The 72089-nt window shown below is 44.1% G+C and overlaps 1 protein-coding gene across 1 annotated transcript; it reads right to left on the reverse strand.

Annotated features, from left to right (window-relative positions):
• Nucleotides 1-22029: 22029 nt before the first annotated feature.
• Nucleotides 22030-23172, reverse strand: LOC146839586 (actin-3-like). Its single transcript, XM_085650823.1, has one exon. The coding sequence runs from the start codon at nucleotides 23170-23172 to the stop codon at nucleotides 22030-22032; it is 1143 nt and encodes a 380-aa protein (XP_085506949.1).
• Nucleotides 23173-72089: the final 48917 nt, after the last annotated feature.

Genomic DNA, 72089 nt, shown 5'->3' on the forward strand with positions numbered 1-72089 from the left:
TGCAGTTTTTAGGTCTTTACCTGTCCGTTGTCGAAGGAATGCTGGACACAACACAAGGAGTGGCAGACAGCAGCACACCATTTTCTTCAAGTTTCGAGAATTTGGTTCACCAAGAATCATGCGTCTACAGTCGCCTCTGTTGTGCAGTCCTCTTTAAACCGGTTGTATGGCGGAACCACCCATGTCTAAACCCCTTATGCCTTAACAACGCAGTCTGAAAAACGACTGCGTCATTACCATGCGTTCCTTAACCACACAAGTCGTTACAATGACTATCTTTAAGGAAGTGCTGGACTTTGGAATCAAATAAATTAGTTTCCAACTCAAATCTGTGCGACAGTAGGGAAGGTGTTGGACTTAAAATCCAACACCACGTTCCCTGAAGTAAGTTGTTGTAACAACTGGCTTGCTGAAGGAATGCGTTGTAACATTGCAGTTATTGTAGTGCCCGCATTGTAAATACACTGCATGGTTTTGACTGCGTAGTAAAGGTTGTTTTCGCTTCAAAGCTCCTCTAAGATCCGGCCACACATGGTCGCGCTTCGGTGCTTGTCGTTAGATGTCCATGGCATTATTTAGGAATCATCTTGTTTGAATCAAAGAGTACCTCCTAGCAAACGGTTCATAGCTATTTACTCATTGGTGTGATTTATTGAGCGCTTAAGCCTTATCATTCTACACAGCAATGACCCGGGATAAGACGCAGAGATCAAAGTGGGCATGGTCTATTGAGAACGACCTTCCTAACTTTTTTTAATTTTAGCAAAACAGTTCCCATATCTTTTGTAAAAAATTATTTAATGTTGACTGTGTTCCGAGATACTGTGAATGGGAAAGTCTGGGTATCAGCAATACACTTCTACTGTCTGGGAAAATACCTCACCTCCATCTTTTGTAGTGGAACAGCCAGTGGCTTTCAAAAGGGACCAGCAGGCCTACTCCACTCTGGTTCACTCATACCATCAGACAGTGAGTAGCTTGCTCATCACACACCACAGTCATAGACCTGTGCTCCCGGGATATCAGCGCTAGGATCCAAGTTCATCTCTAGGAGCAGAAACTTACATGAGTGGGCCAGCAGGCTTACACTGTCGTGATGCAGATAAAAAGGTCTGATCACGCTATGATCACGGGTTGCTGCCACCACCACACTACACACATGAACCCGTCACTTGTGGCATCCCTCCAGGTCGAGAAGACGTCCAGGACCGGACTCCTGTCAAAAGTAATGTTAGACCTTCGCCCATTGTGAGAAGTTGGCCTGATATATGCTGTCCGCTAGTTATAGTGGGCACCTTGTATTAGCCCAAACAACCCCTTATGGTGATAGGTAAAAGACAACCTTTATTGAAAGCTATCCTAGTGGTAGCTATGGAGAGCAGCCTTCAGGCTAAGTCTTGAAGGAATGTAAAGCAGGTTGTTTTACCAGTCTATAATCTCTTGAATGACCAAATGAAAGAACAACCACACCAGGTATATATTTAAAATATATGTATTTAAGATAAAACACACCCCCTAGTCTCTTTATTAGGCTGGAGTTCGAAATACTTAAGTTACAAGTCAGTATTCAACAGTAAAAGCACAAATACACGTTTGGGCCCTAGGGGCGTAACAAACCATATACCAATAAAGTGGTATAAGAACCACGACTGTGCTAGACACAAGGCCTAGAGCCTGTAGAAGTGCTCGGACCACAAGGAACCACCCAAGGTAGTGACACAGGGGACCCACGGGGGACGCGGGCAGTGTGAGAACACAGCCGCAAATCGCCGTTAACTTCTATGGGGAAAGTCGCGGTTGGAAATTAAGAGTTTAAGGACACTTAGAGGACGACTACAAGCAAACCCCTTTGGACTTAGAGGTGTCAAGGGCCAACACCCACGGGAGCACCGGAGTACTCGAGTTACCTCACCCAGGGAAGCTGGGTGCATAGGTGTCAAATGGTGTCGGGTCGCGGCAAAGTTTTCAATGGAAGCTGCTCAAGAAGTGCTGCTGCCGTGAAGAGCAGAAGTGTCCGAAGTGATCCAAGCCTGGATCGAGGATGGAAGGAACCTGAAAGCAGAGGGGACAGAGTCTGGGTCACTAGCCAGTGACCAGGGGCACGATAGTCCAATGCCCACAGATGTTGGGTGCTTCAGGTGAGTTGATGGGTGTCTTGACTCTTCAGCCACGAGGTCCAGGACGTGTCCACGACAACCAGGAGCTGGATTCAAGCTGTCCCATAAACTTTGTCGAGTGCTGTGGTGTTGGGGACCAGATTGGACCCAACAAGCCTTGGCAACGGCAAATCAAGTGGAAATAGAAGAAGGACGTCGGTGCAGACCAGCAAGGTCTGGGGGACTCACCCAGCGAGGGTAAGTCAGGGCACATCTGGAGCAATCAGGAAAGCCCAAACAGAAAAGGAGTTGCCTTCTTGGGGACCCACTAGCCAACGGGCTAGCGATCACAAAGGAGCCTCGAGCAGTCGCACTGGAAACTGGCCCACGGGTCACTCGTGGAGTGGAGGCCAGAGATCTTTGGTGCAGGAGGTGTTCAAGGCTGGAGATACTCGGAGCCCAAAGCACAACTTCGAGGAAGACCAGGAAGACGATGGATCAGCATAAGATCATGGTGTCCAGGGGTCATGGTTCCACGTCACCCGTGATCGCCACGTGCCTCAGCTTTGCTGTGGACTCCGGGTAGCCTCGGGGAAGTCTCGAAATCTATCTCTGGTGATGGAAAGACTTCGGCGTCCGGCTGGAGCTTCAGAGTTGCAGACCGGACAGTTGCTTCTTTGGTGCATGCCAAGCAGGGGAGTCACTCCTTGACCCCAAGGGAGATTTCTTCAGTCTTCTAGTCGAAATAGAAAGTCGAAGCTCCAGGATATATGTTGCAGAGTTTCGTCCAGGGTAATCTAAAGTCGCAAGGACTGGGTTCCCATACGTATACTAAGTTTGGGGGTTGGACATACTCTAGGGACTCACCTATGGAAGGGTGTGGAAAGAGGGGTGATTACACCCATTTCCTTTGTCCAGTTTCGCTCCAGAGCAGGGGCAGGTAGCACCTGCAACCGGTTTGAACTGGACTATGCACAGGGACATCAAGTGTGCCCCCAGTGAAGGACTTCAAAGCACAAGAGAGTGCTCCCGCCCAGCCCCAATACACATCTGCCTATCTGGGGAGGTGGCTACACCTCCCTGGGACAGGAAACCTATTGTCCAGGCCTCCCCTGCCGGAGTTTCGGTCAGCAGCAGGAGGCCAGACCCGTGTCTGTGGCAGTGGCATCCATTTTGTGATGCCAGGGCTGTAGAAAGTCTTTACCGGGTAGACCAGTGTGAACATGTCTCTCCCTCTAGAAGGGTGGAATGCTACCCCCGCCGCCAGAACTGGCGGGGGGTAGTATTCCAAAGTGCTTGCCACCAAACACGACATGTTTCCGTGCAGCCAGACCAAAGTTAGCATTTACCGCGAGGTTATAATGCACTTAAGAGTATATGGTCAGGCTGCACCACAAACAGCATCAGAGGAGGTACTCCGAACGCTGCAGAGGGGCTCTACACATGCAGGGGCACCCTCTCACATAAAAACCAAGCACTCTGCCTTCAGGATTGTTAAGGCCTGCTATAGGAGTGACTTATAGGTTTAATATGTGTGTGTGCAATGGTAGTGATATAGGTAGCCTATACCACAATAAGGGGTGCAAGCACATCCTTTGCCCAGGCTGCAGTAGCAGACCTGTGGTGTCATTTTGGAGTGCTTCCCAGGGGTGGCATAATACATGCTTCAGCCCCTGGTAGGCCTCTGTGGTACCTATGCCCTAGGTACATAGTATACCATATACTAGGGACTTATAAGGCACTCCAGAATCCAATTAGGAATGTACCTAATGTACATAAAAAACATTTTAGAGAGGAAGCAGCTGGGCTGGGGTCCTGATTAGCAGGGCCACGGCCAGACTAAGGTCGAAAAACAGTGAAACACCAGCAAAAAGTGGGGGTACCCATGTGAAGCAGATCCTACTCTCCTACACCCATACCCTATATTAGCATGAAGCAATTTTTTTACATTTGAAATGGCTGATCGCTGCATTCAACAGACGAAGGTAACCAATTACCTTTGGTAAAATATCTGGTACGTCACTGCACCACAATGTAGGGCCACACCTAGTGGAGGCTTTAAGATCCACAAGTAAACTATGACCTTGTCAGAGACTAGGAAAACTACCAGGTGTTCCTCACCCCACCCCTTGTGCTATACTCCTATGAAATGGGGTGGCATGCGGGTTTTAAGTGTCCAACCTACCAGAGAATCGCTTTCATCTGCAGGTGATATTGAGTAAACCCCGCACGAACCCCCAAACCAATACAGACACAAATGTTGGCAATTTATATTTAAGCTCTATTCGTCCGAGTATCCTATGACTAAGGGCCTGATTATGAGCTTGACAGTCTTGGAGCAAGCCGTGACCTAGGGCCCCGCTTCAAGACCGGCAAACCCGTAGTCTGGCCGCCCGCTGTATTCCAGTTGGAATAGAGGTCAGGCAGTCCTGCGGTGGCGGTCCCACAGGGGTGCCTTTCAAAGGCTCGTATTTGAGCCATAGAAATAAGGTGCTGTAGGTCCTACAGGGGGTGCATACCGATAGGGGAGCACATCATGTGCCGCCCTGCACAGGGGGTGCATACAGACAGGGGAGAGGGTGCATACAGACAGTGTAACACACCATGTGCCCCCTGCATGCACCCCCTGGCCCTGAGGTAATAGGGGACCCTTTGGGCCCCTTTAGTTTCCTTCCCACAACACTTTTCATGACAGGCTCATCGCCATGAAAATTGTTGAGGTGACAAAACTTATAATTTGCTTGGTGGTGCCTCAGCACCCCCTCCTCCCCCCCACCCCCCGAATATTGTAGGCTCAGACCTCTGCTGGACTGCCAGGGATGGCAGATTCCTGGTGGTAGCAGGCGGCTCTATGCCGGTCCGACCGCCAAACTCATAATACAGCAGGCGGACTCCCAGTGCAACAGTAGCCTCACTGCCACCACAGGTTTGGCAGTCTTGGAATTAGGCCCTAAGAATTATCATCATCATAATGTTCACCTCAGTGAGGAAGAGAGTGCAAATAAATACACCTAAACATGGTTCATTTTAGTCTAAAATCCCTGACTGCTTTAAGCTAAGCTACCTAAAGTATCGAAGGAAGTAAGAAACCTCGGAATGACCATGGACTCCAAGCTATCAATAAATGCCCAAGTGGACAAACTTGCAAGATCAAGCTTTGTTACTATAAAAAATATGCAACAAATCTTCCCCTATTTGGGATTTCCACACAAGGTGCAAGCTACCATTTCCCTCGTTCTGTCCAAACTCAATTACACCAATAGCCTCTACCATGGATCATCTTTAACGACTATGAAAAGACTACAATGGATTCTGAACTGGGCTGCCAGACTACTCTTACATATCAAACCGTGAGACCACATCTCACCTGCCTTGAAAGCCCTGCATTGGTTACCGGTTGCCAGAAGATCCACGTTAAAGCTGCTTTGTATCACCCACAGAGTGATACATGGAATGGGACCGCTCTTCATCAGGAATAAAATCACCAAACACATTCATCATAGGAACCTCCGCTCTAGAGTGGCACCTCGCCTCAAAATCCCAAGATACGAGAAAAAACCGTGGGTGGCACATCCTTCTCTGTTCAAGCAGCCAAAATATGGAATTCTTTACCACCCAAAATAAAATCCACGAACAACCACCTTATCTTCAGAAAACTACTCAAGAATTGACTCTTCCCCACATAGGCACCATAAGCAAACAGAAATATACAGCATATCCCTCTGTATATAAGCATTTATTTGTGCTATAGATCTGTACCTATACATGTGTATTGCTTTGTATAAACATGTCGAATAATTATGTTTAAAACAAAAAGGAATAAATAAATACTTGTTAAAGTACAACACTTGAAAACCAGAGTTTATTGAATGCATCTTTAATCTACTTATACTTACTTCCTTTATGCATCTATACACCTTCCATGTACTTGGATCTATGTATTTATTACTTTCCTCAAAATATATATATATTTTTTAAATGCACTACCCTATTTCTCACCCTATACCTCTATCAATATCTTTACTCTATATATACTTACTTCCTTTATGCATATGTAAACTTTCCATGTACTTATGGATCTATATATTTATTACTTTCTTCTAATTCAGCATATCCAATGCACTACACTATTTCTCACCCTATACCTCTCTCAATATATCTTCTACCCCAACTCTCTGACTCATCTCAAACGTCTTTCTACTACTCTTTCCAATGCACTACCCTATTCCTCACCCTATACCTCTATCAATATATCCTCTACCTCCACTCTCTCATTCATCTCAAGCCCCATACCATTTATGACCCCCAAAATAGCCCGTTCTAGACTCTCCCCTACTCTGCCCCTCCTTGCACCATCTGACTCCTTTTTTTACTATAGTGATCCCCCCAAAACAAGCCTTTCTAAACTCTCCCCTCTGACTTTTCCCCTCCACATCCCTTTTTATTCATCCCAATCCTCCCACTACTGCTGTGACGTCCCCAAAAAGAAAAGAAAATCTCTAAATCCTTCCCTCTTCTATCCCTTCACTATCCTTTTCAATCAAAATAACAGACTAACATGTCCACTTATCAAATTTCATATTTCACTATACTAATACTTTATGGGTTCCGAGTAGCGCGCTACTCACTGAAAAAAAGGCCTTCAACAACTCATTAGGGGTAGCAAGCACCATATAAATGCAACCCTTTTTCCCGCTTCTATCCCTCCGCTATCCTTCTCATTCCAAATAACTGACTAATATCCACTACTCAAATTACTTTCATATTTCACGATACTAATTCACCACTAATCCTTTATGGGTTCCGAAGTAGAGTGCTACTCGCCGGAAAAGCGCTCCAACATCCCATCAGCGGTAACAAGCGATATATATATATATATATATATATATATATATATATATATATATATATATATATATATATAGATATATATATATATATATATATATAGATATATATGTATATATATATATGTATATATATATATATATATCCACAACTATTGATCGCGAAGAAACCCAAGCCTCTTGCAGCGGTGGGCTGTGGCGGGGACGCGAACCCCTAATCTCCACCACAATCGTTATTTCACCATACCAGAAAAGACGATGCCACAGCCACGTATTCCTTTTCAATGCGTGTTTATTCAATTTCGTTTGGCCAGTCCACTCGACGCGTTTTGGAGTACAACTCCTTTTTCACTCGTTTTGTGTACTTTTATGGTTCGTTTGAGATGAAATAAAGATGATTGACTGAATTCTGAATATCGACACAAGAATATTGAGGAACAAACTATCGAAAGATACATTTCTAAACAATTTCTATAGCTATACGTGCCTAAAGTGATAATATATATATATATAATCAAGGTACATAGACATTGAGTTAAGAATAGCAAATCCTTACCTCCCTCTGTGCACTTACCTATTGATATTGTTCTTGCGATATTCTGTCCCGTCAATATTCGGGATTCGATATTCCCAGCCACAATAAAATGCTGCAGCTGAGAGATGTAAACTTCCTTCCATGGTAAATGCAATGTGAACAGCAGAATATACACAACAATTTAGCAGATACAAACTCTCTTAGTTTTCCCAAAAATGAAATTAGGATTTTTGATGTTCATATAGGACTAAAATCCAGATTTAGAGCCCCTTCCTAGACCAGTCAAGAACTCACAATAATCCGGTGCTGTGCTAAGAAGCATCAAGGCCTGTGACACGACACAGAAGTGAAACATAAACGTTTTGCTCAACACACCAACATCTGTTCACTGTTAACCAGATGATGAATTACGTGGCTGGTGGTGTAAATTCATTTTTACGCAGAAAATCCTGTGGCCGTGCAAACAGGGTTTTCCACTCGCCTGCTAACTGTGCTGTAGGCCATTCTAAAGAACAACTTTAACTAATAAAAAACAAACCAAACTTCATATTTGTATTATGAAGCTTTCAGCTGTCATCTACGAGAATTGACTCTCTGGAAAAGCACTGTTGGTGCAATTCTGCCCTCTTGAAGGACATTCATTTGGTTTCCTCAATGCAAAAGTTATTCCTTGCTCTTGATGGGACAACCTTGTGCTGCAGCCTCATTCTAAAGAGATATTAAAGCAAAGTGTAAAGAGTGATGGGTTATTCCCCATTCTGTGGCACCCCAGTGGGACGCCCTTTGACTTAGTCACCAAGAGGGGCGAAGGGAACAAAAAACAATTTTGCTAAATCAATGTCCTCCTCTGTGCTAACAATCTTATGCCCTTTGGTCGAACCCCAATCGACAAGCAGACTCAGTTCTATGACTTGGGGCTTATTTACAAGCCCCTTGCGCCGCCAGTACGTCACTTCTTCCCAAATTAAAAGTGATGCAGCTGCGGCGCAAGGGGCTTGTAAATAAGCCCCATAACATCTATATTGGTCGAGTCATAACTTTCTAGTTAATTTCCCAAACCCGCTCTTACAACCCTACGGGGAAAGCGGGCTCCTATTCTTTGGAGGCTGATGGAGCCCTTGACTGATGGTGACCGCTACAAACATCTGGCAATTCGTCTCAGGACGATTCGAGCGATACTTGCAACCCTCTACAGAAATGAATAGCGAGAGACACAAAAAAGAAAAAGCAAGAAGAGGAGACAAGAAAATGGAAGGGAATGAAAAAGAGAAGACAAGAAAGGAACATGTAAAGAAGGAAATGATAAGAAAAAAAGAAAGAATGACAGGGAACAAAAAATGAGATGCGAAAAGAAAAACTGAAAAAGATGGTCACTTATGCAAAGTCGCATCCAGTTCAGCCCAGTTCAGGGGTGGTGCTCACCTGAGGGTGGACACGCCTGTCTTGCCTAGCTAATTTTCCCACCTGTCCAAGTGCCAAGGGCTCTGAACAAAGGGGGTAGGTTTCCTCTTCTGTGAGAGAAGCCAGATTCACATACCAGAGGCTGTGAGCCTCTTTGAAGCTCCCTGGCCTGAGAATGGTCATCACAGTGCTTAGGGGCATATCAACAACAACCGGCGATAATTATCTCTAAGCGCACTTAGCACTAGGATAATTATCGCCGGCTAGCGTGAATTTTTATCGCTGAGATAGCGTGCTATTAGCAACGCTTATCTCAATAGCGATAAAAATCCTCACGCTAACAGGCTAACGTGAGATTATCGCTGGAAACCCAGCGATAATCTCACGTTACCTTGTTGATAGGGACAGGCAAACTTAGCCATGATATCCTCCTTCTATAGGATATCATGGCTAAGTCAGAAAAATACCAGACTTAAAAAAGCAGCGTTAACCGCGGTTAGCGCTGCTTTGTTTGTCTCTAACAGGGTTAGCGACATTCTTGATAATAGGAGAAATGTCGCTTAGCGACATTTCTCCTATTATTGTACTCTGGAACACCCCCTTTGCATCTCATTAGAGATGCAAGGGGAAGCATAGAATAAAAGGGTGCTAACATGCAAATTTGCATGTTAGCACCCTGTTGTTGATAGGGTGCTAGTTTTATCTCTGCTTTTTTGGCTTTTAAAGCCAAAAAAGCAGAGATAAAGCCCTTGTTGATATGCCCCTAAGTTTGTAAAAGTACGAGTGCCGGTGCCCGAAGCCATACCGTGTATACTGGACACGACTTCAGTACTGACCCCTCAGATTGACTAGTCTAGTCAAATAATCACTTTGGCCGCCTCTCACATACCACACCTCCAGCTTCTTCTCTTCTTCCATCATCTGGTTGTTTAACCCCTCGACCCTTACCGGATGTGACCTCAAAGGGCCTTCCAGCTCACATCCACTATGTATCACTATGTCCACTATGGAAATGGCATGACTGACTGGAACTGGAGATAGCTTGAGAACAACATTCTGGCAGAGCATTTGAGCTCTTGCAGCCAATTGTCTGACCTTCTGTTACAAGTCAATTTCTTCGAATGACAAATGCCATCTTCCTAGTGGACACCCGGCTTAGCCACATCGTACGGGTGAGGAACGCGCAAAAACTGCACTCACATAAAAGTCCCTGAAAAAGGGCATTGACTTGATACAGCGCCATTATTAGCAAGAAAAGTTGGAGAAATGTAGAAGTACAGAAACACAGAGAGGTATGACAATTGACATGTGCACTACATTTCTGCCCATGGATGTCATCAAATATTGTTTGTTTAGCCATGCATCAGTCTCTATGGGGCATCAGTGATGACAAAGCAAGGGGTGTGCTCCATGAAAGCTGCATCTCCATGGAATGCCCAGGCTCGACAATGACTGGGGGGGAGAGTCCGCTGGTGACCCCGGGATCAACTACTGCAGTCATCAGACATGGAAAGGATCTGTAAAATATATCCTTAACAATTTTGGCCTGCTCCTCGTCTGTAGGATATGTCCTTCCACACATATAGAGTGCTGTTTTTATAGGGAAAAGTGTGGGAATGCAGGATACTAGGCCAGTTGGACCCGGTAGCAAATTGTTGTGCTTTCGATTATTTCATTATGAGGATATAGTGCTTTCTTCCACATTTGCAGAGCCTCTTGTATGGATATAAGGGGTGTCTTTCATCCAAGTCTCCCCAGCAGGGCTTCCCATTAGTTTCCTTATTTAAAACATGTCTAGGTTGGTAGCATGTTCATCTTGTATGGATATAAGGGGTGTCTTTCATCCAAGTCTCCCCAGCAGGGGTTCACATTAGTTTCCTTATTTAAAACATGTCTGGGCTGGTAGCATGTTCATCTTGTATGGATATAAGGGGTGTCTTTCATCCAAGTCTCCTCAGCAGGGCTTCACATTAGCTTCCTTATTTAAAACATGTCTGGGTTGGTAGCATGTTCTGGGTGCTGCACAACAATAAATGACATGGTCCTGGTGATGGCTGTTCTGACACCATGCACTACTCTGATCAAAACATCAAGGGGCATATCAGCAACAACCGGCGATAATTATCGCTAGGCGCACTTAGCGCTAGGATAATTATCACCAGCTAGAGTGGATTTTTATCGCTGAGATAGCGTGCTATTAGCAGCGCTTATCTCCTCAGCGATAAAAATTCTCACGCTAACTGCCTAACGTGAGATTATTGCTGGAAACCCAGCGATAATTTCACGGAATGTGGCGTTAGCTTGCTGATAGGACCTCACAAACTTAGCCATGATATCCACCTTCCATAGGATATCATGGCTAAGTCAGCCCTGAAGCAGGCATAAGGAAAGTAGCGATAACAGGGGTTATCGCTACTTTTCCTGACGCTATGCTTCATAGCGTGGGGCTTGATGATTGGCGACATGTCGCTTAGCGACATTTCTCCTGTCATGTCAGGTCAGGAACGCTCACTTTGCAGCTCATTAGAGATGCAAAGCTGGGCGTTAAGAATTTGTGCGCTAATGCAGGGTTTCACGCATTAGCGTGACCCTGCGAATTAGGCGATAATTTTCTATTGCCACCTTGTAGATATGCCCCCAAGAGTGCCTTTTATCATATCGTGTATCAAAACAAGACGTTAAAACATTTGCTGCCTTCACATGATTTTGCGAACATTTTGGGATGCAAGTCAGCTAAAGCCATATGTTTTATGCATTATGGATATTCCAAGTTTCTCGGAGGTTTGCATGTAGCCTAACCAAAACTCTTGGATGCAATTATTAAGTACATATTTTCCCTGATATTTCATTTCAATTAACTTAATTTTTAAACTTCTGGTGTCGGATTGCTTATTTAGAATGTAAAATTACTGTAAATTGAGTCTAAGGGGCTGATTAGGATGGCGGGCGGACGTATACGTCCCCCCGCCACCCTTTTTTTTTTTTATAACAAACTTTCTTACATTTTTTTCATTAGAAGGAGCAATGGATTACATATTGCATTAATCACATTAAGTACATATATGGCAGTGGAGACATCGCAAGCATCTTGCACCAACCTGTAAGTAGTGTGGCACATTTGTCCGTACATTCTTAAAATGTATCAGGTCGGCCTGAAAGGCAACCAATCACGCACATTGCTATGCACTAAGTAACCATCCTTCAAGACACATTAGTCCCCCCGCCACCCTATCATGGATGGGGACCGCCCGACATGCTGTCAGCGGTCCCACAGGGCAAATTAGGCTGCGACCTCCACTGTGGCGTTGCATTGCTCATGTTTTACTTTGCTGTGCGTGCTGCTAGCTGCGGCACCCTCCACAATGTAAACAAGCATTGGCATAGCCAATAGGTCTCGCCTTTGGGACCTTATAAGTGTTTAGCCATGCAACAGTTGGTGTTGTTGCACCAAGGATATTCTGCTGCATAACTAAATACTTGTAAGGTCCCAAAAGCGAGACCTATTGGCTATGCCAAGGCTTGTTATTAAATATAAGGGGGAAGATATGTGGAGTCTACTCAAAGGTAGAATGTAAGGCTTGTTGCTAGGGTGGAATGTTGATCTTTGAAGTGGGGTAGTTGAAAAGGCTGGCGGGGCGGGACATCGTTATCCCTATGTGGGTGCCTAATAGGCGCGCCATCATTCTGGGGATACGGAGCAATCCGACAGGCAATCGGAATGATTGTTACTGTCAGACCCATGGCAGTCGGGCTTTCCGCCTGCAGCACACCGCCCACCATCACAATATGGTGGGTGGGAAGGCTGCTTAGAATGGCAGGGAGACCGCCACCGACAGCATAATGGTGGTGGTCTCCCCGCCGTTCTAATCAGCCCCTTAGTTAGTGGCTTTGGCTATTGCAAGTTTTCTGACAAACAAGGAAAGAAAAGTATTTCTGTCAGTTGCGCGGTCTAAATAATGTCACAATACATTCCTTCAAATGCAAAAAGCTATTGACACAAACTATTTTGCTATTGTCTTCTTTTTCCTATTTCTTTATCCATTATTCAGCAAAATTAATGAGAATTGTGTGTGGAACCACAATCAACACAAATTCCTCCATACGTAATTCAGAATTTTTCCTCTTTTTTTAAACATATTTTATGCGGTCATCTACCACTTTCTCATTCATATTTTCAAATAATTATACATATGTTAAAACTTAAATAAAAACCAAATATTGACCATTAAATACAATTATTAAAATAATTCTGAAATAAAAAGACCATGAATAATCTGTTTTAGAAAGTTCAAATGATGACTCATCAACATTTTGTAACACCATTTTTACACTTTCTTGTACAACACTTTTTTGCAATTTCTTTCTAACAAAACTATACTCTTAGTAAGATTTAATTAGTTTCTAAGACTGTTTAAAAGTAATTCTCAACATCTTTCATAGAGATTTTACCCATGTCATAGAATGGAGGCAGAATTGCGAAGAACTTCGGAGTCTCTGATATTCCTCTGAATACTCTCATGTGATTCTGAGGAAGTATGTCAGATTGCTGGGACTATGAAGGTTGGTGTTGTAATCTCTTATGTTATATTCCCCATGATGGTACGTTCCGTGTCTCCCTCCCTGCCTGCCCGGTTGGTACGGCTGGGCAGAGAGCTCACCTTAGAATGTTGGCAATGATGTGTTGTGTCACTTAGGAGAGCGGATGATCGGAATAAAGAGAGTCACTTCTCACCTCGTGTCACGTGCCTCTTACTTCAATACAACACTGGCGACGAGGATGGGATATATATATGGATGCACGCACAATGTGTGCGTATCACAGTGTAGAAAATCGAACACTCTGGGAATATATATGGAATGCACGCACCATGTGTGCGTATCACAGTGAGAGGATCAAGAAAGAGAGTCACTTCTCACCTCGTGTCACGTGCCTCTTACTTCAATACAACACTGGCGACGATCTGCGAAGGGGGCAGCTGGTTATCTCCCCTTTGTTTTATCTCTCCTGTTACCAGCTCATGTGCGAGTCATTTATCGCCCTGGTCCCCTGCCTTGGTTGACCGTTTGTCTTCGGCAGTTCTTGGACTCCAACCCGGCGGTGCTGTCAGGGACTTTGGTTCAAGTGGTGCCTCGATCCGCTTTCAAGGAGCAGATCCTGCGGGAGGTGTGTGACCCTGGAACACCCCGTCAGTTTTTTTCTAGTCGTTCCTGTGTGGGCCGCACATCTCCTCGGAGCGTGCCCTCAGTCCGTACTGCCCGCAGCCCAGCTGTCATTTGTGGACAACGCTAGTGCGGTACCTTGGCTGTGCGGGTGCAGAGGTGCTTTGGCGTAACTACGTCGGAGTGCAGGCGCCTACCTGGAGTCGTCGTGCTTGCTGCATTGGCCACATTCCTGTCAGCGTACTGCGGTGCGAACTTTCCAGTCAGCGGCTGTGTTCGTGGAGACGCTGTCTTCCTGTGAGGGTGCCCAGCCCCGCCTCAGGTCTTCCGTATTGCCGGCGCACCAGTCTTCAGTGGGCCGGTCAGCCGTCATCAGGTTCTGCATCAATCTCCGGCCTCACAAGTAAGATCCATCCTGTTTCTGTGTGCATCGAGGGCGTGATCCTCTCACTGTGATACGCACACATGGTGCGTGCATTCCATATATATTCCCAGAGTGTTCAATTTTCTACACTGTGATACGCACACATTGTGCGTGCATCCATATATATATCCCAAGAGTTGGAGCGTGATCTTCTACACTGTGGTATGCACACATATGCGGGCAGTCCATACATGCCTTGAGTGGTTCAATTTTCTACACTGTGATACGCACACACTGTGCGTGCATTCCTCACATATTCCCAGTGTCCAACGTCACTGTGACACGCTCACATGGTGCGTGCAGTTTATGACTCTTTCACAAGGTGGTACTCTTGAAGTTCTATGCGGCGACAGTACCTCCTGGTCTGGTATCGCCACACACTCTTTCTCAGTTCCCATTTGGGTCGTGAAGGGTCTGCTCCTTTGTCTCCAAGGTCTGGGGAGTGTAGTCAGTTGCCCGCTAACCCTTTTTAGTGCATTCTAATTTCAAGATGGGTACTCCTGTCATGAGTCAACCACCGTCATTTTTGAATGAATGTGGCGATCCAGAAATCCATTGAAAAGATTGGACAAAACTGTTCCAATCTTATTTAATTGCTATGGGGGGAGAAAAGTTCTCTCCGTTGCGAAAATAACATATCCTGTTACACAATTTGGGCGTTCATGGACGTAAAGTCTACGAAACTTTACTGGAACCGGAATTGGAGGAGGAGGACGACGCTGATGTGTATGACATCACTCTGATGAAATTAGAGTTACGTTTTGGGGACAAGGTCAATGTCGTGCTTGAACGCCACAAATTCTTTAGTCGGGTGCAAGGGAAGGGTGAATCGATTAATAATTACATAGCTGCCCTTAGAGGCCTCACACAATTGTGTGAATTTGGTGACCTCAATGATTCCCTGATAAGAGATCAACTCGTTAGGTGTACGAACAGTGGGAAGGTACAGGAAAAATTGCTGGCAAAAAACCCATCCTTAAGGGATGCCATTTCTATTGCGCAATCCATTGAGCATACCGCTAAATGTGTTAGTGAGATGAAAATTAAAGAGGAGGTAGTGGCGTCCATTCAGTGTGAAGGGTCTGAAGGCGAGGTATTCAAAGTGAACAATAGAGAAGGCATTAAAAGTATACCCACCAATAATCTTAATAAGGAAGGACATAGTTTGAAATGCTTTAGGTGTGGTAGAAATAACCACTTGGCCAACAGTCCCTTTTGCTCGGCACGTAGTGTTGTGTGTAAAAAATGCAATAGAAGAGGACATTTGACCAGAGTATGCAGGGATGGGTCAAATAGCTCTACTAAGGCAGTCAATGTAAGTAAGGAACCACAGGCAAGATTCATTTTTCAGTTAAAAGATAGCCAAGAAGCATCCAGTCCCAACTATCCCAAATGTGTCATTCTCATTGACAACAAACCCCTAGAGATGTATGCAGACTCTTGTTCACCTTTTACGTTGGTAAACCTTGCAGACTTTGAGAAATCCCTGGGGTGCTATAGGGAAATGCTGCTCCCTCCTGATATATCGCCTGAAGGGTACACCAGAGACCCCATTCCCTTGGTGGGGATGGTGAGTAGTCACTTAGACTTTAAAGGTAGATCCATTGTAGGCAGAGTGTATGTGGTAGAGAGGGGTGCAAACCTTTTGGGATGGTATCACCAGAAGGAACTGGGGATCAGCCTAGACCCAAATGACAAGAATCAAGTCATTTTAGTAGCCATTCCCTCTAGCAACAAACCCCTACAAGATGACTTTCCTGACCTTTAAAAGACTTTCAACACAACATCAAAGTGAGGAAAGGTGCTAAACCTGTTGTTCACAGAGCACGTCCTGTACCTTTTCGCCTGAGAGAAATCCTCAAAAGTGAACTGGATAAATTGTGCGACATGGGCGTCATCCAACCTATAGAAGCATCCGAATGGTTGGCCCCCCTTGTTCTAGCTTCTAAAGCCAATGGTAAGGGTATCCGCGTCTGCGTGGACCTGCGCAGTCTCAATGAGAATATCTGGGTGGAGAGGTTTCCCCTGCCTAATATAAACAAGATGTTGAGCACTATGGGTAAAGGGTGTTTTTTCTCGGTCATTGACTTGTCGATGGCCTACCATCAGGTCGAGTTACACCCAGAATCTAGACCTCTGACGGCATTTTCATCGCCGTTCGGGGCCTACATGTTTATCAGGATGCCGTTCGGCCTTGCCTCAGCGGCTTCTATTTTTCAAAAAGTGATGCAACAGGTTCTGGAAGGCATCAAAAACACCCTCTGTTTCCAGGATGATACACTGATGTATGGGTCGACGGAGGAAGAACATGATGTCATCCTCAACACAGTGTGCCAAAGGTTGTCCAGGGCAGGATTAACTGTGAAACTCGACAAATGCAAGATCAAAGTGACCTCGGTTGATTATTTGGGTCACACCATATCAAAAGAAGGTTTCAGGCCGAAATACAGCCTGATTCAAGCTGTCAAGGATGCCCAGTACCCCTCAAACAAAGATGAGCTGAAATCATTTCTAGGGCTTGTGGAGTACATGTCCAAGTATGTAAAAGATTTTGCAGATCATTGTGACGGTTTGCGTGAGCTATTAAAAAAGGACAAAGAGTTTGTGTGGGAGGAGAAACACAGTAGGATGGTAGAGTCAATAAAAGAACGTATCCTAGAAGCACCCGCGTTAGGATCGTTTGACCCACTGAAGAAAACCATCCTTACTACGGATGCGTCCAACAAAGGGTTGGGTGCGATGCTTTCTCAAAAAGGTGAGGGTCAAGATACTATTATAGCATTTGCTTCACGGTCCCTCAACTCGGCAGAAAATAACTATTCAGTTATCAAGAGAGAGGCGTTGGCGTGCTTCTGGGCAGTTAATCATTTTAAATTTTTCTTGTGGGGGATACAATTCGTCATACACACTGACCACAAGCCTTTGACTTTCATGTTCTCGTCCAAAAGTGTGCATAACAATTCTCCACGCATATCTAAATGGGTTCGGGCCTAGAAAACTACTGCCTCAAGGTGGAATACCTCCCAGGTCCTGAGAATGTAATTGCGGATTACCTGTCCAGGTCTCCACTCTTGGATTATTCGAGCGAGGACCAGCTAGATGTTCCTATTTTTGCCATGCATCTCCCTTCATTAACTAAGGAAGAGTGGGATGAGAGTGTGAAGGAAGATAAAGATATGGGTGTCCTCAAACAGTTCATTCTCAATGGCTGGCCTGAGAGTCGCTCACAAGTTCCTGATTCGGTCAAAGACTTTTGGGAGGTGAGGTACGAACTGTCTTTGCTGTCAGATGTGATACATCGAGGGAGCAGAGCAGTTCCCCCCAAGGATATGAGGAACAAAATAATCGACCTGGCCCATGAGGGTCACTTAGGCAGGAGCCTCACGAAGAACAAGGTCAGGGGCTGCTTTTGGTTCCCGAGAATGGACTCCATGATAGAACTCAAAGTGAAGGAATGCATTAGCTGTGCAAATAGTGACAAAAGCAAAATTACACGCAATGCTCCTTTATCCCCTGTTGAAGTTCCGGAGGTTCCATGGACCAAATTAGCGGTTGACATTATTGGTCCCGTGGATATACTAGGTACTCAAAAAAGGTTTATGTTCGTTCTAGTAGATTACACCTCCCACTGGGTTAATTTTAAATTCACATCATCTACCACAACGAGCAACCTCATCTCATTTTTGAAGAGTGTTTTTGTGTACGAGGGTATTCCAGCCACATTGGTGACAGACAATGGGGTGCAGTTTACCTCAGAGACAATGAAAACATTCTTGGGGGATCTGAACATAAGGCATGAAAAAACTGCACTCTATTGTGCCAAAGCTAATGGGTTGGTAGAGAGGGCAAATCGGTTACTTAAAGACCACATTCAATTGGCCATCACCAATGGGTTCAATGTTGAAGATTCCTTAAAAGAGTGCATGTGGGCATACCATACCACTCCCAATCTCATCACAGGAGTGTCTCCCTTTGTTTGCTTGAGAGGTAGGGAACCCTGTACTAAAATGAATCCACATTGGTTGGGAGGTGGAAAAAGGGCAATTCCTGATTTGGTGACGAGCAAAGAGAAGATTTTTCAACACCAACGGAAGTACAAAGGATGGTATGACCAGAGACATGGGGTCAAGGCTCAGGAGTACAAGGTTGGTACCACAGTGGTAGTCGAGAAACCCACACATGTGCAACCGGGTTTAAGCAAGTACCATGCACCCCAATGTGTGGAAAAGTATGGAAGGAATGTGGTTCACCTAGATAATGGACAGACCTGGAGTAAGGACAGAGTGGCTGTCTCTTCTCAACTGTAAGGAACTGCTTTTCCTTTTGTTTCCCTGTATAAGGAGATGTGTTGTAATCTCTTATGTTATATTCCCCATGATGGTACGTTCCGTGCCTCCCTCCCTGCCTGCCCGGTTGGTACGGCTGGGCAGAGAGCTCACCTTAGAATGTTGGCAATGATGTGTTGTGTCACTTAGGAGAGCGGATGATCGGAATAAAGAGAGTCACTTCTCACCTCGTGTCACGTGCCTCTTGCTTCAATACAACAGTTGGCTAACAGGATAAAGAGCAGTCTGTCAGCAACCAAACATAGGTCACCACACAAAGATTGGCGACTGTCACCAACTCAGTCAAGCTCTTAGGGACATATGTACACAGACTTAATGCCACCAGTCCATCACCTTATTTACAAGGTGACGTTAAGCCACTCAACGTGGCTTAATGCCGCCTTGTAAATACGACCCCATTCCCGTTACACTTAGCGTGAAAGGGGTCTGCAGTGGGTGTTGCGGTGAGTGTTCCGCCACAACACCCATTGATTTTGACGCTGCCCCCTATTAATAAGGCAGCATAAATAGGAGGCAGCGCCAAAATTAAGACAAAAAAAACCTGGTCTTAAAATGGCAAAACGAAGAGAAATGTTTAATTTCTCCTACTTTTTGCTGTTTCAATGTGTGCAGCATTGTGCAGCACACATAGAAATAGCAAATTGCCATCAATGATTGAAGGTGTGCCTTCCTGCACATAAACAATCATTAAAAAAATGACGATTTGCAACTTCTATGTGTGCCTCACAGTGCAGCACACGTAGGACTTACAAATTGCCATTCTGTATTGTTTATGTGCAGGAAGTGACGCCTTCCTCCACTTAAACAATCATTCCCCCCAAAGCAGGCACCCTTGCATTATGGTGCAAGAGTGCTTGCGCTGGAGCTAGGCAGATTAATTTACCACCAGCGCTAGAGGAAACGCCGGGGTGCGCTGTATCATTGTAAATAAGGCGCATCCCTGTGTTTTTGAACTGACGGAGCGCGGTGTTGGCAATTTTGGAGCTAACCCATGCTCTGCCAGTTCATTGTACATATGCCCCACAGTCTGTCAGCCAATGCATACGGTGCACAAGTGCTCCTGGACTTTCAGTAGCAGTTCCTGAACAAATGCAGCACCAGCTGTCTCCTGAACTTGCTTTGCAGCCTGAGTACCTCTCAGTTATGTTCTGTAACTCATCTAAATAGTCTTCAGGAGACTCTCTTTTGCTTACAATTTGTGAGCTTCTTTCTTCTGTTCATGATTGTGCATGCCTCCACTATTGTGTTCCATACCCCATCCTTTGCCATGACCAAAGTAGCATCCGCGAGAGGGGCATACTATGGCCGATTACCAAACATTGGGTAGTTTCTCACAAAAGCTCGGGACATTTTCATGAACCTTAAGGAACTCGATGCTGAGTACGTCTGCCGGGGACCAGCCACCTCTTTCCATTGCGGCCGCAACTGTGTAGATTAGTTCATTTATGCATAATGTATGTAAATGTATCTTATGGGGATATCCTGAAATCTGGCATGGCCGTGGCCCTACCTGACCTATGTTGGAACCACTGGTCTATATTTTGGGTCTATTGCACCCGCCATCCTTCAAAACAATTCAACATCTTGCATAGATCTCTATGGAACACTGCAACTTCACAAGGCAGAACCAATGCCCTCCAATGGCTGCCAATGTCACAAACTTGCAGTTGAAAACCACTCCCATATGCTCTACTCTTCTAAACATGGGTTTACATAAGCAGAATCAGGGGTAACAGCTACTCTCTGCCCCTGCTCCCACTGGACTCTTAGCTGAGGAAGGCAACAGTGGAAAAAGAATTTAACAGGGCGTAGGAGCCTAGCTTACCTACTCTATTTGATTCCTACAACTTTCCCCACCCTGTTGGAAAACACTAGGAGGCTGGAGAAGGGCTAAGTGTAGGAAAGAGATGAACCTTGTGATGCCGTCTGCGATCAAAGGATGCGTGTTGCCAGGTCCTCACTACCCATGGAAGGATAGTGACTGAGATCAAAGGATGCGTGATGCCAGGTCCTCACAATCCATGAAAGGATGGTGACTTGACATCATAGTTTCAAATCTACTTCTGCATTTCGGCCACAAATCTTCTTGCAAATGATTGAAATTATCAACCTTCAGGTGAAATATGTAGTGAAAATGTACAATACACACATTGACATTTAGAATATAATCTCTCAGTTGTTTGTTGGGGGAAGCAACCTTTACAACGCAGTCATTACATCGCGCTACCTTTACAGAGCAGTCATTACATCACAACATCCTTTACATGGCATGTCATTACAACTCAGCCATTACATCGCATGTCACTACAACACATGTCATTACAATGCATGTCACTACAACGCAGTCATTACATTGCAAGTCATTACAATGCATACCATTACAATGCATAGTACCCTTACACTATCCAACACTTACCCTACTGTTGCACTCACTGGAGTTAGAATAGTAATTGTTACCCCTATACTATCCAACACTTACCCTACTGTTGCACTCACTGGAGTTAGAATAGTAATTTTTACCCCTACACTATCCAACACTTACCCTACTGTTGCACTTACTGGAGTTAGAATAGTAATTATTACCCCTATACTATCCAAAACTTACCTTAAATGCGATGTAATGGTATGCATTGTAATGGTACGCGTTGCAAAGGTATAATGGAATGGAATGGAATGCGTTGTAAAGGTAGTTTCTGAAAATGCTATGTATCGGAATGCGATATAAAAGAATGCGTTGTAAAGGATGTTGCGATGTAAAAACTACGTTGTAAATGCATGCGTTGTGAATGTATACGTTGTAACGTCATACATTCGTTTGTTGTTGGTATTGGACTGTGTTGTAAAAAACAGGTCACCGAACCATGTAACAGTCACATGAACCTGTTCCCGGTGACCACTCGAGGTTCGAGAAGCTTAGAGTACTTCATCACTTGCTCATTCGTTTGCTGCTGATCTAGTACTTGACTGTTTTTTAAGCCAGTTTATTGTACAGTGAATGTAAAACCATGGATAGGTTTTGTCTATGCTTTGCATTTTATTTAACCCATTGAACATTTGATGCCCTTCTAACAGTGTCATACATTACAAACATGGACAATATGGATTAAAACCACCTCATAGGAAAGTAGACTTTAAAGAGATAGGTTTATTCTATCAGTGGTGGCATCTGTTAGGAAATGGATGCTCTTTTTCTACATAAATATCTTGGCACTCTCTGTGACTATGTGCATTTGCTATAGAGGCAAGGACGACCCTTCTCCTCATACTCTGACTTCCCAATCCACAGATTCTGGAAGACGGGCAAAGAGGATGCAATAGAGCCACCCAGCCAAGGGGCGTACCATCTCCTCTTCTTCTGCTCCGGTGCCAAGATGCCATACTCCATTTCTGCAGGCAGCAGTTGGGTCAGCTCCTTCGTCATGCGCTCAGCAAAGCCCGTAAATTGTGAGGAGCCGCCGCACAGGAGGATATTTCGCAGGATGTCCGGCCTGCAGTTAGGCTGAACCTTCTGGAGACACTTGAGTACCATGAGATGAAGGCCTGGCTCATTGAATCCTAGCAGATGAGGTTGGAAGAGAGGCTCTGAGCACTGGAACCGCTCTGTGCCCAGACAGATTCTCTGCCCATCTGGGAGCTGGTATTCCATCAGGCGTGTTCCCTCTTGAAGCTCCTTCCTGAAGTTCATGGAGACATAGCAACACTTTTGCTTGATTTCCCTGAACAGTTTTTCCTCTTGGAGACTGCTCTTCCGGGGCCACCGGAGCAGCTCCTTGAGATGGTGAGTTAAAGTTTCCCCGGTGATATCCATCCGATACAGAGCATGTGTGAGTGTGTATCCATCCATGACAGGGCAGGTCAAGGAAGCCCCATCGCCTGCATCCACCACCAAGCCTGAGGTGCGTCCACAGGAGAAGAGAGCAAGAACACAGGTGTGGGCAACATGGAGTGCTGGCACACCAAAGCATTCAAAGAGCAACTCTGCTGCCAGCTCACGGTTTGTGGAAAGTGAGGATGGGGAATCGGTAATAAGGATGGGCTGGGAAGTGGGGTCCACCTTCAGACGACTGTAAAAGATGTACTGCCAGAGAATCTCTACAGCATCCCAGTCTACCACCACCCCGTGTACCAGTGGCCTCTTCATCACTATGGCTTCTGGGCAGGGAACCTCTTCCCCAGCATGAAAAAGAGGTGCACCAGTCACAGGCGTGAGCTCTGACCAGGAAACCCCAACTTTGGTGGTTAGGACACATCTAGGTTTGTCTTCCGAGGAGAATCCAGCTTTGGTGTAGCCTGTGCCAGTGTCAATCACCACAGCAGGCTTCCGCAGAGCCGAAACATGTCCACAGTATGCATGCGGCTCCATGCTGCAAGCTGAAGCAGATGTCTGTGAATATAAAATGCAATGTTAGTTCTCTACTTCTTACATATGGTTGTTTCCCAATCGCCACTACTTCTAGTGTAGCTATAATTCCCTTCTACATTTTTATGTTTCCTTTTAAATTGTTTGGCCCCTGACCATTTTCTCTTTTCTTTCCTACTACTGAGCCACCCTCCCCATATTGTTCTTGTCCACTGCCTTTCACTTTGAGCTCCTGCTTTGATTATTCTCTTACCTTATTGTTCAGCAGTGTTTATCACATTGTACTTTTATTTATTATTTATTTATTTATTTATTTTTCGAGTTTTGTATAGCGCGAACTTGACCCGGAGGTATCAGAGCACTTCACAGAGTTTGCATGGCAGCAATTACATGAATTACATTTGGCATAAATATAAATACATGGTGACCGTAAGTAAACGAAGTCAACGAAAGACATTAGGATGAGTTAAATGTAAATGTAAATGTTGTAGACTTGTAAAGCGCACAGCTACCCCAGCAACGGGGCGTCCCGGCACTGTAGACCGCTGGGGAACCCGTCCTGGCTATCCCTGTGAGATGGTCCCTTTCTGGGTATCTCCAAGGTGAAACCAGGCATCCCCGGCGCCTGTGGGGGGCCGTTGTAGAGATGAGGCAAGCTTAATGCCCAGAGTTGCAGAGTGTGTTCCTGGTTAGAGTAGGTACCGAGGCGAGAATTATCGAGTCCGTTTTGACCCTGGTCCACAACCCTGCCGCGTCGGGAATTGAACCCTGGTCCCTGGCCAATTCTCTGCTTATGGGTCTGCCGCCTCTAACTAGTGAGCCACACCTCTCTTAAAGATACAGATTTGAGGTAGATACGGTATGCATATATATATTTTTTTTAGATGACTACAACAAAAGCCCATCTCACTACGAGGATATAACAGTTTAATATGAAAGGGCTTAAAGAAAGACATCAAATGAATAATAGTCTTCCCAGGAGGAACAGGGGTATGCTGGGACATGTACTCCACGTTGTGCTCCCTCCAATCAGAGTGAGGTAGCATGCATAAAGATGACGTGTAAATGTGCCCCGGATTCAAAGGCATTTGAGAAAGGCACACCTGCTGAAACGCGTTATGCCGTTTTAAAAAAAATAAATGAAAGCTTAGAACTGCACTGTGTGCCCTATCTGCTCCTTGGATGGAGGGATTTTTGCTTCATATTGCGTGTGGCCACGAAGACATCAGGGCACCGGTCCTCAAGATGTTCAGAGGAATAAGTGGCTTCGTGATGGCAGTTGTTTTCAAGTTATTGCAAACCTCTGGACCGCCGCAGCTGAAGGGAACGAAAACCTGCTGTGACTAACAGACTGTGATTACATGGTGAGACGCAGTTTACATAAACAGTGCCTCCGGGTGTGTTCCTAGTTGGCAATTCACGGCTGGACGAAGGGGTCTGAGTAAATCATTGCATTTTTTGAAAGTGACGTAAGGCGCAACACTTGAATGACATTTACGTAATTTTGAATGACTACAACAAAAGCCCATCGCTGTATGTGGATATAACAGTTTAATATGAAAGGACTAAAAGAAAGACATTTAATGAATAATAGTCTTCCCAGAAGGAACAGGGGTATGCTGGGATATGTAGTCCACGTTGTGCCTCCTCCAATCAGAGTGAGGTAGCACGCATAAAGATGACATGTAAATGAGCCCCGGAGTCAAAGGAATTTGAGAAAGGCACACCTGCTAAAGCACGTTATGCCGATTTTTAAACAATAAATGAAAGCTTTGAACCCCGCTGTGTGCCCTATCTGCTTCTTGGATGGAGGGATTTGTGATTGATATATATATAAGTCTCATAAGTCTAAAAGAAATATTGTAATCCTCAATAAAGAACAATATGAAGGTGAAGCTCTGAAACAACTACAGAACAAAGAAAATTATTTCCCCATTACCAAACTGGAATATGAGAAGAGTATCAAATCATATCAAAAACTGATCACTAAATGGAAGAACAATGCAATTTTTGATCAGGAGGACTATTCTTTTCTAAATTGTGAATTCCCAGAAGTGGCCACCTTCTACCATTTACGAAGGTACATAAGGATAAATTCTTTCCACCAGGACGACCAATAGTGTCCTCTAAGAATAGCCTCAATGTATATAGACTATTTTATTGCTTCAATGGTCAAAGATCTCAGTTCGTACATACGGGACACCAAAGACTTTCTGCGAATTATCGAAGGAACATGTTGGGAGAGGGACATGTTGTTAATAACCCTCGATATTACAAGCCTCTACACATGTATTGAACATGAGAAAGGTCTGGAGGCTAGCACATTCTTTTTGCAAAAAAGACCACTGCAATTCCAAGATCATAATCAACTGTTGACTGAACTCATTTGGTTTTGTTTAAACAACAATATTTTTACCTTTGCAGGTCAGCTCTATGTTCAACAACAGGGCACCGCCATGGGCACGTGCTTCGCCCCCAGTTACGCAAATTTGTTCGTGGGCTGGTGGGAGAAGCATGTGGCCTGGGAGGGTGCCAATGAAAAATGGGTTGACAGTGTAGCATTGTGTACGTGCTACATTGATGATCTGTTCACCATCTGCCTTGGTCCACAGGATGAGGCAGAGAATTACATTAAGGCATTGAATTCGAATGAATTAAACTTACGCTTTACAGGTACCATCAGTAGTAGCGAAGTGATGTACTTAGACATCAGGGTGTATGCAGAGGATGACACCCTGTATACTTACTGTATCGCAAGCCCACAGCTGGGAATTCAATCCTGCATGTGGGCAGCTATCATCCCATAAGTGTAGTTAACAATATCCCCTTTGGGGAATTTCTAAGGATGAAGCTTAACTGTTCAATCCAAACTGAATATGAAACTGCTAAAAAGAGAGCTAGATATAGATTCCTTAAGAGAGGATACTGCAGGGGAGTTTTGGACAAAGCCGAAGCAAAAAGTGATGAGTTACAACGCAATCTCCTTTTAGTTGACAGAGAAGAAGTAAAACAGGTAGGAACAAAAGGGACTCCTGGGGATATCCAACTAAGATTAATCACAGACTACACAGAAAAATCATCACAAATAATGCAGATTCTGAAGAAGAATTGGCGTTTACTTAAGCAGACAACATAGTGGGAAGAGCAATACCAGAGAAACCATTAGTAACATATAGAAGGGGAACATCACTTCAGGACCATTTGATCAGAAGACACTATAGAGCCAAACCAAAAAGAAAAGATGCAATCAAGGGATTTTTCCCTTGCATGAAATGTAAGGCCTGCAGGAACAGTAGGAAATGCATGGATTATTTTGTACCTCGGAAAAAAAGCAAAGGTACAATTCACTAAATTCCGGAATTGCAACTCCGAGTACACAGTGTACTGTTTAGAATGCCCTTGTGGCAAACAGTACGTGGGCAGTACAATCCACCCTACAAACAATCGGATTTTGGAACACCTCCGGGCGATCAGAAATAAAGATCAGACGTACCCGGTATCCCGTCATTTTGAACACTCACACAAAAGCAATGGTAATTTGTTAAAATTCTTTTGCTTGGATCAAGTAGAGAGAGGGAAAAGAGGTGGAGATAGGGTGAAATGCCTACACATCCTTGAGTCCAGGTATATCATAAAACTGCAGAGCAAGGTTCCTAAAGGGTTGAATAATGAAGAAGAAATGTGGATACACATAGGTTAACTGATACATTCACAACTCCGTTACAGGTTATCATCTTCCTGGTATTGATATAAAGTGTAGATCCAAGTGTACAATACTTTGGTTTATTCAATTGGAATGTAGGAATAGCCAATGTTAAATGCGGAAAGGACAATGTCCATGATGTGCCTCTTTTAGAAACTATATATAATATTATTTTAAGATTGCCCGTGTACTTAGTTTGATTGTGATGAATTCCTTTCGCTGTAATGCCAATCAGGAGAAGTGGAGAAGTGTGGCTCAATGATTAGAGCGGCAGACCCTGATGCAGAGGTCTGGCCCGGGACCAGGGTTCAATTCCCCACCTCGGTGGGTCTTGGGCTCAAAAATTCCACGGACCTGATAATTCTCGCCTCGGTGCCTATTCCAATCACGGAGTCCCACTCTGCAACTCTGGGCAATAGCTTGCTTAATCTCCACAATGGCCCCCACAACGCTAAGGATGCCTGGCCTCCACCTTGGGGGTGCCCAGGAGTGGACGCCTCACAGGGAAAGCCAGGATGGGTTCCACAGCGGTATTCGTACAAGCGCCTTGAGACCCTTGCGGGTGAGTAGTGCTCTATACAAGTATCAATTTACATTTACATTTAATCACTATAGCCCATTCAGGGCATAATAAGATGTGCTCGTCACGAAATGTAGAGAATTTCATGCAAAGGGGTAATAGAATGATATCGCATAGATATAAATAATATGAAATGATAGTTGCTACAGCGTGGTACTGCAGCCCATCCAGGGCAGTATTAGAATATGCAGATGAGCAAAAAAGTAACATCACAAACATTTTTGATGTGAAACTGCAGACAATAAGGAACGAAAACTTTTTTGTATATACTTTGGTTATTTATGGTGCATTGAGGGGGTAATAGAAAAACATAAGGTTTGTCATGTTTTTGTTTAATGTAAAGAATATGATTTTCATTGAAATAGGAAAGAGACAAGTACATTTATGAGTAATTGGACTGTATTTGAGAAACGGGTTTGCCAATTGAAAGATGGCCGCCACTAAACAGGAAACACACTGTGACATAATTGTTAGTCAACAGGATACATACATGGACATATTCGTAAAAATATATTAAAATTATGCCCGATTTTCACGGACTGCAAAGATAAGCGGACAGTGGAACGACAGGAATGATTTACCAACATTAAGATTGAATTATTGACATGATGAAATTTTGAGTTGATATAAAAATGAATTAACCTGTAAATAACCAATGTATATATTGCAAATTTTCTCCTAATAATGTGGAATTGTAAGCGTTCTTTGTTTATATAATGCAATGGCACTAGAAACAAAAGATGTCTGCTATAGTTCACTAGATTACACCGAGATTGTTTCAAGTACCCTTTCTATGTCACTGGTTTCCGGCTAGAATCCGGATAAAAGCACGTTTTGGAATGTAAACTGACACTAAGGAAGGCGGAAACGCCGAAACGCGTTTGTTGTCAGTCCGACAAAAGATTAAATTAATTTTCAAAAGCATTGGCTCCGGAGTGCACTCTTTTGATAAAGCACCTCCAAGGATGGGAGAGTTGCGGTGCAGGCATTCATTTCGCAAGACCACCTTGCGCTGGGCAAGCACTTGCGGTGTGAGGAGCGATGGCAGGTGGATTGGCGTTTTTGGAATATATATATATATATTCACTGAAAAAAACATAGGTTTTAGGGAAAGTTATAGTTAGTTGGACATTGCACTCGTACAAAACCTGTGAAATTCCCCTGTTATAGTTATTTCAGCTAACTATAACTCGCGCCCCCGCAATGCACTGCTGATGAAGTCACATATTACATCACTCATGACATGGTCAGTGACATCACTCATGACATCACTGATGGCATCTCAAATGACATCACTCATGACATCACTGATGAGATCATCCAGTGACTGTGTGTTTCTGTAAAGTTTAACTATGTTTAATATATATAGGGAAAGGCGTATTGAAGAATGAGTGGGTGTATAAGTGTCTGAATGGATGATTTATTTAGTGGGTGCGTAACTAAGTCTATAAGTGAGTGATTAAACGTATCTTACTGAATGCATGGGTTAGTGAGTAAACTGTGTGAATGTCTGTATTCATCTGTCTGTTGGTGTGCAAGCGGCTGCATGGGTTTGTGAATAGCTACATGAGTGTCTATATGAGTTATTGATTGGTTGTCTGAGTATCTGTAGGGGTGGCTGAGTGTTTGTGTGGGTGGGGTGTGTGTGACTCTGTGCATAGATGTGTGAGTGGGTGATTCACTGGGTGCATGGTTTCAAGAGTGCATCTTTGATGGACTGCATGGGTGGGTGAGTGTGTGTATGGGTGTGTTAGTGAGTGAATGTATATCTCAGTGATACATGTGCGAGTAACTACATATTTAAAAGGCAGTATTATGTGTGTTAGAGTATTTAAATGGCTATAAGTGAGAGTGTGTGATTGTGAGAGTGGCTGTATGGATGAGTGTGTGGTTGTATCAGTGATTATATAAGAGCGTAAGAATGTTCTAGTATTTGTATAAGTAAGTGAGCAGGTGTGTGTATAACTATATAGGTGAGTAAATGGGTGTGTGATTATTTATTTGCATAACTGACTAGATGTGTGAGTACCTCTCTGGATGAGTGGCGGTGTGTGAGTGTCTATATAGGTGTATGAGTGTATATGATAGTCCTGTACTGAGTGACCATAAGTATGAGTGACTGTACGGATGAGTAAGTGGATGTGTGTGTAGACCTAAGAATCAGCGAGTGGGTACGTAGTTATTGGTGTTGGAGTGTCAATAGTTTTGAGAATGGCCTTCTGTAATTTAGAGTGGGTGTATCAAAGGTTATATTAGGGTGTGAGAAGGAGCATCAATTTATCACATGGATGATGTGACCAGTGATGTCATCAGTGATGTCATTTGAGATGTCATCAGTGATGTCACTGACCATGTCATGAGTGATGAAATATGTGACGTCATCAGTAGTGCATTGCGGTAGTGCGAGTTATAGTTAGCTGAACTAACTATAACGGGGGAATTTCACGGGTTTTGTACAAGTGCAATGTCCAACTAACTCTAACTTTCCCTAAAACCTATAGTTTTTTCAGTGAATTTCTAAGGTTTTTTAAATGCTAATTTCTAACTATAACATGCCTGAAACCTATGTTTTTTTCAGTGAATTTCAAAGGTTTTATAGATGCTAGTTTCTAACTATGCCTACAGAGGTAGGACATGTGAAGAAAGAAGGAAAAAAGCACAGAAAGAAGCAAAAGAAATGCGGAAAGAAGCAACAGAAGTCCACAAAGACGAAGAAAAGTGCAGGAAGAAGGAAGACGTGCAGAAAGAACCGACAGAGGAGCAGAAAGAGGCCTTGTTGCAAAATCATCCTGTGCCCACAACTTTTTCAGACGGGTACTGGTGGTAACTGACTCTGACTAACCAGGCCTAGAGTCAGTGCTATGCTAAAAGACACTTAGAATACAGTGAAAACACCTACATACACTAGGGAACACTATGCGTTGGGGTACCCCTGTTATTAGCATGACCTCCTCTATAAGTCCCTAGTACATAATAGGGCAGGGGAATTAAAACTACCTCTTAAAACGCGCCACAGGGCTCGTTTGCACAGCGGTGAAGGGAGGGGCGGCCTGAGGTGACATGTGTGCAAACACACCCTGTGGCCGTTTTAAGGTGGGAGATTAAGTCCCCTTGAATCCTGAGGGTCCCTGGAGTCCAACTAGCCCACCAGGTACCTCCAGTAAGCGCCACAGACCTCCGTTGCACAGAGGTGTAGAATGGGGCATGGCCTGGACCACCTCTCTGCTCCCTGCTCTCGCTTCAATGAAGCAAATCAGAGGTGCAATGACAGGGCGGGAGCCGCAAGGCTCCCGCCCTGTCATTGCAAACAGCAGTGTCCCAGGGTGGGCACCCCGGGCCACTGTAGGAGCCGGCCCTGGGGGGTGGCGTTCCCCAGGGCCATCATTGGCTCCAGGAGGGGAGCCGCACGGCCCCCTCCCACTTAATGCAAAGCCCCGGGGGGTGGTGGTCCCCGGGGCTAGGGGGTCCATAATGGACCCCCTATTTTGAATAATTAGTGCCCCGGGGAGGTAACATTTTTTTTTTAAAAAGCCCTAGGGGGTGGCGGTCCCCGGGGCTGCGGGGGGCCATGTGCCCCCCGCTTACAATTAATGAAATCCCCATGGGGTGGCGTTCCCTGGGGCTTGGGGGGGCCTTAGAGGCCCCCCCACACATTTAAAAATTTGCTCTGGGGGGTGGCGGTCCCTGGGGCTGCATGCTCCCACGCCTATTTCATCAAGCCCCGGGGAGGTGGAGGTCCCCGGGGCCAGTGTGGGGGGATTGGGCCCCCCCCCCACTTTTTTTGCAACTGCCCCCGGGACCTGGTCCACCCGGGTCTTTATTAACACGAAGCTCTGGAGCCCGCGCTTTGTTTTTTTTTTTAATGTTCAGCCAGATCCGCGGATCCTCCACGCATCCCGCGATTTAAAGAAAAAAATGCTTTTTTTGGCCCTGGGGGTCCTTCTGGGACCCCCTGAGCAGGCCTAGGGGGTCAGGGTGTTTCTACCCTGCCCCCTTTTCTTGTTTCGCGCATTAGTTTTTCTGTTTTCTTGTGCCTCGGTTCTACCGAGGCAAAAGATGGCTGCCATCACTTCCTGGTTTGGAGTGTTGACAGCCAATTAGCATGAAGCTTGTGATAGGGAGGATGCGGGGATCCACCGCGGCCATAGATATCACTATCTTTATTTCTTAATTTCTCAAAAACTACTGAACGGATTTACACCATTTTTTTAAAGATTGCTTTCTGAGCCAAGCAGTACCTTTTTGCCAAATTTGGTGTAATTCCGTTCAGCAGTTTTTGCGATAACTGTGTCTAAAGTTTCCTATGGGAAATTGATTTTCCGACCTCTATTTTTTTAATTTCTCAGGAACTACTGAACGGATTTACACCATTTAAAAAAAGGTCTCTTTCTGAACCAAGGGCTACCTTTTTGCAAACTGTGGTGTAATTCTGTTCAGCAGTTCGGGCTGTAGCCTGTTCCAAAATGTCCTATGGGAAATAACATGGAGAAAACGTGTTTTGGGACCCCCTTTTTTCTCGGCCCCCGCTTGACAAATCAACCCCAAACTTTCAGGATAGGAGCTGACCGGAGCGCTCCACCAGTTTCGAAAATTTCACAAAGATTCGTCATTCGACGCCAAAGTTATTGGAAAAAGAATGTTACGAATGTCCTATGGATAATAGGTCCTAACTATAACTACCTACTGGCGACTGGCAGTAGGTTATGTTATATAAAGCAAACTCCTTGCGCCGTTTCTTCTCTCGGCGCTTCAAGAACGGAGGACGGACCACAGATAGGTGCAACAAAGTTTATTCTGCTCCCTTGCACCACATCACCAGCATGACGCGTTTCGATCCCACAGGGATCTTGATCACATGACGCGCTACACGGTGCGAGATTACCTTAAATACATTTTTTTGTTTTTTAAAGTGACATGTGCATAAAACATCACAATGTTCGATCTCATAGACATAGATAAGATACTTTTGTGTTGCAAGGGGATCTTGAAAGCCAGGTTTGTGTAAAATATATGTTTAAATACATTTTAAAACCTCCAATTTGTCCCTTTAAAAAAGCATATAAAATACAAGTAACCTTCAGTACTGTAATATGTCTAAAAGCTGTTGCATTGATATCATAGCATTGTGCAAATTTACAATCTCACATTTCATGATGCTTGCTGGCGTCCAGGTTTAAATACCTATTGGCATCTGCCTTCAATAACTTGGCCAAATAATAAAGCTTTAATTACAGTACTACTAAATGTAAACCGCTCATATGTAAACAGATCGACTAAAATGTTCAATTAGTGCAAATTTGATTTGTGCAAAGTGCTGAGTGCTTGCATTAAAAAACAAAACATACCCTTTAACAAATACATTGTAAAACCGTGTGTAAGTGTAAATAGAACTATGGAAGCCTGCGGCAGCATGTACTAATGTCTAATATTTACAAAGACTTGTTCAAATTTAGATTGACAGCTCAGTTAAATTGAAATATTGGTTCCCACTGCTGACCTTTGTGTCCGCCCTCTTATGATCTCCTCTATAGTTGTATTACAGGCAAGTATATAGATCCTCAGTTTGATTCAGACCCCCCGGATGTTTGGTGTCGAGATTCAGAATATACTTTGTCTCTAATTGCTGATCGGAACACTGTCAATTAAAAAGTATTTTAAGAATGTAGGATCTGCATTATGTTTTTCTCCAAAGTGTCGAGCCACCGGATAAGACTGGTCTTGGTTTTTGATTGCCCTAATGTGCTGGAGTACCTTCTTATGTCCCTACAGTATTGTACTGCCTATATAACGAAGACCGCAAGGGCACTCCAGCACATAGACCACATGATTCGTTTTGCACGTTAGGCCTTGGTGATCGGGATCTCTGTAGGATTGAAAGAGGTTTTGAAGCAAGTGGCATTAAGGCCATATTGGCATGCCTTGCAGGCTTTACATTTAAAGAAGCCCTGGCGCTGATTTAACCAAGTACCTTTTCCAGCACCATATAGGTCGTTACGTGCCAAAGTATCCTTCATAGAAGGCGCTCTGCTGTATGTTATAGCAGCTTTTCTTGGTACCATCTGCCCAATAGCTGGGTCCCCCAGAACTATGGGCTAGTTCCTGTCTATGATTTTTTTGATGTTTTTACTCTGCTTGTTGTACCCGAATATAAACCTAAATGACCCCTCTTTGTCTTTGGTCATTACCTCTGGCTTGCTTTGGTTATTTAAGAGGGTGTCCCGACTTAATTGATTGCTTTTCTGAATGGCATTGTCTATGCATTTAGGAGAATATCCCCGAGCTAGAAATCTTGCTTTACTAGATGCCTGTGCCTGTTTAAGATCCCCATCACCACTACATATTCTCCTCAACCGTATCACCTCCCCAAATGGTATACTCTGAATTAGATGTTCGGGGTGGGCACTACTCGCATGTAATACCGAGTTGCCCATGGTGGGGTTTCTGTGTAGTGTGGTATGTAACTGACCATTGTGGATATAGATCTAAACATCAAGAAAATATACAGTTATGGTACTGATTGACGCAGTGAACTGTAGATTCAATTTGTTGACATTTAAATTTTGAACAAATGTCTCTGCTTCACTTACTGTACCATGCCAAACCACAAATAAATCGTTGATGTATCTCAACCATTTCATGACATTCTTGGTCATACTTGTCAAATGTTCATTGTGGAGGATCAGCTTCTCCCACCATCCCATATGTAAACAGGCATAGCTGGGGGAGAAGCTGGCCCCCATCGCCACTCCTCGTTGTTGCTGGTATAGTATATTCTCAAACATGAACACATTGTTGTTGAGACAAAACTCCACCATATTTACCAACATTGCATTGTGTTGTTCAAAATCAGACCCTCTACGTGCAAGGTAGTGTCTTAATGCCTTTAGTCCATCCTGATTCCTGATAGATGTATATAAGGACGTAACATCCAATGTGATTAAAAGATAGTTGTCTTGCCAAATCAAATTTTTGATTTTAGAAAGGAAATCACTGGTGCGCCTCACATACGAAGGCAGTTCTTTCACGTGGGTCTGAAGAAAAAAGTCTACTTACTGTGAAGTTTTCTCTAAGATGCTGTTACGAGCGGGGAACAACCTTTACAACGCAACTTTTACAACGCACTACACTTACAACGCATTTTTTACAACGCAAAATCCATTACAACGCATTCCATTACAACGCATGACACTACAACGCATTTTTAAAAACTACCTTTACAACGCATTCCATTACAACGCATACTACCTTTCCAACGCATACCATTACAACGCATAATATTACACTACACTATCCAACACTTACCCTACTGTTGCACCCCCTGGAGTTAGAATAGTAATTTTTACCCCTATACTATCCAACACTTACCCTACTGTTGCACCCCCTGGAGTTAGAATAGTAATTTTTACCCCTATACTATCCAACACTTACCCTACTGTTGCACCCCCTGGAGTTAGAATAGTAATTTTTACCCCTATACTATCCAACACTTACCCTACTGTTGCACCCCCTGGAGTTAGAATAGTAATTTTTACCCCTATACTATCCAACACTTACCCTACTGTTGCACCCCCTGGAGTTAGAATAGCAATTTTTACCCCTATACTATCCAACACTTACCCTACTGTTGCACCCCCTGAAGTTAGAATAGTAATTTTTACCCCTATACTATCCAACACTTACCCTACTGTTGCACCCCCTGGAGTTAGAATAGTAATTTTTACCCCTATACTATCCAACACTTACCCTACTGTTGCACCCCCTGGAGTTAGAATAGTAATTTTTACCCCTATACTATCCAACACTTACCCTACTGTTGCACCCCCTGGAGTTAGAATAGTAATTTGTACCCCTATACTATCTAATACTTACCTTAAATGCAATTTAATATTATGCGTTGTAATGGTATGCGTTGTAAAAGTAGTAGGCGTTGTAATGGAATGCGTTGTAAAGGTATTTTTTAGAAATGCGTTGTAGTGTCATGCGTTGTAATGCAATACGTTGTAATGGATTTTGCGTTGTAAAAAATGCGTTGTAAGTGCATGCGTTGTAAAAGTGTGCGTTGTAACGACATACATCCGTTACGAGCTGATATAATCGACCTTCCTGGAGGCTTGAGTGGTTTTTTGTAGACTTTTGGAATAAAGTACATTATGGGCGTCACGGGATTGTCATTTTTCATGAATTTGTATTCATCAGATGTCAACAGACCTGAGTTTTTCCATGCCACAAGTTTCATGTTATAACAGTTCTACATACTTTTTAAATTCTGGTGGTCATAACGGTGGTAGCATTCTCTGTCCCTTAGTTGTATCATAGCCTCTTCTATGTAGTCCTTTTTGTCCCAAAGTACCAAATTGCCCCCTTTGTCAGAGTTTCTGATTATTATATCTTTATTCTCTCTTAGTTTGTTCATTAGTTGGTGGTGTTGCATCTCTTGTTTGTTTATTTTCCTTTTTGTGTTGGCATTCACAGCATAGTGGAGTTAATTTTATGCTAAATGTGACCTGTTCATTGAATACATCGATCGAATCCCGAAGGGCTATGGAAGTAAAGGTCGACCGTGGTTTGAAAGGTATTGTACATTTCTGTTGTTCTGATTGACTGGTATTACGCTCACTTCCTTGTGTTGAGTCATCACTTTCTATAGCCAGCTCTTGTATTGCAGCTCCACGAACACCAGCCTGCTGCACTTGTGAACGGGTGCACGTCAGACGGGGGCGTGTTCCCGCCTGTATATTCCGCTCCCAGTTCCATCAGGTAATCGTACCTGTAACAGATGACAGCACTCACGGGGGAGAGTTCCGAAAAGTTTTATTCACAAACTCGGGCACACCAGACACGTTTCGCCACTTAGCCTTTGTCAATTGTTGCACGAAAACGCCGCGGCTGCCATTACTTTTTATCTATACACATTTGTTACTAGTTTCCTGTACATGAACATTGAAAAAGGACAATTACTCAAGGCAGGTATTTTTCACTACTCGAGGTTCCGCCATCTTTAAATAACAGATGTAGAACTATAATGCTGCATGCAGTCTAATACACCAGTTCATACAGAAACGTGTTCACCAAAAAGCCATAGATATGCAAGCCTATGTGAACCGATCTAAATACATTTGCATTATAAAACCCCGAGATGGGTTAAGGCTCCATAGCATGTGGTGGCAGGCTATGGTGTACTGGTGTATTAGACTGCATGCAGCATTATTGTGAGACGTTGGCCTGGTATATGCTGTCCACTACTTAAAGTGCAAAAAGAACTATTGATGGACAGAATGCAGAACAATGTTTGCTCAAACGCTCCGTCCATCATCCCCTTTGGTATCACTACTTAAAGTGGGCACCTTGTACCAGTCCAAACAAACCCCTTATGGTGATAGGTTAAAGACAACCTTTATTTAAAGATATCCTAGTGGTAGCTATGGAGAGCAGCCTTCAGGCTAAGTCTTGAAGGAATGTAAAGCAGCTTGTTTTACCAGTCTATAATCTCTTGAGTGACCAAATGAAAAGACAACCACACCAGGTATATATTTAAAATATATGTATTTAAGATAAAACACGCCCCTCTAGTCTCTTTGTGAGGCTAAAGTTCAAAGTACTTAAGTTACAAGTCAGTATTCAACAGTAAAAGCACAAAAACACGTTTGGGCCCTAGGGGCGTGCCAAACCATATACCAATAAAATGGTATAAGAACCACGACTGAACTAGACACAAGACCTAGAGCCTGTAGAATCGCTGGGACCCCAAGGAACCACCCAAGGTAGTGATACAGGGGACCCACGGGGGCTGTGTGCAGTGTGTGAACACAGCCGCGAGCTCCTGTTAGCTTCTATGGGGAAAGTCGCGGTTGGAAATTTAAAGATTAGGGACACTTAGAAATGAGTCAGGTCCAAGCCCTTTTGGACTTAGGAAGTTCTAGGCCTAGCACCCATGGGAGCACCAGAGTACTCGTGTTACCTCACCCAGGGAAGCCGGTGCATAGGTGTCTTTTGGTGTCAGGTAGCGTCATCGATTTCAATGAAAGCTGCTCAGGAAGTGCTGCTGTCGTGAAGAGGAGAAGTGTCCGAAGAGATCCGAACCCGGATCGAGGATGGAAGGAACCTGAAAGCAGAGGGGACAGAGTCTGGGTCACTTACCAGTGACCAAGGGCACGACAGACCAATGCCCACAGATGTCGGGTGCTTCAGGTGGGTTGACGGGTGTCTTGACTCTTCAGCCACGAGGTCCAGGAGGTGTCGACGATGATCAGGAGCTGGATTCAGGCTGTCCCACAAAGTCTGTCGAGTGCTGCAGTGTCGGCGACCAGATTGGACCCAACAAGCCTTGGCAACGGCAAGTCACGTGGAAGTTGAAAAAGGACGTTGGTGCAGACCAGCAAGGTCTGGGGTATTCACCCAGCGAGGGTAAGTCAGGGCACGTCTGGAGAGGAGTTGCCTTCGTGGGGACCCACTAGCCAACGGGCTAGCAATCGCGAAGGAGCCTCAAGCAGTCGCACTGGAAACTGGCCCACGGGTCACTCGTGGAGTGGGGGCCAGAGATCTTCGGTGCCGTAGATGCCCAAGGCTGGGGCTACTCGGAGCCCAAAGCTCAACTTTGAGGAAGACCAGGAAGGAGATGGATCGGCAAAAAATCACGGTGTCCAGGGGTCATGGTTCCACGTCACCCACGATAGCCACGGGCCTCAGCTTTGCTGTGGACTCAGGGTAGCCTTGGGGAAGTCTGGAAATCCACCTCTGGTGATGCAAAGACTTCGGCGTCCGGCGGGAGCTTCAGCGATGCAGACCGGTCATTTGCTTCTTTGGTGCCTGCCAAGCAGGGGAGTCACTCCTTGACCCCAACGGAGATTTCTTCAGTCTTCTAGTTGAAAAAGAACGTCGAAGGTCCAGGATATATGTTGCAGGGTTTCGTCCAGGGTAATCTAAAGTCTCAAGGACTGGGTTCCCATACTGATGCTAAGTTGGGGGGTTGGACATACTCTAAGAACCCACCTGTGGGAGGGTTTGGAAAGAGGGGTGGTTACACCCATTTCCTTTGTCCAGTTTCACGCCAGAGCAGGGGCAGGTAGCCCCTGCAACCGGTTTGAACTGGACTATGCACAGGGACACCAAGTGTGCCCCCAGTGCAGGACTTCAAAGCACCAGAGAGTGCTCCTGCCCAGCCCCAATATACATCTGCCTGTCTGGGGAGGTGGTTACACCTCCCTGGGACAGGAAACCTATTGCCCAGGCCTCCCCTGCCGGAGTTTCGGTCAGCAGCAGGAGGCCAGACCCGTGTCTGTGGCAGTGGCATCCATTTTGTGATGCCAGGGCTTTGGAAAGTCTTAACCGGGTAGACCAGTGTGAACATGTCTCTCCCTCTAGGAGGGTGGAATGCTAAATTTCAAAGAGTTTGACACCAAACATTACATGTTTCCATGCAGCCAATCCAAGGTTAGGATTTACCGCGAGGTTATAATGCACTTAAGAGTATATGGTCAGGCTGCACCTCAAACAACATCAGAGGAGGTACTCCGAACGCTGCAGTGGGGCTCTGCTCATGCAGGGGCACCCTCTCACATAAAAACCAAGCACTCTGCCTTCAGGGTTGTTAAGGCCTGCCATAGGAGTGACTTATAGGTTTTATATGTGTGTGCAATGGTAGTGATATAGGTAGCCTATACCACTGTAAGGGGTGCATGCACCACCTTTTCCAGGCTGCAGTAGCAGACCTGTGGTGTCATTTTGGAGTGCTTCCCAGGGATGGTATAATACATGCTTCAGCCCCTGGTAAGCCTCTGAGGTACCTATGCCCTAGGCACATAGTATACCATACACTAGGGGCTTATAAGGCACTCCAGAATCCAATTAGAAATGTACCTAATGTACATGGAAACTATTTTAGAGAGAAAGCAGCTAGGCTGGAGTCCTGATTAGCAGGGCCACAGCCAGACTAAGGTCGAAAAACAGTGAAACACCAGCAAAAAGTGGGAGTACCCATTTGAAGCAGATCCTACTCTCCTACAATTATAGTTCTACATCTGTTATTTAAAGATGGCGGAACCTCGAGTAGTGAAAAATACCTGCCTTGAGTAATTGTTCTTTTTCAATGTTCATGTACCGGAAACTAGGAACAAATGTGTATAGATAAAAAGTAATGGCGGCCGCGGCGTTTTCGTGTAACAATTGACAAATGCTAAGTGCCGAAACGCATCTGGTGTGCCCGAGTTCCGAGTTTGTGAATAAAACTTTTCGGAACTCTCCCCCGTGAGTGCTGTCATCTGTTACAGGTACGATTACCTGATGGAACTGGGAGCGGAATATACAGGCGGGAACAGCCCGTCTGACGTGCACCCGTTAACAAGTGCAGCAGGCTGGTGTTCGTGGAGCTGCAATTCAAATTTCCAGCTGCACCGTGGTTGCAGATATTATCGGAGACTGGGAACCGGGGCATCCAACACCTTGTGCCGGGTGGTTGCCACTTGAAAGCGATGCGGACGGCGTATGCAACAAGGAAATATCCCAGTAAGGTGCCTGTGGCACAGTGAACTCTCCAAACCTTTTAACCGCATTACCATAGAACGAAGGGGGATAGTGGCACGTACATCTGAGCTGTGTTCCGCAGCCATCATTGAAATAACAACATATTTTGCGAAACGAAACGGCGAGAAGTGGCCCAGAATATCTTTAAAAAAAGCACGATGGCACTAACAAAGCCGAAAACAAAAACGTGACTTCAAATTTGACCTCAAAACTCTCCGCTCTAGAACGTCTCTATGAGCGGGAGATCAGGAAGTGGTGGGAGGCCACCTCGCTGCAAAATTACATAGAGGTGACTAGAGTTCAGAGAGGGCTTCGGATATATACAATCCCTGCCTACGAGAACCTGGCTCCCTTGTTGTTGGACGCATGGGCAGAACACACAGCCCAGTCCTGCAAGGGGATGTTGGAGATACTCGTGAGGTTTTCGTGGAGTGATCGCGAAAAGGCTTTGGTGCTAATCAAGGAACTGGAGGATGAGTTACTTAAAGAGGATGATCAAAGTAAACTGGAAGACAGATGAGAAAAAGATTGAAGACTTATGAACAAAAGATTAAGCAACGTAAAGAAGAAAAATTTGACCGGGATGAGAGGGATTACAGTCATGGCAGAGTACTGACTTTTGCCAAGAAATATGATAACCCGAGGAAAGAGTTAAGGCAAAAAACAACACAGCCAATGGTGGCTGCCCCAGATACCTCAGAGTCAGAGGCAACAGGGGGCGAGTCTTCAAGTGTGGAAGGCTATAGTGGATGGCCGATAACTACACCTCCTTTTTACGAGGAATTCAGACTGATCAGAAAACAACAACTAGAGGGAGGCAGAGGCAAGCCTCCAGAACGGGCAGCAAGAGGAAGACGAGGCGGGGGCCAAACAAAATGAAGGCTCAACACCCGTAACTCGCAGCAAGAAGTTCTTCAACAAAAGGAACTAGAAGAGGATGATAATCTAACTATAATTAATTTGACACTTAAAATACTGACTAAAGAGGAGGAATCTATTTTAAAACATGACCTTTCATTCTGTCCACAGAAGAACATGGAATTCACTCAGACCAGGATAGATTTCTTTAAGCTGAAACTACACAAATTTTTCAAGATGAAACCATCTCCTATTAAATTAAAACCATCTGGATCTGCTAGAACGGAGACGAATGTTCTAACTGGTAAAGATATTGAAGCTTTAAAAACTATGGAAAGCTTGTGAACTGAGGCCACTGAAATTGAAGATCAGAATATGGGAGCTACACAAATAATGGCACAATTGGAAATCCAACAAAGTGGAGGTTTGAGTACCTTTAAACCGGCATCTGTATTTCTTCCACAAATGGCCACTGATGCCATTGATAACTTCTCTGAAGCAGTAATGAAGGACTTGACACGTTTACGGATTGATAACAAATACAACAGGAAATTAAGAAACTTTTCAAAAAATCAACAATTGGCATTGAACTGATTGTGCCAGGATACTTCTTTGATTTGTAAGCCCTCCGATAAGGGAGGTAACATCGTCCTGTTCACCCAAGATCAATATGAAAGAGAGGCATATCAACAACTTAATGACACTGTCTGTTATATCAAAACTGATGAAAAGACCTACAACCAGAGTGTCACTGACTATCATTCATTAATTTCTTGCTGGTACAAGAGAAATATGTTAAGATTCAGAAGAACATTTATTTTTGAGATGTTTGAATCCGACTATTCCTACTTTTTATTATCTGCCCAAGGTACATAAAGACATTTCGAACCCCCCTGGAAGACCGATTGTTGCCTCACAAGGCAGCTTAACGGAACATTTGTTGATGTATATTGATTTTTTTTTGTTTCAACATGTAATTAAGTTGAAATCTTATTTAAAAGACACAAAAGATTTTCTTACATACATTGACAAAATTGAATGGAAGGAGGGATTCTGTCTGTTGGTACTTGATATCACCAGTCTTTATACCTGTATTGTACACATCGACGGGTTGAAAGCTGTACAATTTTTCCTAGAATCCCGGGCATTGAAGTATTATGCGCATAGCCGCATGTTACTTGAATTTGTAAATTTCTATCTGACTCACAACATATTCCTGTTTCAGAATCAACTATTTAAACAAATGTCTGGGAGAGCGATGGGCACCTGCTTCGCCCCCAGTTATGCAAATCTTTTTGTGGGCTGGTGGGAGGAGCAGGTGGCCTGGGCCAGTACGAATCACACTTGAAATACTAGAATAAGAGCGTGGCATCGGTACATCGATGATCTTTTCATTGTGTTCGATGACCCCCCTGAACTGGCCAGGTCGTACATTGAGACACTGAATTGTAATGATGGCAACTTGAGATTTACAGGGGAAGTAAGCCCTTTGGAGGTCAATTATTTGGACCTCACAGTCTATATATCAGGAGGGCACATATGTACTAAAGTCTTTAGGAAAATTCAACCCTGTTTGCTACCAGCAGTCACCCAAAAAAACTTATCGACAGTATCCCCTATGGAGAGCTGTTAAGACTTAAGAGGAATAACACTAGTGACTTGGAGTTTCAGAAGGCAGCTCAATCCAGCATGCAACACTTTAGAGAGGCTATAGCAAAGTAGTTTTGTCACACGCCTTATCTAGAGTCAATCGTCTCCAAAGAGGTGAATTGCTATCGGACAAGAACATCAAAAAATCCGATAGCGGGGCTTTCAGGTTGGTCACCACTTTTTCTGATAATGCCAATCAATTGAAGAGAACATTGCGGAAAAATTGGAATATCTTACTTACTGACAATATTATAAGGGATGACTTACCATCTAATCCATTAGTTACTTTCAGGAAAGCCAGGTCACTGAAAGATCATTTAGTACATAGCTATCATGATGTAAAACCCATTAAAACATCTTTAAGAGCACTCAATGGATTTTATCCATGTGGTAAGTCCAAAGCATGCAGAAAGAGCAAATGGACTCTGTCTTATGATGTCCCCGGTTTTGGCACTCCTAAAAAAATCACAAAATTTCTTACCTGCTCCCCCCATGTGCTATATACTGTTTGGTCTGCCTGTGTGGGCTTCGTTATATTGGAAGCACCATTCATCTGGTTAAGATACGGATATTGGAACACATGCAGGCGATAAATAATGTTGATGAGTCATACCCTGTAGCAAGACATTACAACAAAGTGCACGGATGGAATAGGGATCTCTTGTCATATTTTTGTCTGGGCTATGTACCAGTTAATCCGAGGGGAGGAGATCTTATACAGAAACTCAGACGTTTAGAATCACGCTATATTATAGACCTGCAGAGTAAGAGCCCTTTGGGTCTTAATAGTAGCAAAGAACTTGCTGTACATCTGGGTTAAATCTGTCTGGAATGAATTCTGTGTATTCGTATTTAAAGTACTGTTTATTTTGATGAATTCTCTTTATTTTCGAATTGCATTGTTTTTGAAATGTAACATCCAGAAAATGATGTGCTGAATCTTAAATGATTGAAATTATATTTAATGTTTAATATAAGTGTTTCCGGAAAATGTACTTGAAATTGGCCCATTCAGGGCGTTATTAAGAACCACGTGTGGTGGCAGGTTATGGAGCCTTAACCCCTTCGCTGCCAGGCCTTTTCCCCCTCCTGTGCCATGCCCTTTTTTGGCTATTTGGGGAAGTGCGCGCTGAGGCCCCTGTAACTTTTTGACCACATAAGGTATCCACGCCAAATTTGCGTCCTTTTCTTTCAACATCATGGGGATTCTAAAGGTACTCAGGGTTTGTGGATTCCCCTGGAGGGGTCACAGAAATGAGCCAAAATACAGCAAAATTTTGTTTTTTGGGGGGAAAATGGGAAAAACGGGCTGCAAATTAAAGCATCTGGGTTTTTCCCTGCAAATGTTATCAAAAAAGGGTTTGTGGGGCTGAAATCACAATTTTCCCAGCTTTTAGGGGATACCAGACTTTTGTCAGAAACCCAACAGTTTTGGCCTTTTTCTGGGACATAGCGTATTTTTGTTATTTTTTGTGTTTTCAACCTCCTTCCAGTTAATGGTAGAAATGGGTACAAAAGCAATAATGGATCCTGGAAAGCTATACATTTTAGAGACATAGACAAAATTCTGAATTCAGCAAGGGGTCATTTGTGTAGATCCATCAAGGTTTCATTATAGAAACTAACAGTTAAATCTAGGATAAATTGAAAATTTGTTGAATAAAAGCGCCTTTTGTGTCAACGTTTTCACCTGTAACTTCTTCTAATTTTGACAGCTCTTTGAAAGCAATATATTGTTACATCCGCTGGACATTACTGGTTGTGGGGATATATAGGACTTGTAGGTTCACCAAGAACCCGATGAACCCAGAGCCAAAAACTGAGCAGCAACTTGCAATGGTTTTTTATTATGTACCGGGTATATAGTAATTATTCTGTAAAAATATGTACATGGAAAAATCGGTATGAAAGACACCTATGTATTTCTGAAATGGGAACAAAATATAGAGTTTAGAAACAGTAGATATTTGCACATTTCTAAAATTGGGAATACTCATACTAGCATGAGAATTATCAGTCATTTTTTAGAATGACTTCTTTTTTACACAATGTCTTTCATTTGGAAGGCAGAAATGCATCGAAAGTCAATAGGTAATAACAGTTCCTTTACAAATATGAATTACCCTAAGTCTCCCGATAAAAATGGTACCTCACTTGTAGGGGTAGGCATAGTGCCCACAACAGGAAATGGCTCAAAACCCAAGGTAAACACACCACATTTTCACAATGCAAAATTACCCTTTTTTAGCAAAGTGCCTAGCTGTAGTTTTTTAACCCTAGCTCTGCCGGCACCTAGGGGAACCTAGCAAACCTATACATTTTTAAAAACAAGACACCCAGGGTAATCCAAGATGGGGTGACTTGACTGCCTTCCACCAGGTTCTGTTACCCAGAATCCCTTGCAAACCTAAAACATTGCTAAAAAATACACTTTTTCCCCACATTTCTCTGGTGGAAAGTTCTGGAATCTGCGTGGATCCCCAAATTTCCACCCACCCCTCGTTCCCCAAAGTCTTCCAAGAAAAATGGTACCTCACTTGTGTGGGTCAGCCTTGTGCCCGCGACAGGAAACGGCGCAAAACGTAACGTGGACACACCTCAATTTCGTAGCGAAAAATGACCCTTTTTTGGCAAAGTGCCTAGCTGTAGTTTTTTAACCATAGCTCTGCCGGCACCTAGGGAAACCTAGCAAACCTATACATTTTTGAAAACCTGACACCCAGGGGAATCCAGGATGGGGTGACATGACTGCCTCCCACCAGGTTCTGGTACCCAGAATCCCTTGCAAACCTAAAAAATTGCCCAAAAAATGCATTTTCCCCACATTTCTCTGGTGGAAAGTTCTGGAATCTGCGTGGATCCACAAATTTCCACCCACCCCACGTTCCCCAAAGTCTTCCGAAAAAAATGGTACCTCACTTGTGTGGGTAGGCCTAGTGCCCGCGACAGGAAATGAGGAAATGGCGCAAAACGTAACGTGGACACACCTCAATTTTGTAGCGAAAAATTACCCTTTTTTGGCAAAGTGCCTAGCTGTAGTTTTTGAACCATAGCTATGCCGGCACCGAGCGAAACCTAGCAAACCTATACATTTTTGAAAGCTAGACACCCAGGGGAATCCAGGATGGGGTGACTTGACTGCCTCCCACCAGGTTCTGTTACCCAGAATCCCTTGCAAACCTAAAAAATTGCCCAAAAAAACACATTTTCCCCACATTTCTCTGGTGGAAAGTTCTGGAATCTGCGTGGATCCACAAATTTCCACCCACCCCACGTTCCCCAAAGTCTTCGAGAAAAATGGTACCTCACTTGTGTGGGTCAGCCTAGTGCCCGCGACAGGAAACGGTGCAAAACGTAACGTGGACACACCTTAATTTCACAGCGAAAAATGACCCCTTTTTGGCAAAGTGCCTAGATGTAGTTTTTTAACCATAGCTCTGCCCTAGGGAAACCTAGCAAACCTATACATTTTTGAAAACTAGACACCCAGGGGAATCCAGGATGGGGTGACTTGACTGCCTCCCACCAGGTTCTGTTACCCAGAATCCCTTGTAAACCTAAAAAATTGCCAAACAAAACACATTTTCTCCACATTTCTCTGGTGGAAAGTTCTGGAATCTGCGTGGATCCACAAATTTCCACCCACCCCGCGTTCCCCAAAGTCTTCAGAGATAAATGGTACCTCACTTGTGTGGGTCGGCCTAGTGCCCGCGACAGGAAACGGCGCAAAACGCAACGTGGACACACCTCAATTTAGCTGTGAAAAATGACCCTTTTTTGGCAAAGTGCCTAGCTGTAGTTTTTGAACCATAGCTCTGCCGACACCTAGGGAAACCTAGCAAACCTATACATTTTTGAAAACTAGACACCCAGGGGAATCCAGGATGGGGTGACTTGACTGCCTCCCACCAGGTTCTGCTACCCAGAATCCCTTGCAAACCTAAAAAATTGCCCCAAAAAACACATTTTCCCCACATTTCTGTGGTGGAAAGTTCTGGAATCTGCGTGGATCCACAAATTTCCACCCACCCCGTGTTCCCCAAAGTCTTCCAAAAAAAATGGCACCTCACTTGTGTGGGTCAGCCTAGTGCCCGCGACAGGAAACGCATCGTGGACACACCTCAATTTCGCAGTGAAAAATGAACCTTTTTTGGCAAAGTGCCTAGCTGTAGTTTTTGAACCCTAGCTCTGCCGGCACCTAGAGAAACCTAGTAAACCCACACATTTCTGAAAACTAGACACCCGGGGGATTCCAGGGAGGTATGGCTTGCATGGATACTCCAACGTTTCCTTACCCAGAATGCCCTGCAAACCTCAAATTTAGCTGACAAAAATCACATTTTTCACACCTTTTTGTGTGTGAAAGTTGTGGCATCACAGGGCTGATACAAATTTCCTACCACCCAGCGTTCCCCCGGGTCTCCCGATAAAAACGGTGCCTCACTCGTGTGGGAGGCCCAAGTACCCGCGACAGGCAAGGGCCCTAAACTAATTGAGGCGACATGAAAATTGCCTACCTCAAAACGACCTGCTTTTGCAAGGGCGGTCACCTGGGTTTTTGGCCCGGGGCTCGGCGGCCACCTAGGGGAACCTACCAAACCCACACATTTCTGAAAACTAGACACCCGGGGCGTTCCAGGGAGGTATGGCTTGCATGGATCCCCCAACGTTTCCTTACCCAGAATGCCCTGCAAACCTCAAATTTAGCTGAAAAAATCACCTTTTTCACACATTTTTGTGTGGGAAAGTTGTGGCATCACCGGGCTGACACAAATTTCCTACCACCCAGTGTTCCCCCGGGTCTCCCGATAAAAACGGTGCCTCACTCGTGTGGGAGGCCCAAGTACCCTCGACAGGCAAGGCCCCAAAAGGTATTGAGGCGACATGAAAATTGCCTATATGAAAACGACCTGGTTTTGCGAGGGGGGTCACCTGGGTTTTTGGCCCGGTGCTCGGCGGCCACCTAGGGGAACCTACCAAACGCACACATTTCTGAAAACTAGACACCCGGGGCGTTCCAGGGAGGTATGGCTTGCATGGATCCCCCAACGTTTCCTTACCCAGAATGCCCTGCAAACCTCAAATTTTGCTGAAAAATTCACCTTTTTCACACATTTTTGTGTGGGGAAAGTTGTGGCATCACCGGGCTGACACAAATTTCCTACCATCCAGCGTTCCGCCGGGTCTCCCGATAAAAACGGTGCCTCACTCGTGTGGGAGGCCCAAGTACCCGCGACAGGCAAGGGCCCAAAACGTATTGAGGCGACATGAAAATTGCCTACCTCAAAACGACCTGGTTTTGCAAGGGCGGTCACCTGGGTTTTTGGCCCGGGGCTCGGCGGCCACCTAGGGGAACCTACCAATCCCACACATTTCTGAAAACTAGACACCCGGGGGATTCCAGGGAAGTATGGCTTGCGTGGATCCTCCAACGTTTCCTTACCCAGAATGCCCTGCAAACCTCAAATTTAGCTGAAAAAATCACCTTTTTCACACATTTTTGTGTGGGAAAGTTGTGGCATCACCGGGCTGACACAAATTTCCTACCACCCAGTGTTCCCCCGGGTCTCCCGATAAAAACGGTGCCTCACTCGTGTGGGAGGCCCAAGTACCCTCGACAGTCAAGGCCCCAAAAGGTATTGAGGCGACATGAAAATTGCCTATATCAAAACGACCTGGTTTTGCAAGGGGGGTCACCTGGGTTTTTGGCCCACTGCTCGGCGGCCACCTAGGGGAACCTACCAAATCCATACATTTCTGAAAACTAGACACCCAGGGGATTCCAGGGAGGTATGGCTTGCATGGATCCCCCAACGTTTCCTTACCCAGAATGCCCTGCAAACCTCAAATTTAGCTGAAAAAATCACCTTTTTCACACATTTTTGTGTGGGAAAGTTGTGGCATCACCGGGCTGACACAAATTTCCTACCACCCAGTGTTCCCCCGGGTCTCCCGATAAAAACGGTGCCTCACTCGTGTGGGAGGCCCAAGTACCCGCGACAGGCAAGGCCCCAAAAGGTATTGAGGCGACATGAAAATTGCCTATATCAAAACGACCTGGTTTTGCAAGGGGGGTCACCTGGGTTTTTGGCCCAGTGCTCGGCGGCCACCTAGGGGAACCTACCAAATCCATACATTTCTGAAAACTAGACACCCGGGGGATTCCAGGGAGGTATGGCTTGCATGGATCCCCCAACCTTTCCTTACCCAGAATGCCCTGCAAACCTCAAATTTAGCTGAAAAATTCACCTTTTTCACACATTTTTGTGTGGGAAAGTTGTGGCATCACCGGGCTGACACAAATTTCCTACCACCCAGCGTTCCCCTGGGTCTCCCAATAAAAACAGTGCCTCACTTGTGTGGGAGGCCCAAGTACCCGCGACAGGCAAGGGCCCACAACGTAGTGAGGCGACATGAAAATTGCCTATCTCAAAACGACCTGGTTTTGCAAGGGGGGTCACCTGGGTTTTTGGCCCGGTGCTCGGTGGCCACTTAGGCGAACATACCAAACCCACACATTTCTGAAAACTAGACACCCGGGGGATTCCAGGGAGGAATGGCTTGCGTGGATCCCCCAACGTTTCCTTACCTAGAATGCCCTGCAAACCTCAACTTTAGCTGAAACAATCACCTTTTTCACACATTTTTGTGTGGGAAAGTTGAGGCATCACGGGGCTGACACAAATTTCCTACCACCCAGCGTTCCCCCGGGTCTCCTGATAAAAACGGTGCCTCACTCATGTGGGAGGCCTAAGGACTCGCCACGGGCAAGGGCCCAAAACGTAGTGAGGCGCACTGCGCTTAGGACCGTTGCCTGTTGAGGCACACTACGTTTTGGACCCTTGCCTGTCGCGGGTACTTTGGCCTCCCACACGAGTGAGGCACCGTTTTTATCGGGAGACCTGGGGGAACGCTGGGTGATAGGAAATTTGTGTCAGCCCGGTGATGCCACAACTTTCCCACACAAAATGTGTGAAAAAGGTGATTTTTTCAGCTAAATGTGAGGTTTGCAGAGCATTCTGGGTCAGGAAACGTTGGGGGATCCACGCAAGCCATACCTCCCTGGAATCCCCGGGTGTCTAGTTTTCAGAAATGTGAGGGTTTAGTAGGTTTCCCTAGGTGGCCGCCGAGCACCGGGCCAAAAACCCAAGTGACCCCCCTTGCAAAACCAGGTTGTTTTGAGATAGGCAATTTTCATGTCGCCTCACTACGTTGTGGGCCCTTGCCTGTTGCGGGTACTTGGGCCTCCCACACGAGTGAGGCACCGTTTTTATTGGGAGACCCGGGGGAATGCTGGGTGGTATGAAATTTGTGTCAGCCCGGTGATGCCACAACTTTCCCACACGAAAATGTGTGAAAAAGGTGATTTTTTCTGCTAAATTGGAGGTTTGCAGGGCATTCTGGGTAAGGAAACGTTGGGGGATCCACGCAAGCCATACCTCCCTGGAATCCCCCGGGTGTCTAGTTTTCAGAAATGTGTGGGTTTGGTAGGTTCCCCTAGGTGGCCACCGAGCACCAGGCCAAAAACCCAAGTGACCCCCCTTGCAAAACGAGGTCGTTTTGAGATAGGCTAATTTCATGTCGCCTCACTACGTTGTGGGCCCTTGCCTGTCGCGGGTACTTGGGCCTCCCATACGAGTGAGGCACCATTTTTATTGGGAGACCCGGGGGAACGCTGGGTGGTAGGAAATTTGTGTCAGCCTGGTGATGCCACAACTTTCCCCCACAAAAATGTGTGAAAAAGGTGATTTTTTCAGCTAAATTTGAGGTTTGCAAAGCATTCTGGATACGGAAACGTTGGGGGATCCACGCAAGCCATACCTCCCTGGAATCCCCCGGTTATCTAGTTTTCAGAAATGTGTGGGTTTGGTAGGTTTCCCTAGATGGCCGCCAAGCCCGGGGCCAAAAACTCATGGGACCCCCTTTGCAAAACCAGGTTGTTTTGTGATAGGTAATTTTGATGTCTCCTCAATGGGTTTTGGGCCCTTGCCTGACGCGGGCACTAGGCCTACCCACGCAAGTGAGGTACCATTTTTCTCTGAAGACTTTGGGGAACACAGGGTGGGTGGAATTTTGTGGACCTACGCAGATTCCAGAACTTTCCATCACAGAAATGTGAGGAAAATGTGTTATTTTGGACACATTTTTAGGTTTGCAATGGATTCTGAGTAACAGAACCTGGTGAGAGCCAGTGAATTCACCCCATCCTGGATTCCCCTCGGTGTCCAGTTTTAAAAAATGTACAGGTTTGCTCCGTTTGCCTACGTGCCAACTGCGCTAGGGCCCAAAATCCACAGGTATGCACATTGCTAAAAAAAAATCAGAGCCCAGTGGGCTTTCTGCCGCCCTGGGGGGGAATCGGGGAAGGGGGTTTCATCCTAAAGGGGCAGAAAGACTGTGGCTATTTTTTGTGGGGGTGGGGGCATTGGTATGACCATTTTGGGCAGCCCCCACACCCACACATAAAAAAAACCTGCGTACTCGCTGGCGTCTAGTGGGCTTTCTGCCCCCCTAGGGGGCAGATCAGGGGCCACTGCCACCATCTGCCCTCCCGGGGGGGGGGGCAGAAAGACTGGAATTTCTCTGGGGGTGGGGTGGGGTATTGTCATGCCCATTTTGGGGAGCCCCTACACTAATAAAACAAAAAAATCCATGGTTTCTAGTGGGCATTCTGCGCCCCCAGGAGGAGCCAGATTGGGGGCTACAGCTCCCATCTGCCTCCGGGGGGCAAGAAAGACTGTCATTTTTGTGGGGGGAGGGTGGGGGCATTGGCGTGCCCGTTTCGGGCAGCCCACACCCTAAAAACAATTGCGCATAAAAAATCCCTGGTGTTTAGTGGGCGTTCTGCCCCACCGAAGGGGCAGATTAGGGGCCAATGCCCCATCTGCCCCCCAGGGGGGCCAAAAGACTGTAATAATTGGGGGGGTGGGGTGGGCGCATGGGCCTGCCTGTTTTGGGCAGCCCCCACCCCTATTTTTTTTTTTATTCCCTGGTGTCTAGTGGTCTTTTTGCCCCCCCGGGGGGGCAGATTGGGGGCCAATGCCCCGTCTCCCCGGGGCAGAAAGGCTGTAATGGTGGCAGGTGGGTGGGGGCATTGGCGTGCCCATTTCGGGCAGCCCTCACCCTAAAAGAAAACTAAAAACAAATCCCTGGTGTATAGTCGGCTTTCTGGGGGGGTGGAGTGGGGGCATGGGCCTGCCCGTTTTGGGCAGCCCCCACCCCTATTTTTTTTTTTTAATTCCCTGGTGTCTAGTGGTCTTTTTGCCCCCCCGGGGGGCAGATTGGGGGCCAATGCCCCAAAGGCTGTAATGGTGGTGGGTGGGGGCATTGGCGTGCCTGTTTCGTTCAGCCCCCACCCTAAAAAAAAACTGAAAACAAATCCCTGGTGTATAGTGGGCTTTCTACTCCCCCCCCCCCCCCCATTCCCAGAAGGAGCAGATTAGGGGCCAATGCCCCATCTGCCCCTGGGGGGGCAGAAAAACTGTGATAATTGGAGGGTGGGGTGGGGGCATGGGCCTGCCTGTTTTGGGCAGCCCCCACCCCTATTTTATTTTTTTTAATTCCCTGGTGTCTAGTGGGCTTTAGGCCCCCACGGGGGGGCAAAAAGACTAAATTATGCCAAAATTATTTGGGGGGAGCAAAGGCCCTTGCCCAAGGGGCCGCTCCCCCCTCCCTGGTGTCTAGTGGGTGGATCCCTGCTTGGGGATCGCCCTCCTGTGGTTTAAGGAGGAGGGTTTAGATATTTGTTGGAGAGAAGAAGTTTGAGTTTCTTCTTGAAGTGAGGGAATGATTAATTGTCATGTAAGTCCTGTGGCAGTGAGTTCCAGATTCTGGGATTCCTTTTATATTCCTCTACCATACGGTCACTCAATTTCCATGTCACATCTCTATATTGTAACTGCATATGTGCATGTATTTGTCTCAATTACTACATATCTATCACAGTTGTTTCTTCTAGGGCTGTCTGTTACATCTTTGGATTTATTTTAGGCCAGTCGTTCTATCGCTGCATCAAATTCTGAACACTGGATGCAAAACATGTTACCTGAGTTTACTGAAGGAAAAGCAGAACCAAGAACGTGTTTGTCTTTTCCATCCTGAAATTAAAATATAAGCAAGAGGACCCTTCTATGAAACATTTATGAAACGGTTACACTCACTGGACGATGTCATCAGTGATGTCATCAGTGATGTCTTCAGTGATGTTATTTGAGATGTCATCAGTGATGTCACTGACCATGTCATGAGTTATGTAATATGTGAAGTCATAAGTAGTGCATTGCGGGGTCATAAATTAGCTCAGGTAACTATACATGCTGGATTTCTGTGGTTTTGTGCGCGTAAAATCTGAGCCTAACTATAACGTCCCTGCAACCTCTGGGTTTTTTCAGTGAATTTCGAAGGTTTTTAAATGTTATTTCCTCACTATAACATCCTGTCACCTTTGGTTTTTAGTGAATTTTGAAGGTTTTTTAAATTTTATTTCCTAACTGTATCCTGTAACCTTTGGGAGTGGGTGTGTGAATGGCTGTATAGGTCGGTGACTCGTGTGTGAGTGGCTGTATGGGTCAGTGAGTGGGTGTGTGAGTGGCTGTATGGGTGTGTGAGCAGGTGTAGAGTGGCTGTATGTGTCTGTGAGTGGGTGGGTGAGTGGCTGTATGGGTCTGTTATTGGGTGTGTTTTGCTGTATGGGTTGGTGAGTGGCTTTATGAGTCTGTTAGTGGGTGTGTGAATGTCTGTATGGGTGTATGAGTGGGTGTGGGAGTAGTTTTGAGGGTGTGTGAATGTGTGGGTGGATTTGTGAGTCAGTGAGTGGGTGTGTGAGTGACTGTATGGGTCTGTGAGTGGCTGTGTGAGTAGCTGTGTGGGTGTGTGAGTGGGTTTGTGAGTGGCTGTATGGGTCTGTGAGTGGGTATGTGATTGACTGTATGAGTGTGCGAGTGGCTTTATGGATCTGTAAATGGGTGTGTGAGTGGCTGTATGGGTGTGTGAGCAGGTGTGTGAGTAGTGTTGTGGCTGTGTGAGTGGCTGTATAGGTCTGTGAGTGGGTGTGTGTGTGACTGTATGAGTGTGTGTGTGTGTGTGTGTGAGTGGCTGTGTGGGGTGGGGTGGGTGTGTGAGTGGATGTCTGGGTCTGTGAGTGGGTGTGTGATTGGTTTTGTGGGTATATGTGTGAGTGTGTGAGTGACTGTATGGGTATGCAAGTGTGTGAGTGAGCGGCTGTGTGGGTCTATGAATGGATGTGAGATTGACTGAATGGGTGTGTGTCAGCAGCCGTGTGAGTGACTGGGCCTGAACTGAACCTCACCTGCCGCATTATCCAACAATAGTCTACAACTAGTGTACTTTCTATTGGTCTAAGGTTACCTTGTTGGGTAAATGTCTAGTGCATATTCTACACTACAGCTGCAGAAAATATCTATAGTGACCATGTGTGTGTTTTGGCAATGTGATTGTTCCTCTGCGTCTTCATCCAGAAATCTGATATAACATGACTCTTCCTATCTAGAAGACAACAAGACTACAAAGAGGTAAACCTCCATCAAACAAGGGTCCTTCCTCTTAACATTATGAAGTAATTGCTTCTTTGTTTGTTTGAGATGTCTTCATATTCTTTGGCATCAAGAACGTGTCACTAGAATCAGCTGGAAATATGCTGGGATCCTTTTGGTAAGCTGTCCATCATACTTGCAAAAGGCAAAAGGCGGGAAGACCTTTGCATACTTCCAAGGTGTACGTTGCAGGCCCAAACGGGCAGAATTTCCAAGTGATTTATACATTTGCAAACTCGTAGTAATATAAAGGTAGAATCGTGGACTCTGCTCTCATCAGGACAGGACAAGAAAGCATTAATGGGGAAGGGGGCTACACCCCCCCTTCCCGGGCCGATTTTGGCCCTGGGTACCCCATCCCTCAGGGTCCAGCCTCTTGATGCAGGGCACCAAGTGTGCAGTGGTGTGGACTGCGGGGGGAGCCACAATGCCCCAGCGGTCCCTGCTGGCTCCCTGCCTTCATCTTCACGTGGGAGCAATTGTTTTCCAAATGTTTCCCTGCCTGCTTGAAAGCTGGTAGGAAAACAGATGAAAAGCCTGTTCCCAAAGAGCAGGAGCCACTTTCCTGCTCCCGCCCACCGGGAGCAGACTTATTGCTTGCTCTTGCTTGACGGGAGTTGACAAAGTTCCCACCAAGCGAAAGCAAACAGTTATGTCCTGGGGGTGGGCATCCTGGGACATAGGGAGCTGGTCCTGGGGGGGAGGCAGGCTCCAGAGACATTACAATTGTTATTTTAGGGCCTGCCCTGGGGAGGTGGTGGTCCGTGGTGCCAAAAATGGTCGGTAGTGGGACTGCAAGGCCCACCTTCCCATTCAAAATATGGCCAAGCCCCATGGAGATGGTGGTCCTTGGAGCCATAAATGGCCTAGGAGGGGACGCTGCACAGCCCTCTCCCCCTTTAACTTCAATCAGCCTGGCACCGGGGAAGTAGTGGTACCTGGGGCCCATATCGGCCATGGGAAGGGTGGCCACATGCATCCTCCTTCCTAAAATATGTAATTCAGCATGCCCCCACGACCTGGCCAACCTGGGGATCAAATACAAAGAAGCGTGGGAGACCGCGCTTGTTTGTTTTTTTCTGTTGCGGGGATTCATGAATCTTTGCAATTATCGGCATGAATTTTTTTTTTAAATGCATTTTGGCCCTGGCGGGGTCCACTGCCACCAGGCGTAGTGGGTCAAGGTATTCCTACCCTGCGCCCTTTTCTTTTTTACCTTTTTGTTTGGGACTCAGCTGAGTCAAAAAATGGCTGCCAACACTTTCTGATTGCACGAGATCTGTTGGATCCACAAAGAGTCCGGACCTCTACATTTATATTTTTATTTTTTTATTTAATGTCTCAAAAACTACTGGACGAATTTACACCAAATCACAAAAAGCACACTTTCTGGACCAAGATCTAGCTTTCTGCCAAATTTGGTGTAATTCTGTTCAGCAGTTCAGGCTGTAGTTGTGTCAAAAATCTATACAGGAATTAAAAAGAACCCCCTTTTTCTCAGCCCGGCTTGACGGATCACCCTGAAACTTTCCATGCACAACAAGAATCAGGAGGTCCCTTTTTTGGGAACTTTTCGTGAAGATTTGTCAAATGGCACCAAAGTTATAAGCAAGTAAAAAAAAAGCTATGGAAAATAGGTCCTAACTATAACTGTCTACTGGGAACCAACAATATGCAATAAATAAATATACATATACTAATATAATAGTGTGGATTAAATTTGGATAAACTACACTGTGCTTTGCCTGTTTCCTTCCCGAGAGCGTACTGAATGAACTTTTTGGATTGGATATATATATATATCTATATATATTCACTGAAAAAAACCATAGGTTTCAGGGGCGTTATAGTTAGCTGGACCTTTCACTCGTACAAAACCATTGAAATTCCCCCGTTATAGTTAGTTCAGCTAACTATAACTTGCGCGCCCGCAATGCACTGCTGATGACGTCACATATTACATCACTCATGACATGGTCAGTGACATCACTCATGACATCACTGATGACACCTCAAATGGCATTACTGATGACATCATCCAGTGAATGTGTGTTTTTCTGAAAATTACATATGTTTTATATATGTATATCTCAAGGTCGATGGAAGAATACATGGGTATATAAGTGTCTAAATGGATGATTTGTTTTTGAAAAATGGATTGTATAACTGATTGATTAAGTGTATCTTAGTGAATACATGGCTTAGTGAGTAATGTTTAAATATGTAAATATCTGTATCAGTCTCTCACTTTGTGTATAAGTGGCTGCATGGGTTGGTGAGTAGCTACCTGAGTGTCTATATAGGTTATTAGTTGTTTTTTTGAGTATCAGTCTGAGAGTCTGTATGGCTTGGTGGGAGGTATTACGTAGTGCATAGGTGCATGAATGAGTGACTCACTGTTTGTATGTGTTGAAGACAGCATGTGTGCAGGACTGTATGGGTGGACGAGTGTGTGCATGGGTGTGTTAGTGAGTGAATGACTGTCTCAATAGTGTCTTTATGAGTAACGACATATGTTTTAAACTAGTATATGTGACTATTGGTGTATATAAGTGAGTATTTGTGAGAGTGAGAGATTGAAAGAGTTCCTGTATGAATAAGTATGTGTTTCTATAAGTGATTGTTTAAAAGACTAAGTATGTGTAAGTTTCTGTAGAAGTAAGTGTGGTGGTGTGTGTATAACTGTATATGCAAGTAAATGGATGTTTGATTCTTTATTAGCATGAGTGACTATGTGTGTGAGTAACTCTATGGATGAGTGGTGTTGTGTAACAGGATGTATAGGTGTATGAGTTCATATGATGAGTGAGTACATGTATGAGTGACTGTATAGGACTGTTGGTGAATGAGTGGATGTGTATGTGGATCTTAGAATTACTGATTAGGTTGTTGTAACTGGTATTGGTATATCCATTGTTTTGAAAATGTTAGTTTCTATTTTTGAATATGTGTATCAAAGGTTATATTAGGGGGAGAGGAGGTCTGCCACTCTATCACAAGGATGATGCCATCAGTGATGTCATTTGAGATGTCATCAGTGATGTCATGAGTGATGTCACTGACCATGTCATGAGTGATGTAATATGTGACATCATCAGCAGTGCATTGCGGGCGCGCGAGTTATAGTTAGCTGAACTAACTATAATGGGGGAATTTCAATGGTTTTGTACAAGTGAAAAGTCCAGCTAACTACAACGCCCCTGAAACCTATGGTTTTTTCAGTGAATTTCTAAGGATTTTTAAATGCTAATTCCTAACTATAACGTGCCTGAAACCTATGGTTTTTTCAGTGAATTTCAAAGGCTCTTTAAATGCTAATTTCTAACTATGCCTACAGAGATAGGACATGTGAAGAAAGAAGAAAAAACGCACAGAAAGAAAAAACAGAAATGCAGAAAGAAGCAACAGAAGTTCTCAAAGACGAAGAAAAGTGCAGGAAGAAGGATAACGTGCAGAAAGAACAAACAGAAGAGCAGAAAGAAGCCTTGTTGCAAAATCATCCTGTACCCTCAACTTTTTCAGACGGATACTGGTGGTAACTGAGTCTGACTAACCAGTCCTAGAGCCAGTGCTATGTTAAAAGACACTGAGAATACAGTGAAAACACCTACATACACTAGGGAACACTATGCGTTGGGATCCCCCTGTGATTAGCATGACCTCCTCTGTAAGCCCCTAGTATATAATAGGACAGGGGATTAAAACTACCTCTTAAAACGCGCCACAGGACGTGTTTGCACACGTCACCTCAGGCCCCGTCCCCTCCCTTCCCTACTATGTAAACATGACCTGTGGCCATTTTAAGTTGGGAGATTAAGTCCCATTGAATCCTGAGGGTCCCTAGGGTCCAACTAGACCACTAGGTACCTCCACTAAGCACCACAGAGCTGCGTTGCAGAGAGATGTAAAAAGGGGCACGGCCTAGACCACCTCTCTGCAACTCAGCGCAGTGGCGCTTACTGGAAGCACCTGGTGGGCTAGTTGGCCCCCCGGGTCCCTCAGGATTGAAGGGGAATTATTTCCCCAACTTAAAACGCGCCACAGGGCTTGTTAGTTTTGCACACTTCTGTCATTGGGCTACATGTGGGCTACATCTGGGTGATATTTGTGCTGCATTTGGGCTCTTTTGTCTCTGGTGGCCATCTTGGGAGATTTATTTGTTATGAAGTTTCGTAATTTCCTCATTTACTGCAGTCTCCTCAGTAGGAAATGCTTTCAGTTTTTTACTTTGATTCCATCAAGAAGGTATTCAGATATGTCACACATTTGCCATAAATTCTGAATGTTAGCACTCTAGTTGCTCATTAGGTCACTGTAGTAAAGCTACTGTTCACCACAGAGGTCTGCTGCTGGTATTAAAAGTGCATGATTCAGTCTGCATATCAGAATTCTTTAATGAAATAGAAGAGGATTTGAGAAGTCACTCAAAATGTGCCCTAATTGTTCTTTCTTCAGCCCTAATCATAATTTCTATGGCAAAATGAACCCCCTCATTGTGTTCCTTTTTAAATTAAATGTTTTAAGTGTTACCAGTTTATTCCAATCAAGATGGCTTCAGGTGTGCCATACTTTTGTCATAAGTAAGACAGTAAGCGCTCTAGTTGTTCTTAAGAACACTCTGGGACATTCTGTCATTGAGCTATACTTGGGCTACATCTGGGTGATATTTGGGCTACATTTGGGCTCTTTTGTCTCTGGTGGCCATCTTGGGAGATTTATTTGTTATGAAGTTTCCTAATTTCGTCATTTACTGCAGTCTCTTCGGTAGGAAATACTTTCAGTTTTTTACTCTGGTTCCATAAAGAAGGCATTCAGATGTGTCACACATTTGCCATAAATTCAGAATGTTAGCACTCTAGTTGCTCATTAGATCACTGTAGTAAAGCTACTGCTCACCAGGGAAGTCTGCTGCTGGTATTCAAAGTGCATGTTTCAGTCTGCATGTCAGAATTTTTTTATGAAATAGAAGAGGATTTGAGAAGTCAAAATGTGCCCTAATTTTTCTTTCTGCAGCACTAATCATAATTTCTATGGCAAAATAAACCCCCTCATGTTTCCTTTGTAAATTAAATGTTTTAAGTGTTACCACTTTATCCCAATCAAGATGGCTTCAGGTGTGCCATACTTTTGTCATAAGTAAGACTGTTAGCGCTCTAGTTGTTCGTTAGAACACTCTGGGACATTCTGTCATTGGGCTATACTTGGGCTACATCTGGGTGATATTTGGGCTACATTTGGGCTCTTTTGTCTCTGGTGGCCATTTTGGGAGACTTATTTGTTATGAAGTTTCCTAATTTCCTCATTTACTACAGTCTCCTCAGTAGGAAATACTTTCTGTTTTTTACTTTGATTCCATCAAGAAGGCATTCAGATGTGTCACACATTTGCCATAAATTCAGAATGTTAGCACTCTAGTTGCTTATTTACTTTGATAGCTTTATTTCGGTCAGATGACCATAAAAGCACAGGTAAAATATATACAAGCATAAAATACATAAATAATTCAGAATTTGAGATAAAAAAGTTATTAAACACAGTTATCAAAGTGAAAACATCAAGAGTACAATATACATATTCGATCAGTAATAAGAAGTAAAAACATTTATAGGGGTCCTAACGCCTTCAAAATCCGGTTGCGCGTGTGCCAAACATTGGTCAAAAATTTTGCTACTGCGAAAACAATTGGGCCAGAGAGGTCAGTTTTTAAGATTCTGTACATTGGTGCGTAATCCCTGCAACCCATGTTCCTTATCAACGGGAGGAGCCAGTATTTTCGTGCTATTTTATATGCAGGGCAGAAGAAAACCACGTGCAAATCAGTTTCTTCCGTGGCGTCACAAGCCGGGCACTGCTTTTGGGTGGAATCCGATGACCAGGTACTTGTAAAAAATCTGAACGGCAATGTGCCGTATCTCCATTGGAGAAACAGCTTCCTGGTGAGTGCGGGGGAGATGGAATCCAGCACCCTCTCCAGTCTATAGACATCCTTGCTCTGCATGAACACAGAAGCTAGGGACCCTTCTGTCCGGGTAGCTTGAGCCCTGTTTATTTTATATTCATGGTAAACCTTAGCCATGGACCTTTTGGATATTTTCGGTGCGGCTCTCGCCGGGTCATTCCATAGGTCAGGGAGCCCTATTCCCGCACAAATGGCGTGGATGTTTTTGATCCAGGGAATACTGAGCGCCATTGGTTCTTTCAAAAGTTCAGCCAATTCCGCCCTATATTCTACTAGATCAATACTGCTCCACAACCTATGCCAAAGTGCTAGAGGTCTCAGGCCTATTTCGTCAGCTAATGGTCGTAGGCCCAGATCTAGCCTCAAGGGGAGGAGCGGAGTGCTGGGAGGGAGTGCGGCTATCTGTCTAATGAACTTGTTTTCCACTAATGACAGACTCTTGCAAGATGTGTGGCCCCATATTTCCGCCCCATACATTATTGCTCCCCGAGCCTGGGCTTTGTATATCTGGGTCAATGCCCCCAATGGACGATATGATGAACCCTTCATCATACGAGCAATACCCCCAGTGATCTGCGTGAGTTTGAGGCTTGCCCTGCTCTGGTGGGATCCCCAGGTCATGGTCTCGTTGATGGTCACACCAAGGTATTCAAAAGTAGTCACTCTCTCCAGCCGTCCAACACCCAATTGCGGATTTGGGCGAAGTTTTTGCCTCGGGTTCAGAACCATATATTTGGTTTTTGCCGCGTTAATTTCGAGCCCCCTATCGCTACAGAAGGCCACGAAGGAGTCAAGAATCCTCTGAATACCCATGGGGGTTTTGGATAGCAGCAGGGTGTCGTCCGCAAACATAATTGCGGGCACCCTGCTGCCATTCAATTTCGGGGCGTCAGTGTATTCAGTGGCATTCAAATGGGCGATTACCCCGTTGACAAAGAGGCAGAACAGGGTCGGTGCCAATACACAGCCCTGCCTTACCCCCCGGTCAACGGGGAATCTGTCGGTCAATTCCCCCGCCCTCCCACACCTCACTCGGGCATAGTTGTTGTGATGCAATCTCTGTAAGATCAAGAGGATGTCCGGGGGGACGCCCATCTCTGCCAAGATGCTCCAGAGTTTCCCCCGGGGCACCAAATCAAAAGCGGCACGTAAGTCCACAAAAATTGTGTACAAACTACCGCCCTCGATTTTCGCTACCCGCCAGTAGACCAGATTCAATCTAAAAACCTGGTCCACTGTGGATACCCCCCTCCTGAATCCCGCCTGGTAAGGGCTAAGGGCTCCCACCTCCTCGATCCAGTCCTGTAGCCTATTCAACATCACCCTACCAAACAGCTTCTGCGTCACGTCGATCAAGCTGATTGGTCTATAGTTGGCTGGGAGGAGAGGAGATCCCTTTTTAAAAATGGGGACCACCTCAGCCCCCAGCCAAGTACTAGGGATCTCCATACCACCAATAACTCCATTGAAGAGGGCGGTAAGATAGTTGCTTATTAGATCACTGTAGTAAAGCTACTGCTCACCAGGGAAGTCTGCTGCTAGTATTGAAAGTGCATGTTTCAGTCTGCATGACAGAATTTTTTAATGAAATAGAAGAGGATTTGAGAAGTCACTCAAAATGTGCCCTAATTTTTCTTTCTGCAGCACTAATCATACTTTCTATGGCAAAATGAACCCCCTCATTTTGTTCCTTTTTAAATTAAATGTTTTAAGAGTTACCACTTTATTATAATCAAGATGGCTTCAGGTGTGCAATACGTTTGTCATAAGTAGGACTGTTAGCGCTCTAGTTGTTCTTTAGAACACTCTGGGAAGCTGCAGTCGAACACAAAGGAATCAACTAACAGTCTCTGCCCTTGTTGGATGTACATGTTTTACTGAGAATGTCAGACTTCATTCTCACATGACTGAGAAAGATAATGTGAATTTACAGAAAATATGCTCTCAGTTTAGCTTCTAGATCACCTTCCAAACCTCTGTGGGAAAAGCATGAGAAAATAGTTTTCTCTCAAACATGATTCATGATATCACAGCAGAAGGCTTTTTACACATGGTAAAATCACCTTAGAACACACCACAATTCCTAAAATGAGTATGGTACCATCAACAAATGATTTATAATGTAACCAACGTCTTAAAACCTTCTATTAACTGCAATGCTTTTTAATGAGGTGCTATCATGTATATTGGTCCCAAGATGGCTGCCAGCACTTCTTGGATGAAGTACTGACAGCCAATCAGATCTCACGGTGAAATGTGTGGTTAGGCTCTGCCCAGATATATCTATCTTTTTAACTCTAATTTTCTCAGGAACTACTGAACGGATTAAGCAAAAGGCATGAGTCTGAACTGAGGACTTCCTCTTTGCCAAATTTGGTGTAATTCCGTTCAGCAGTTCGTGCTGTAGCTGCGTCAACAGGTCCTATGGAAAATGCATGGTGAAAACGCGTTTTGGGACCCCCCTTTTTTCTCGGCCCCTGCTTGACAGATCACCGTGAAATTTTCAGGATAGGAGCGGACCGGAGCTGGCGAAAAGTTTGGCAAATTTCGCGAAGATTCGTCAATCGGCGCCAACGTTATTCCAAATATTCCTACGAAGAAATCCAATGGAAAAGAATTCCAGGCGAGCCCACAAGCTGATTCAGCAGGTATGATTTATTCCTGGCAGAAAAGACGACGCGTTTCGACCACCTCCGTGGTCTTGGTCACATGGTATATATATATATATATATATATATACATATAGATAGATAGATAGATAGATATATATATAGATATATAGATATATATATTATCCAACACTTTCCCGTAAGAAAGAAACCAGGTCGCACTCCCATAACCGTTTTGAAAATGTTTGTGTGTTTATTTCACAACACCATTATTAATGGTTGCTCATTAATATCCTTTCATTGTTCTTGTATCCTTTCTAGCTGAAATTTGCCAATTAAATTTCCTAAACAATGAAAAAAAGAAAAAAGTGAAAATGAACCAAATAAATATACTGTGATTTCAGTGCCCTATATAAACACAATAGGCTAGAGAGTTGTTCTTCTCTTCTTGATCAAGTCCCATATATCATACTGATTAGATTTCTTATAAAAACTACTACTACAACGGTTTCCCTACATCATATTATTTACAAATGTGTATAAAGTTCCTCACTTTGGTTCAATCCATACGGTGTTAAAGAGCGTAAATTCAAAATATATCTTGACTCTTTTTGTCTGAGTTTGCTTTCTCTGTCCCCACCTCGCACTTGCTTTTTAACTGTATCAATGCCATAAAAGATTAGAGTCTTCCAATTACTGTTATGGTTTGTTTCCATATGTTTAGCGACTGCATTGCTCCTGTCCTTATGAATAGTTGCCCTCACATGTTCAAGAATGCGCTTTATCAATTCACATATGGTACTACCCACGTATTTGAGTTGGCATGGGGATTCTATTACATACACAAAGTACTGACTCCTGCATGTAATCAATTCCTGTATATTCCAAATTTTTCCATCTGCCATCCTGATCTCTTGAGTGTTTCTCGCAATCTGGCATACTTTACAATTATAACATTTCTTAAAGCCTTTGCTTTGTAACCATGACTTGTTCTTTTCTTTTTGAAAATGACTGTGTGTCATCCGATCTTTAAAATTCGCTGCTCGTCAATATGTTATATTAGGTGCATTGCCCATAATTGGTCCAACAGTAGTGTCCAATTTCAAGATTTTCCAATTTCTTTTTAAGATTTGTCTGATCTGTGTTGACTCTTTTGAGAAGGTGGTTATAAATCTTATTGGCTCAGTTTCACCTTTTTTGATTTCTGTCTTTTTCATTGGCTCTCTCCCATCGATTTTTGATTTGAGATTTTGGATATCCTCTCTTTTCAAATCTTTTAAAAGTTGATGCGCTCTGCTTTGACCATTCTGCTTGTTCCGAGCATATTCTGCGAACTCTTAAAAACTCGCCATATGGAATATTTTGGAATAAGCATTGCTGATGAAAACTACTTGCGTGCAAGGTTGCGTTAGTGGCTGTCATTTTTCTATGCAACGTTGTTTGAATTTCATTAGCCTCAATATAGATTTCTGTATCGAGGAAAATGACTCTCGTTTCACTGAATTCATAAGTAAATTTGAAATTTGCAGGTGTTTTACTTAAGATCTCAAAATATTCCTTGAATTCAAGCTCCGACCCATCCCAGATGATAAGGAGGTCATCAATGAAGCGTAACCATAAAATTATTTTGTTAAAAAAAATGTCATTATCAGATTGCCATGCCCATTTCTGCTCCCACCAGCCCATAGTGAGATAAGCGAAGCCTGGGCTGAAGGAAAAACCCATTGCGGTGCCTTTAGTTTGTTTAAAGATATCTTCTCCAGAATAAAACACATTTTGTGTTATATATATCCCAGCTCCACTGTTCCTTTGTGAAGTAAACAGAAGCCATCACTCACGGGGGATAATTGCAGAAAATCTTTATTGCCTCAAGCAACAAACAAAGGCGTTTCGGCATAGCACCTTCGACGGGGTTACTGACATTCGTGCCGCGGCAAGATTTAAAAGCCAATTCAGACTATTGTCATAGAAAACAAACTAAAAAAGTTAAGCCCTTTCATGGGTGCCATCTTAGCTTAGTCACCAATTCATTGCACAGTATTTGAAAAATCACAATTATTCATCATATGCCTGCTTATAAAACATAAAACTAAAATACAATAGTTATACATAATTTGCCGTATATCGGCTGTAACTTTCATTATTGAAGTGTTTAAGGCAGACATTATTAAGCTGCTTTAAACACCATAATAATGAAAGTTACAGCCGATATACGGCAAATTATGTATAACTATGGTATTTTAGTTTTATGCTTTATAAGCAGGCATATGATGAGTAATTGTGATTGTGAATTGTGAATCGCCTTATTCACAAGGTGGCATTAAGCCACTTAATGTGGCTTAACACTGCCTTGTGATTAAGGCACCCTTTCACGCTATACTTAGCGTGGAAGGGGGGACAATGGGTGTTGCGGTGGGCGTTTCACCGCAACACCCATTGATTTTGATGCTGCCAACTATTTACAAGGTTGGCATAAATATGGGGCAGCGCCAAACTTAAGGCTATGGAAAACCTGGTCTTACCCTGGCACAACGAGGAGAAATGTTTAATTTCTCCATGTTTTGGCTGTTTCCATGTGTGCTACATTGTGCAGCACACATAGAAACATCAAAACGCCATTGATTGTTTATGTGCAGGAAAGTGTACCTTCCTGCACATAAACATTCATTAAAAAAATCATGTTTTGCAACTTTTATGTGTGCTGCATTAAGCAGTCCATATAAAAGTTTCAAAACACCATTTCAGATTGTTTATGTGCGGGAAGGGACACCTTTGTGCACATAAACAATTATTCGTCTCAATGCAAGCACCCTTGCACTATTGTGCAAGGGTGCCTGCGTTGTCAGTAGGCAGCTAAATTAGCGCCAGCGTAGGGAGAAACACGAGGCTGCACCGTATAGTTGTAAATATGGTGCAGCCCAGCGTTTCAGAAGTGGCAGAGCGTGGCGTTAAGCCATAGAGGCTAATGCCGCACTCCGCCACTTCCTTGTAAATATGCCCCTTCAATTCATCATAATATCTCTAATAACAACATAGTATCCTTGCCTTGATAATGCAACAATCTATATCAATTTCCTATGCCCACTACTTTTGACACAAAATAGACAGAACTAAAGGGTTCTATAGGGATCCCCACCCAAGTTGTAAAACGATTATAAAACGTTTCGTTAGAAGGAAACTGAAAAAAGGCGAGGCACTAATGTCAGGGTCCAAATTAATTAATTTCTGCCAGGCTAAAAACTCATTACTATAGAAAAAAATCTCCAATCCTCCGAACCCCATTCCTACTCCTTTTACAGCACGTACAAGTGGATAACCGCAATCCCATTAACCTGCAATCAACTATTTTCAACTGCAGGTGGAGCCTCTGGATTTCCCAACTTTCCCATATACTATTAAATCTCTCTACAAATAATACGTGGTGAATTATACTTTGACTTCTTCTGGAGACTATTTAGACAGACATAGCAAAAAATGACTGAACAGATTTACATGAAATTTGGCAGGAATATAGAATATGGTATGTAAAGGGACGTTTTTGTTATCTGATCTGAGATTGTTCATTTCTTTTCGAGTAATAAGAGTCCAACTCTTAGCAATACATTATGCTGCAGTTTATCGCAGTACCTTTGCGGCATACCGCAGTACATGGTATTGACAAAACACAAATTTATTGGCTAATCAAAGCCCTTGCAAAATGAAAACACAGCCATATTTGTCTTTGTTCTATGTTTTTACGTCAAATATAGCTTACTACTATTTTTGCAATGTATAGGAATAAATGATACAGTTTTACATAAGTCTGTAGAGTTAGGGAAAAGTATTTTCATTGATGTATATATATTTTTTTACGTTTGCGATGTACCGCAGCACTTTCTCAAAAGAATCTACAAGGCACTGGGTACTTATTTAAATCCAAAAAAAACAATACTACCAAAAACAATAATGAGGTTTGAATATTAGTCTGCATTAATGACATTTAACAAGAGTTGCATTTGAAACACACATTTATGGTCATTTGACAATGATATTGAACAGAAAACTATATACAAGATAAAATAAAAAAGTATATAATTACGTGATTGGTTAATAACACAAGTAGGCAATAAACACAGCCCAATGCTATTAAATACCATCACACAGACTCTGCTGACTGTTGGAAAGCAATTGAACTTTATTTGTTCTTCAAAAGCATAACAGAGAAATTGAAGATTATATGTTATCACCTCCATCTATAACTTTCTACATAAAGCAGGTCAATTTCAATATGGATCAGTATAGCCGTAATAGGAAATGGTACTTATGAGTTGTAGTTAGATAATTCAGGAGATATGTAATTAGGTGGCCAGGCATGGGTGATGACATTTGTAAAAATCTCCTGAAGTATTGTTGTCTTCTATGCTTTTACATGTATCAAATTACTTTTTTCTAAAGGGCAATACAACCAACCAAACCAATAGTCTAAAAAATGAAACAGGAGAACAACAAAGGGGAAAAACACTAAGGCTGTTGAGGAGGACACTGGAGATCGATACAAAGCTTATGAAGGGTGGTCATATTTTTCTCCCCTGCACCAATGACAGTATGGCAGTGTCGCTGTATTGCCATATTACCGTCTTATATTGCAATTCTGCCTGAAAAGATGTATTGGTTTTGTGGTACCAGGAGCAGATGCACCATGCATTGGTGGAGGTGCTGATGGAGCAGAAGAATTAGTAGGTGCTACTGGAGGGATGGATGCAAGGGGTGGTGGCAGAGGTGCCGATGAACCAGAAGTAATCAAAGGTGTTGCATTAACCAAAGAAGTAGATGCTGCCGATCTTGCTGCTTAGGCCTCTTCTATCTCCTTCCAACGCCTTAATTCTGTAGGCGCCATCCTTGTGGAATGAATTGTAGTAACATTATGCAACTACCTTATGATCAACCTGAAATGAGAGTTCAGGGGGAGGAATATCTAGGGTGGTTGCCAAATAGCAACATTCCCCTAAGAAATCGTTTTGACCCATTGGTGGGAATGGAGGGTCTAGATTGACCATCAGACAAAAAAAAGGAAAATGTATCACCTATATCAGACTTGGCTATAGGGGAAAACGAGGGGGTAAGCCAGAAGGATAATTCGGTGGTGGATGTCACCGATCTCAATGCAGGGTCTAATATACTTTTGGATACACAGGTGATCAGTATCTCAGGCCGTGAGCCAAATCTATTGATTATTGAGCACGACCAGACAAGCTTAAAAGAGCCTGTGGACGATAACCAAGGGGAACCTACGTTGTGTCTAATGTCATGGAATATTGCCGGTCTTGCGGGTAGACTAGAGGATGAAGGTTGGTTGGACTATGTGGGTAGCCAGGACATTCTGTGCTTCCAGGAGACATGGAGCAGAACGGGTGAGGAAATTGATGGTTTTCAATCTTTTAACGTCCTGGCGGTACCATCACCAGCGGGGAGGGCTAGGGGCGGGATAATGACAGCACTCTCTATCAAACTTAAGAACTTGATAATTTTAAAGATAGCGGACACTCCCTGGTTCCAACTGCTATTGCTTGAAAATCTGTTCCCCGAGCCCTTGTTGTTAATCAACTGGTACCATAATGTTTTTGACAGGAATGATGTAACCACAATTCAGAGTTTGGAGGACGCAATAAGCAAGGCTCGTAGTGAACGACCTCTATTATTCGTTGTTTGGGTTGGTGATTTTAATTCTTCATTGTGCAAATTTGGTGGTTCAAATGTGTGTGGTCTTGAGGATTTAAATAAACAACCTTTGATGCATTTTAAACACACGCCCCAGGGGGATGCCTTAAATAATATTATTGTTCTAAATGATTTATGTATGGTAGAGCCCTGGGCAGCCCCAGATATTTCGCCAATACCAACCTTTCATGGATCAAGAGGTGCAACAAGCACTATTGATTTTATTTTTGTGTCCAGTAACTTCCTGCTTTATGTCAATAGACTTGAGATAATAGCTAATGCTGCAAGCGACCATAACCCCTTAAAGCTATCTTTGTGTATCCCTGCTAGTGGGAAACACTCGGTCTGGGATCAGCCTATAAAATATAATAAGAATCAGGGCGTTACCATGAAGTGGGGTAAAATAGATGCTGTAGGTCTAGAGGCGAAGATCTTTAATGACTGTAAGACTGAAATCGACTTATGTCAAATGTCAATATTAGACCCAGAAAAAGTTATTGGGAGCTTTGAAAAATTATGTGGGCATGTGGCTGAGTATCTTACAAAACCAGCAGGGAAAAAGAATATAAAGTGCTTCAGATGGTTCGACTCCGCATGCTCCGCCTCACATAAATCCCTAAAAGCGGCCCTTATGCAAAAACCAAGGAACAAAGACTTGGTAAGATCAACTAGGAAGGCCTATAAAGAGGCTATTATAAAGAGGAAGCAGGAGTTAAAAAATTGTGCCTGGGAAGATTTAGAAAAGGCCTCTGAGCTAAAAGATAGTAGGCTCTTTTGGGACGTAGTAAATCGTCCCCTGTTTAAAAGTGATACCAAGGAAAGCATAGTGATGCAGGTTACTGGTGAATCCTGGGAAGTTCACTTTGGTAAAATTTTTAATCCCAAGGCATTATCACCCTCGGATTTGTTGGATGACCCAGGAATTTTGGTAGTACCATCTACAGCTTCGCTTCTTAGCTCCTCGCTTACACTGGAGGAGGTTGAAGAAGCTCTGAGGAAAGGTACATCATTAAAAGCTGCAGGCCCTGATGCTGTTCCTTTGGACTTTTTCAAGCACAATATGGAAGTATGGGCCCCGTTGCTGTTAAATGTCTTCAGGGCTGTGGTTGTTGGTAGCATTCCTGTATCATGGAAGAAGGCAGTGGTGGTGCCGATTTTTAAGAAGGGCGATAGGCGTGACCCCCGATGCTATCGACCTATATCCTTGATCGATGCATCATGCAAGTTATTAGGAAGGGTCATTTTGGCCAGACTGGAAACGTGGGCTGATTCTGTTGGTTTAATTGTGAACTCCCAGTATGGATTTAGAAGTGGGAAGGGGACTGTCGAACAGTGTTTAAATTTGGCGCTGATTATTGCCAAGTACATGAAGGCAAGGAATTCTGCAATTTACCTTGCCTTCATGGACTTGTCTAGCGCGTTTGACACTGTTTGCAGAAGTAAGCTATGGCAGATGATGGATAGTATGGGCTTTGAAGAACCGTTGGTTACGCTGCTCCGCAGACTACATGCTGCAACATCCGTGGCCATAAGGTTTGGACCTGGGGGTGAAATAACAAAACCGATTCCCTCAACTGAGGGGGTCCGTCAAGGGTGCATTTTGGCACCTTTTCTATTCTTGGTGTATACAAATGGATTGGAGAAGCATTTGTTGGACCATTGTTGTGATTTTCCAAAGGTAAATGGTAGGAGTATTCCCATATTGTCATATGCAGATGACACTGTTTTAATGACCCTCACTGGAAATAGCATGCAGACATGCTTAGATGCTTTTAACACTTTCATGTTGGACCTTGACCTAAAGGTAAATTTTGCAAAATCCTTTGCTATGGTCTGTGGCCCAAAAGGGTCAAAATCTAGGAAATTTGTGGTGAATAACTTCACCATTGAAAAGGTGGATAACTTTAATTACCTGGGAAATCTCTTCAACAACAAATTAAGTTGGGCCCCATTAATGAAGACTCGAGTCCAGAGTACTACTCGTTCTATAGAAGGTCTTTTCCGTTTTTGTGGCAAGTTGGGTCAACAACCTGTTGCACATCTCAAAACCCTATATACATCTAAATGTCTATCTGTGGCCACTTATGGGGCAGGAGTATGGGGGACTGAGAATCCTTCAGTCATACAGGTGATGGAAAACAAATTTTTAAAACGGGTATTACTGATTCCATCGGGTTCATCAAACACCTTCTGCCACAACGAAATGGGAATGACCAAAGTGACTGATATTATTTGTCTGTCGCCTTTATTACTATGGTGCAAAATATGGTTATCGGACGACCTCGAACTTTCTAGAGAAATTCTTTTAGATTGTATGAGCCTGGATAATGCAAAACAGATTCCCTGGCTGTTATATGTTAGTGACATGTTGCATAAGATAGGTTTGGGCCATGTTTATGAAAATCCTGAAAATATTCAGGGAAACATAAAAACCCAAATTAAAGCATGTTATTGGAAATTTTTAGATACATCTAGTTTGGGAGGCCCAACAAGTCATGCATTTAAGGTTCGGCATCAGTTTTATTTAACTTTTTCGACTAATGTCCAATGGCGGTTTTATCTTACAAGGCTTAGGCTAAATACACTCCATTTCCTTTTTGCCTTCCCTAAACAAGGGGGTTGGTGTGAGATACTACCCCCCTGTCCTTGCAACAATAGAGTCAGTCAAAGTACTATACACGTTGTCCTTTTTTGTTCTTTATATCAGGAACCTAGGATTAGATTCATTAAGCCTATCCTGAAGGGGCGGTAACCATGTTCCTATAATGAAGGCTATGACTACTTGTTGTCACTATCTTCCGTTGAAGTTTGTTGTGCTATGTTGAACTTCATACGAGTGTCGCTCCGGATTAGGAAACGTTATGGATAATCTAGCTTAGATCTGTAATCTCCCATTGGATTTTTTGTACTTATGCTGTATGACGGTCTCTCAACTAAAATTTTGTTTCATTGATGGCTCATTTTAACCATGTATTTTATGCTTTTAATTTTGTGCTTTTATGATTCTCTGTATGAATCGAATAAAGATATTGAACGAACGAACGAATTGCTTGCATGTGGTTTATCATTCCTGTAGACATGCACAGCATCTATGGACTTCACTCAATCCAATGGATTTGTTTTGCCCCAGTGATTTATGACTACTACCATGTGATCACCTTGAATTGTAATTGTTCAAAAAAATTGCATACTAGTCTAACACAAATTGTAGTTTTGTCTGAAAACAGACGTGTGCACAACCTGGTGGATTAAATTGCCTGCAGCTGTTTTCTCATTCCTGTGGTACCGAAGGAGTATTTTTTAATGTTCACACTAGAAATAACTTTGTTACAAAGGTTTTGCCTAACAAGTCTGAAATTCAACACCCCCCGCCCCCAGGTGGCAAAGAACAAAAATAACATACCAGTGAGTCCTTCTATTCCTTCCTACGCACCATCTCTTCAAAGAAACACATTTTTAAAGCATACAAATTCAGTGAAAAAAACAAAGGTTTAAGATAAGTTATAGTTAGGAAAACGTAATATATTATTGCTATATAAAACAAACTTAAACTACACAAACATTAGAAATTTAAAACTTATAGTTATTCACAATTATAATTAGCACCCTGCCCAAAACTTACTATAACTTGTGTTTTCACCCCGCTAGCCAGACTAAATTAACTAACCCTACCCTTGCCCATGCACTGCTTATATCTTTTCATATTACACCACTTATAGCATGTTAAATGATAGCATTGATAAGAATACTCATGCCATCTGAAATAACATAATTCATGAAAAAAGGGTGCATG

The sequence above is a fragment of the Triturus cristatus genome, chromosome 4_1, assembly GCF_964204655.1.
Source record: "Triturus cristatus chromosome 4_1, aTriCri1.1, whole genome shotgun sequence".
Classification (NCBI taxonomy): domain Eukaryota; kingdom Metazoa; phylum Chordata; class Amphibia; order Caudata; family Salamandridae; genus Triturus; species Triturus cristatus.

Excerpts from the sequence above, each read along its gene's own strand:
- LOC146839586 (XM_085650823.1), bottom strand. The coding sequence starts at position 23,172 with ATGGAGCCGCATGCATACTGTGGACATGTTTCGGCTCTGCGGAAGCCT.